The sequence below is a fragment of the Babylonia areolata genome, chromosome 1, assembly GCF_041734735.1.
Source record: "Babylonia areolata isolate BAREFJ2019XMU chromosome 1, ASM4173473v1, whole genome shotgun sequence".
NCBI lineage: Eukaryota > Metazoa > Mollusca > Gastropoda > Neogastropoda > Buccinidae > Babylonia > Babylonia areolata.
In genome coordinates, this window is record NC_134876.1 from 19429136 (window position 1) to 19486268 (window position 57133).

Genomic DNA, 57133 nt, shown 5'->3' on the forward strand with positions numbered 1-57133 from the left:
ATTAACCCTATAATTTCCCCACAGGTGCAATATTTGACACACACCAAAATGATGCTCTAATCGATGGCAAATCAAAATTACCTGATCATTTTGAATGCAGGTCATTAATATGATACAAGTAAGTTAAATAAACATTTATGTAGAACAACTGTTAACAACAAATGGAAATCAGCAAAACATCTGTTAACAACAAATGGAAACCAGTATGTTCAGTCTCACACAATCTGACATATTCACACATGTACAGGTATATCATTCAACTTCAAGCAACAAAGAAAGGAACCTGAATCAAGTCTACTGAAACAATTCATTAACATATTGCTTGAAGAAGTAACATTTCAAATCATGATTTTGAGTTCAAAAGAGGGTAGATCTCTCCAGACCCCACTCTCTTATAGTGAGAGTGAAATCAATATCACTGTAGATCTCATTTTTGAATTTCAAGCCTCCTCCAAGTTCGTGACAGAAGAGTGTGATACGTTTCAAGTACAGAATGAGGTAGAATGGTAAGATATGACAGATTTGTTGAAGTCACAGGACGCAAAATCAGCTACAGGCAGCGGACGACAAGAAGATGCTCATCCACTTGCATGTTGAATGATCTCCCTTTTCTCTTTTTCCAAGGCAAACCATGCAGTACTGGTTTTACCCACTGGCAGTTGACCAAAATGAATGATGATGAGGGATGATTTGTGTTGGCATGATTTTTGCAGCTGCGTTCTGAGAGAGAAACATGGGCAGACTGATGTAAGTAAGGCTAATAAAAAGCAAACTGATGAACACTTCATGCCAAAGATGATAAGTACACAACTGGCATTCATTCCTTTTTTTTCTCTTTTTTTTTGCTTCCATACTATATCCTACATTCTGCAAATCCTAGTATATTCATCATGTGTCAGAATACATATGGCAGAAAATTCATGCAAAACATTCAGAATTCACTGCAGTACAGAAAAACCACAGCTCACAGGAAAAAACATAACAAGATTCAACCATAACCTATCACCGTCTCCTGGTTAGTCTATACAGAGTGTATGAAATGATTATCCTGTATTTTTAGAAAACAAGGAAATTATTTTTAAAAAAGTAATCATTCCATCTTTAACTCACATTTCATGGTGTTTTTGGTCTCTCTCTCTCAGTTGTGTATAAACATGTTTGAGAGCGAGAGAAAAGAGAGAGAACGAGAAGAGAAAGAAAATGAGGATGGTGATGATGATGCAAAATGTGAAAAAAGACTGCCTTTCTGAACATGACTGAATCAGCACTTCTATTCTTTTTCCTCTGACTCCCAGGATATGTATAACCATAATTATGTGTGTTGTGAAGTGAAATAACAAATGTCTCATTAAGACAAAAAAGAAAAAAAGAGAGACCAAATTTTTGCAGCAGTATTCAAAACAGCAACGACAATATATAACTAGTATGTACAAAACAACATGTGATGCAACAGAACTCTACTCACAATACAAGTGTAGGTATGGAGGGAACGTATAGGGCGAGGGAGGGCAGGCTTGCTGATAAGACATCTGTAGCAGTAACGAAAGGACAACAATAAAAAAGCTCAAAGGTTACGTTCAAACGTGATCAAGACCATGGACAAAAACAGTAACAATGCGCTTCTTTGTGAACATTCAAATGCTTTGGCTGACTTGGGAAGAATTCAGGTGCATGTACGTTTATATACACATCAGTATTGATTGGAACAGAAAATAATCCATTTAATGGCTTGTATGAGTCTAGCAGGGTATGCTTTCCTCTAGATACTTAACCTGAGTGATATGAAGACTTTTTTAATCAAATATTTTCCCTCTTAATTATTAAGCCTTTTTTTTTTTTTTTTTTTTTTTTTTTGAATACTCAAGCTTTCTGACCAGAGCTTCTCACGACGTCTTCCAGTCCTTCCAACCTGTCTGAAGGTCGGATGTCACTTGTTTTCAACCACAATGTTCAGTCAAAATCTGGTGATTTTCTGGAATCTAAATGTCTGAATATTTTTGAAATCTTAAATGTCTCTTTGGATCAGAATCGCAGATGAACTCAAGACATTCACTGTTCTTCAAACTACAAAATGTAAATGTCATAATAATAAACAAAATGTGTGAGAACATTGTCACCCAACTGATGCTCAGATTAAATGTCTTCTGGGTGATGCTTTTGTATTTACTCTGAACTGACAGTGCTTCATCAGTATTCAAATATAAAGTCTGGATGTACACATATTTCACACTCAATCTACACTTTATTAACTTTTGGGTCTTTGACATCTAATGCATAACAGCGTGCACATAATAACGACAAAATTCTAGGAATTCACGCTCCATGGATTCAGCCAAGGTACTGACTGGAAAAGTACATGTCACCATCACACAGACATGGATCATTACAGTTGTTTTTTTTTCTCCGCTGACTTAGCTATCTACTGACACTACAACCATTTAAATGACCTCTCTCCTGTACTTGGGTACTGAACAAAGATTAAACTTGTGACGGATTTATACAAAGAGGCATGCATGTGTACAACAGAACAGTTACACCAGCTTAAAAGTTTGCAATGATCTGCACAGCAGAGCAGTGAAACCAGCTTCTAAACTGGACATCATATTAAAAAAAAAAAAAAAAAAAAAGAAAAGAAAAAAAGAAAAGAGGTGTTCAGTACTGTAAATAATGTTCCAGAATATCAGGAATCAGTTCCACAAAGCAGCAACAGTGACCACCACAAGCACTATCTTTTTACAAGTTCAGGAAAAGAACACTTCACCCCCAAGAGACCAACAAAAAAAAAAAAAAAAAAATGTTATCAAAACATACTCAAAGTTAGTTTCCATGTGATGACTGCATTTTCCAAAAGAAACAAGACTGAACAAAGTAACCACAGGATTTTTTTTTTTTTTTTTTTTTTTTGGACAGTGATCTGGTGTTTGTACAAAACTGCATACTGTTCTGTCTCCATCCCATTTGTCCTTTTCCCATTTGCCACACACAGCACTGACCTTAACTCCTCATTCTTTTCTTGTATCAAGACATGTCTGAAAACAATATTTTGGAGAATAACTTTGATAGTAGGGTTGCCATTATATCTATATCTCATTAACAAATATTTCTTCCACTTCACCGGCATCTCAGCACAAATCATCATTCACAAACAGTGCACATCAAAACACCCAACACACATCAAAGACCATACCGTTTCAAAAGATGTCATTATACTATACATAGACGATTTACCATAAAACAAAATGATCCATCTTGATAACAATCCTTCCAAACTCTACAAAAACATGATGATGATGATGGACATATCTGAATGACCTGCAGTCTTGGGCTTATACTCCTCAGGTCTTAGGTTTGAATCCTGGTAGCGTCTTATAAAATTTTCAAATCCATCACATCAACAGATGTTCAAACCGGTCCTCTAGTGCATGAGCCCTTTTTGTGTGTGAGTGTGTGTGTGTGTGTGCATGTAGAGGAATAGATATGAACATTAAAGATCCTGTAATCCATGTCAAAACAAATATGATATGAAAACACAAACACGTCCAATGTGTATTAACCTTAAATGTCATCAGCAAACCAATATTTCTCATTCAAAAAAGAAAGAAAAGAAAGGAATGAACAAAAAGAAAAAAAAACATATTCCAGATAGAACAATTCAAACAATACAAATCATTAGATGTGAAACTAAGGCTATTTGTATCACAATGGCAGAAATTTCCTATAATTCACAGTTGTGTTTTTTGTTTGTTCGTTAATGTACTAGGATTCACAATTTTTGTGTGTAATATATATGTTTTTGCCTTGCCTCGAAATCACACCAGTTCTCTTTTTTTTTGCTTTCCAATCTACTATGAATAATGGGAAAATGAACACACATGTTTGCTTTCACCTGTATTTTGTAGCCTAGCCCCACCAACTTATCTACACGTTTACATGCTATTCCTGCTGGCACTCAACTTAAGCAGACAAAAAGTACAGAAAGCCAGTGATGATGACCATTAACATGAATCAATATTTTTTTCTTTTAAATCCGCAATATTAGCCAAGTGCACATGGCCTCAGAGTGGGTGCTGGACACTTTCAAAGTCAGTGGTTCGTTTCACACAGTAAAAAAAAGAAAGAAGAAAAAACCAATAACAAAGAAACAAACATAGAAACAAACACAATGAAAATGAACTGAAGCTTTTTTCTTTTCTTTAAACAATCTTAGAACGTAAAAATAGCAAGCAAGTGTGGAAGATATATTCATATTAAAGAAGATTCTGGAACCTCCAATTTTGAATACAAAAAGTGGCACTGTGATGATTTATTCTTATCAAAAACATAATTCTGAACCGAACAGGTCAAATTTTTAAAAATGTAAAAGACAAATACATGGACCATCAGAACCATACACACAGACACATACACACACACATATGATGTTCTAAATTTAACAAGTGAGAAGTCTATTGTAGTAAACAGCAAACAAAAACTCAACAACACACAAATACACACACTCTGTCTTTGAAAGGAAATTAAGAGAAAAAAGAACATGCACATACACTGACACACTAAAGACGATGCATTTCATATTGTGCATAATATAAAGTCGATACTTGCATGATTGGGACGAACTGAATGAAACACTTATGCATATTCAACCATGATCAGTGATCAATGTAACTTTACCAACCAACATGCACATACATCATATACATTTAAAAAAAAAAAAAAAAAAAAAAGTTCTCCCCCTTTGATTCTAGAAACAGCAATAGGTATTCGTTATAGTTTCAGTTTTAGTTTCAAGAATCAGTCAAAGTGTGCAGACTGATCCATATATGCTACACCACATCCACTTCAGAAGAAGAAAAAGAACAAAAAAAAAGGGGGGAGGGGGGGGCGGATATCTGACCTACACATAAACCCAAGACACTGTCAGGGCCCTCAGAGCCTACCATACGTATACATTAAACATCAACATAAAATAAGACAGGTTAAACAAAATAAAGAAATAAGTAAAATACATTAAAATAGGATAAATAAAAAAGAAAGACATATACGTGGAAGAAAAATGGGTAATGTTCAGTGAACTTGTGCATACCTACACATGCATACATATTCACACAAGCATGCACACACACACACACACATATACACACTGCACATACAATTTGCAGCTTCAACACACAATGCTCAATAATATTCTCTTGCTGAACATCATTCTCTCTCTCCCACACCTCATTCTGGAAACAGGTATGCTCAACTACATCCTCTTACTGAACATTTTCTCCCAAGCTTCTGACTCTATGAAAGGGCAATAAGTATGTTCAACAATCGTGCTTATCTGCCCTGCCATGACGCTTGTCACTTTCTGGTCAGCAGCTGCTGCAGAAAAGCGAAGAAAGAGCTGCTCTCAGTCTGGTCCTTTGGCAGTTTGGAGCGCAATGATCTCTGCAATGAAAAATTTTATCTTTAAATTTTTTTTTTATTTATTGTAAACAACCATGAGGAAACCAATAAATACAAATAAATAAATTGATGGAGTCTCCCGTCGGTCCGACGGATGAGTAGGCAGGCAGACTTATCTGTTGGTGTGTGTCCTCATATGGGAGACGAGGCTTATTCTGGATGCGCAGTACTTCCTACAGGCGTTGCAAGGGAAAATGTCTCCAGAAGTTGAGCCCTGCTTCCTTCGCTCACGCTTCTCCTTAATGGCCAGCGTTCTCTCCTGACCAGCACAGGTGACTTGTTTTTAGTAAGGAGGAGTTGTGCAGTCCCTTCCCCACTCTCTCACCTACCGACGTTCAGAGTTCCACAGTTGCAGATACTGCCACGTGTAGGACGGCCTCAGCAGGTGCAGGTTTTTCTTCGGAGTTCCGTCTCCTAGGAGGACTTCCAGCCATGGATAAGAGCTCCTCCTGCCCTTTGGTTATCCTCTTCCATCTTCACAGCCGTTGGGAAAGGTTTCCTACTCCGCCTGGTCCGTCGTTCATTAATAAATGAATAAATAGCAGTGGTTAAATGAAAGAAATATTAAAAAAAACCAAACAAACAAACAAAAAAACAACCAACCAACCAACCAATGGTTAAATGAAAAATCTTCTGTTTTTTGGGTGTTTTTTCTTCTTCTTCAAATCATGACAGATGAGCTGTTGACAAAGACTTGTTTTCATCCCTTTCTCAGTTGCTCAAGGAAAGTGCATTAAAAATTTCACTCTAATCATAGTGCTTGGAGTCTCATGACACATCAACCCTGTTCCTACACCTTGTAGGGACATCCATGGTCAAGAGTGATATTTTTGCCTGCATTTCTAAATTGTTATTTTGATGTCACCCTTTGTTTTGAAGTTATGGAAGATTTATCAGTGTGCAGGCAGTCCTTGCAGAGGAAAATGGCAAGGGAAACAACTCCCATTTCCAATGAAGAATCTGATCCAGAATGAACAAATAATAGCATCATACAATCAGTCTACAATTGTTTTTTCTCTCTTTTTTTTCATAGGAGTAAACAACACTAATCAAATAAAGAAAAAAATCTGGAAGATACGGGTTAGTCATCAAAGATCATAATGTGTTGCACACTGCCATGAGAGCATATGAATTCAATGACATGTGAACATACTGAGATAGCACATAAAAACACACACAAACACACATTTAACGACAAGGACAGATGAATACATATCAATATACATACAGATGTGAGCACGCACACGTTCTTATGAAGACAAATAAGCATACTGCAACACCATGAAGCAAACCATGTTTGTAAAAATTACCACATCACACCATCTCTCTCTCTCTGTGATAATGGTATCATTTGCAATCTGGCATTGTTTCTATATAGCGCTTTCATGGTCAGGGAAATGCTGTTGTCTTACTTTCTTAAATAATTAAGCTGTGAAAACAAGTGTATAGATGTGAACATTTACAGTGACATTTACACATTTTGCTATTTGTATTTCTATTTCTTTTTATCACAAAAGATTTCTCTGTGTGCAATTCGGGCTGCTCTCCCAAGGGAGAGCGCGTCGCTATACTACAGTGCCACCCATTTTTTTTTGTATTTTTTCTTGTGTGCAGTTTTATTTGTTTTTCCTATTGAAGTGGATTTTTTTACAGAATTTTGCCAGGAACAAACCTTCTGTTGCCGTGGGTTCTTTTACATGCGCTAAGTGCATGCTGCACACGGGACCTCGGTTTATCGTCTCATCTGAATGACTAGCGTCCAGACCACCACTCAAGGTCTAGTGGAGGGGGAGAAAATATCAGCGGCTGAGCCGTGATTCGAACCAGCGCGCTCAGATTCTCTCGCCTCCTTGACGGACGCGTTACCTCCAGGCCATCATTCCACTTATCTCCCATTGTTCATATGGGGCCGTGGCCTTATGGATAAATCACCTGAGTTTGAACCCCTCTCTCTCCCTCTCTCTGACAGACACACGCACAATCAATCTGCTACCCACCTTCATCTTTTCCAAATGTGACAGGTTATCCGACCACAGCTCTTTCCAGCGTATGCGTGTTGCGAAGCCACGGTAGAAGTCTGCAAGCTGATTCTGTACCAGAGCAAATACATGTGTACATACCAATCTGGAAAAGGACTGTTTAAAAAAAAAGGCAAACAGAAATGAAAGATCTGCCAAAAAATGTAAACTACTAGAAAAGACAAAAGTCAGTTTAGTTGCTTTTTTTAAATGGCTGAGACATTCTATCGTTTTGTTAATTGAAAACTTCATTTCAAACCATTATGCTGAATTTGTATATGTAAAAGCATTATTTAAAAATGGCCTTCTTAAGTGTGCATGCACATAGATGCACTTACAAAAACACACACACACACATACACAAACGCATCCAGTGTCACCCTGGGTATTCATGCTTTATACCCACCTTATGCAGCAGCTGCTTAATTAAGCTCTACTTCTTTTCCATATCACCCCCACCCCCTATTCTCTCTACATTCTTTAACCACAATCAATGCCTCTACCAGTTTTATCTTTACCTTTTGTTGCTGACAGTCAAGCTGACCACACAGGCCACATGAGGACTGACCTACCAGTTTTTGAACCTTCAGACAAAAGTTGCCTCAAAGTTAAGTTCAGCAACATTACCATTTCATGAAGCAGCTCTTCTGACAGGGAACTGCTCTGGTGCACAATGCATCTCACGTGCATGGGCATTCCGTAACCATTTGGGTTGTCCTGCAACAGTGTGTGTCATGATTATGTCCCAGAGGCACTCAGCTTGTTTTCTTTCTACACCAACATACAACATAGTACAAAGGACAAACTAAGTTTAGACAGCACAGACACATATATACATACAGAGAGAGAGAGAGAGAGGGAAAGAAAGAGAAAGAGAGATAGATCTATCTATCTACACATATATATAATATCAGATATATATATATATATATATACATATATATACAGAGAGATAGATCTCTCTCTCTCTCTCTCTCTCTATATATATATATATATATATGTATATATATTTACTCTCTCTCTCTCTCTCTCTCTGTATATATATATATATGCATGTCTGATGGTTACAAATAACTGCAAATACTGTTGGCAGAGTATGCTACTGGAAGTAAACAGTAAGCATGGAATTATTAACTCTCTCCATCAAAATATTCCTGATTGGGAGTGTATGATTTACTCCTGTTTTCAATCAGAGATCAGTTTTTCAGTTTCAGTTTCAGTAGCTCGAGGAGGTGTCACTGCGTTCGGACAAATCCATATACGCTACACCACATCTGCCAAGCAGATGCCTGACCAGCAGCATAACCCAACGCGCTTAGTCAGGCCTTGAGAAAAAAAAAGAGGAAATAAATAATAGATAAATACATAAAAAAGAACTACTACTACTACTACTAATATGTATAAGGCACAAAAACTTGATGAAGTCAACTATAAGTGTACAAAACAAAACGAAACAAAACAAAATAATAATAATCAAAAAAAAAATTATATATATATAATAATAATAATAATAATAAAAATAATAAAATAATAATAATAATAATCAGAGATCAGAGACTTAGAAGTGTTTGTAGCTGCAGCAAAAGCTTCCCCAAAACATCTGACATCAACACAGTCCCAGAATGCTGTCATTACCGGCACCACTGTTTTGGATGGGAGCAAGAGAAAAACACACATGCATATTTGCACACACACACACACACACACACGTGCGCTGCTACCCTGCATGTTCAATGCATCAAACACAGACATGCCTACTACATTGTGGAGTGATGGCCTAGAGGTAACGCGTCCCTGAATCACGGTTCAGCCGCCGATATTTTCTCCCCCTCCACTAGACCTTAAGTGGTGGTCTGGACGCTAGTCATTCGGATGAGACGATAAACTGAGGTCCCGTGTGCAGCATGCACTTAGCGCATGTAAAAGAACCCACGGCAACCAAAGTGTTGTTCCTGGCAAAATTCTGTAGAAAAATCCACATCGATAGGAAAAACAAATAAAACTGCATGCAGGAAAAAATACAAAAAAAATGGGTGGCGCTGTAGTGTAGCGACGCGCTCTCCCTGGGGAGAGCAGCCCGAATTTCACACAGAGAAATCTGTTGTGATAAAAAGAAATACAAATACAAATACGCCATGCATTGCAACTCACCTCAGGGGGTGGCATGACCCAGAACGCTTCGTAGGAAGATTCTGCCTTGTTGTTCCGACAATCATAGGGGGCTGCACATTACAAACTCTTTCACACTTATTATGTAGGCTGCACATTAATAATAATAATAATAATGGATACTTATATAGCACACTATCCAGAAATCTGCTCTAGGTGCTTTACAAAAACGCTTTTGTTAACATAAAACATTATATCTATGTATGTATACATACACACACCAAAATGTGACTACACACACACACACACACACACACGTACACACGTACACACACACACACACACTGCATACATACATTTTAACATTCATGTGTATCTAACAGCTACCCTAACACATACGCACACATAGGCAGGCACAAACTTACATTACAAACATATTTACTCTTATTTCTCTTTCAAAGTACATTTTCAGAGCCAGGTCAGTTATTTGCTTCTGCTTTGTTTTCTGGTTTGGTTTTTGTTGTTGCTTGTTTGCTGTTTTGTTGAAAATGATTAATGAAGATAAGTTTCAATAAAAGAACATACAGTTCCTGGACAAACAGCTGTTCAACCAAATCAATGGTTTTGCTGATAGATTTGTTGTGGTTGGTGTAAGCTGGGTATTTCTATGTTTCTATAACCCACTGAGCCCTGATTTGACTTACAGGATCTGTGATGTGTGCTCTTGATTTTCTGCATGCACATAGTGATATACACATGAAGGAGACTCAGGACCTAGCAGGACTGCATGTAAGTTGACCAGGGAGACTGGAAAATTTCTTTCTCCCACCAGGTATGCCAAAACTGGGCATCAGGACAAATTCAGGACACTCAGGTGAGAATCCAGCGGTACTGCTGTTGCACCCGTTATGTGTGTGTGTGTGTGTGTGTGTGTGTGTGTGAGAGAGAGAGAGAGAGTGTGTGTGTGGGAGGGGGGAGGTGCGGAAGGGGGGGGGGGTATGTTTGCGTGTGTATGTGCGTTAGTACGTAGTATGTGTATGTATAATTATGTGCAAGTGTATCTGTGTATGTGACTGTCTTCATGTTTGTGTCAGTGACTGTCTGTGGGCGCATGCGTATCTCTGTACGAAAGTGACTCAAGTGCATCTAAGTGCATATCCCTATGCCTGCATATACATGAAAATGTGTGAGTGGGACATAATAGTCAATATCACATTCACACTGATCAGTGCATGTCAATGCGAACAGCCACTCAGAAGCACTGAAGAACCGCTCAGGGCTTACACAGGATGAGGCCGACGCACGGCAGGTAGATGCCTCCCGGGCCCTTCATGCTGACCTGGTGGTGCATCTGGCAGTCGATGTCCCGCAGACTGGGGTCGGGCTGACACAGTGGGTGGCTGTGGTACCACCCCACCACACTGCACCCCTGCCTCTCCATGCTCTGTCGGATCTGTGCAATGCGGGGGCCATCGTTGAACACAGCACTATGTTCACTTGTATGGATGGATCCACAGGTTGGGATTTGCACATGCATGATGTTTTTACACCCACTCTTGACTCACTTAAGGAAACCGTTCACCATTTTCTTGCAGAGGAAGGTGTGTGGGTGCACGGGTGGGGGTGGGGTTATGTTGGCTGTTTCCCATTTTCATAACATCAACCCGAGTGATGGTTTTGTTTCCAATTTCCTTAACCATTACCCAATGAATGCTTGCATGGAATATGGGGTACCTCAAGCTGTACACCCACCAGGGGCCGCAGTCAGGATCTGACCTCACAACCCACCGTTTCAAAGTCAAATGCTCTAACCACTAGGTTACCAAGTACATTCTAAGCAGAAAATAAGAAGAGCAGGCTTTAATGACGAAATCCACCTCTATGAAAGTGAAGTAAGAAGCTCAGCACTACATCACCAAAGAATGACTGGATCATAATAAAGTCAATAATTAATATAAATTGATGTTGGAAGATGAGCAATGATCAAAAGAAAGGAAAACGGCATGTTTTAAGCCAGAAAAATGACAACAAAAATGATTTTAAAATCTACCAATCAGTCAGTAATAAAACTAATCTGATCTCCCAGCAATCAGTATACCACTTGTAGATTTGGGTAACATTAAGCTATAATATAGTGAAACTTAAGATACAGTGTGTTACAAAATTTAACAGTTAAAAAAAAGTCCATCAATCTTTTGAAAAAAACACAGAAAAAACCTGAGAAAGCAGTGCAGAAATCTACACAACAGTTAATACAAACATTGAGGAAATGTCTGTTCACATAAGTCATTTTACTTCAACACTGCTAAATTTTGTACACGTAAGTAAATGCACTCTAGTACACACACACACACACACACAGTGACAACACATATGGAATAGTTTGCTCTATTACCTTTCTCCATTTACCATCAAATCAGATTACTTACTTCTTCTTCGACAATGGCAGCTTTGTCCTTGTCACTCAGGAGACACTTACACGGGAAAGCCTGGCTGATGCGCACATCTGCAAAAACAGCAGATGGATCAACCTGACGTATTTCTCCCACCATCTGCAAGTGATCAGGTTAGACTATAAAGCATAGTCCCAAGTGCAGCATGTACTTAGCACATGTAAAATAAACCATGGCAACAAAAAGGGATGTCCCTGGAAAAACTCTGAAGAAAAATCCACTCTAATACACATGTGTGTGTGTGCGCATGACTAAAGGCTCACTGAAAGACAGGAAACAAACGATGAGCGAGTAAAGGTACCTGTCAGTCAGCTCTACCCAGGCAGGTAAATGACTGTGTTTGTGACGGGCACAATAGCCAAGTGGTTAAAGCGTTGGACTTTCAATCTGAGGGTCCCGGGTTCGAATCACGGTGATGGCGCCTGGTGGGTAAAGGGTGGAGAATTTTACGATTTCCTAGGTGAACATAATGTGCAGACCTGCTAGTGCCTGAACCCCCTTCGTGTGTAAACGCATGCAGAAGATCAAATACGCACGTTAAAGATCCTGTAATCCATGTCAGCGCTCGGTGGTTTATGGAAACAAGAACATACCCAGCATGCACACCCCCGAAAGCGGAGTATGGCTGCCTACATGGCAGGTAAAAATGGTCATGCACGTAAAAGCCCACTTGTGTACATGCAAGTGAACGTGGGACTTGCAACCCACGAACGAAGAAGAAGAAGAAGAAGAAGAAGAAGAAGACTGTATTTGTAAAGCGCTTAGAGTTAGGTATCTAACTTTAGATAATAACTGATTACATTCATTTAAAATCTGTTCATATCTGAAGGATATGTTATCTTCAATTTTTACACCTATAAAAGACATTTTGAGTTTTCTCACAAGAACAAAAAGTGATACCATAATCTCTGACAATGTGTGTGCGTGTATGTGTGCGTATGTGTGTGTGTGTGTGTGTGTGTGTGTGTGACTCTGTGTGTGTGACTCTGTGTGTGTATGTGTGACTCTGTGTGTGTGTGACTCTATGTGTGTGTGTGTGTGTGTGTGTGACTCTGTGTGTGTGACTCTGTGTGTGTATGTGTGTGTGTATGCGTGTGTGCGAGTGTGCATGCCTGTGTGTGTGCCTGTGTGCATGCATGCATGAGAGAGATAGGGGAGGGGTATGTGGGTCAGATGTGTGAGTAGCGAGTGTTGTTCCACCATTTCAAAATTTCAAAATAGCATTTCAGGGGAGTTATTTTTTTCTTTGACAATTCAATACTCCAGTATCCTATTCACTCAAAAAAATGTATTGTTAAACATGCTTTGAGTTGTAGGGTAAGCAAAGCACATGTGCCAGTTCTGCTTGTTTACATGATCAAAGCGAAAGAGACAAAGAGAGAGAGACAGAGAAAAGACAAGCCCCACAAGGCACCACAGACCACAGTGCAATGGGCACAGGGGACTGGCACTCACTGTGTGTCTCAGGACACCAAGTACCTCCAAGGTATCCCACCACTTCTGACGTAGTCAGGTGGCAATGGAAATCCTGCACACGTTATCCAAACCCAAATAATTTTTTTTTTTAATCTAGAAAAAAAAAAAAATCAACTTTATTTATGATTTCCTACTTTTCATTGCTACTAACACACACATGACACATATCATCAACATGAGGAGTTCCGTGTCATACTCCTGTTACATTAAATATACTTAACATGCCAAACTCTGTCTAATGCATCAATTTGACACATTGCAGTGTATGAAACCAAAATGAGGAGTTTGTGTTATACTCCATGTTTGGTTAAATATACTGACCGTGTCTAACTGATACATCACAGTCTGACATAATACAGTATATGACATGAAAAACATCACTGATCCACAATGATAAAGACAGATTTATTCAGCTATAAAATGCGCTTAAAGACGATAAGTTTAGGTGTTATATAAATACACATCTTCTTTATCATTATCCCTCTTACCTTATTTTTAATATCATTATTGTTGCGTTACCAAATGGTCGCACAATCAAATCAAGAAGACTACTACCGTTTATATGTCTCCAAGGAGAATCTTCCCTGCATCTTCTGTCTGATTATTCCTGCAACTACCTTGTCACATATCATGTGTTCCTCCACTGTTCCAAAATAGCATGTTTCGCCAATTGACTCAGACCTGTGACATAAACATCCACACTTTCTCCTTCTTCTTGGCACCTTTTGTTGAAGAGAGAAATTTCAAAAATTTCATTTGACTTTCTCACACAGAACTGTTCATATTTCCTGAGGATAATCTCAATGTCCTTTTTATATTCAGTTGGTTTAGACAGACAGACAGACAGACATACATACATACACACATACATACATACATACAAACACACACTGCACAGACAACAAAACATAGGGTTATTACATTGACTCACTCTGTTCTCACATGTGAGCCAATAAACTCAAAGTGTTCAGACAGAGAATAAACTGGAAACAAAAAATTCACAGAAAAAAAAATTTCATAAAACTATTACAGACGCCAACCATTCTACAAAAACATGTAATGAAGGACACACACACGAACACAGAGAGAATTTACGCAACAATAATAAAACCAGCAGTAACCGTTTTGCCAGTCGTTACAACTCACAGTCAACATAAGAAGACTGCATGGCACAGTGCTATTAATGGATTCAGAAGCAGTCCTAAGCCACCAGAACCTCTGGAACATGGAATTATACAGACAGGCTCATAAAGTGAGAAGAAAATTTAAATAAGGAAATAAACAAACGAAACAGGTAGTGTAAGTTCGAGATATATAAGACTGTCCCAGTCAGTGTAGCCACAATCAGTGGTTGAAGACTCACCATAAGCATGAGGGCATTGGTAGACACTGTCACACTGAAGGGCTGGCTTCTGGACATGTTCTCAAAGTGTTCACACTTCACAAATGTTCCAGGGTCCCTAAATAGTCACAGGGGGGAAAAAAAACGTCATTCATTTCATTTCTGCGCACTTGGAAGACCTGCATGTGTTTTGGATCTCCACTTTTCTGCTGCTGTTCTGAAGAATTCTCACTTTTTTTGTTTTTTGTAACATTCCACTACAAAAAAACAACAACACAATAACAAAACACACACACATAAAATCTTCAGGAGCAAGTGATTGCTGGGTAAAAATGAAAAACAACAACCAACAATAACAGCAGCAGAGACCATAGCATTTTGTCATCATGGATGCCCTGAGAAAGTTCTCCATAGGGAACATTGGGAACATGTTTACAGGTATTCTAAAAAAAAAAATAATAAAAAAAAGGCAGTAGTATTTGTATTGTTTTACAGGTTTTAGAAAAAGAAAGCAGTTGCATTTGTACTGTTTTATCATAAAATTATGCAAATGATTGATTCTAACTTTATCACAAATTATGCAAATGACTGATTCTAACTTCAAAATCTTCCATTGTCCCAATTCCAATAAAGAACAATCCCCTAGCATCATTCTTCCTGATTTCCAATTCATCATTGACATATGAACATTAGTTATGAACTATAAACAAGAACATTAGTTATGAACTATAAACACCATTTCATCAAGTAAAATTCAACCTTCATGTCAAACTGAGGTGCCTTTCTTACAGTTACATGCTAATTTCATTTGGTATTGTTCTTGCAAGAAGCTGTGTTTCTTTCCTCCACCTTGCAGCAAGAGTGGCAAGGTTCTCGCTGGTCAAGGCCAGGTAGCCTTTAAAGCAATTTTGCCATGACAAAAGGATAACACCTTCTTCCCGCCTCACATTCGTTTCTTTGCACATGTACTTCTCGCCCGCTAGCATGCTTGTAAATAAGAAACAGGTCTCTAAATCACTTGCTCCTTTTACTGTGCTCACTGCAGCAAACTGTACCTGGCATCAGTGCGAGGTCCCAGGGAGGCGTACTTGACAGAAATGCGCTGACTGGGCAGGCCACAGGACACGGCACTCCTGACCGGCACCTTGCTGCTCTCCTCTGTCAGGGTGCTGTCAGTGCTGCCGGGGGCCATGATCAGGTTGAGAGCTGTCAGCACAGTGGATCATTGGAACGGTCAGGTGGTGCTGCACACCTGGTGACACTGAGGTCGTGTCTGATGATTTTTATGCATCTTCTAACAGTTTTATATACTGTGTTTGTGTTTAAATTGTTCACAAGGATTTGTCCACTGTTCAAAAATGATGTACAATATTCTTAAATATGTCAGTGTAATATTTTTTTGTGATTTCTTTGAATGCTTAAACATGTTGTGCATGTCTTGTCTTTGTATTGTGAACTGCATGACCACAGAGCAGTTTCTCTTGAGAGATATTAAAGTTGACTAGAGCTTACATGTCAATGGTTTAGCAACAATAATAAAGAGCACCTGAAGCTTTCAAACTGAGAATTGACATCACTGCAGAATCCATCGGACATGAAAACACAAGCAGACACAGAGAGTAACCTTTGGAGCGTAATAGTGCATTAGAATCAACTGATAATGTTTCTTTTTTTTAAATTTTTTTTTTTAAGTTGTTGTTTTTCTTCTCAACAACTAAATATGTAGAGATCCTCTCTTTATGAAAGCATCTTTAAGAAACATAAAAAAAAAGATTACAGTATCACAGCACCCTAACTCCTACATATCTAAATAGAACTATAGAACAAGAAATAACCAATTTCATTTGATAAATCTGACTGGTGTGAAAAGGAAATTTTTTTTCCCTAAAATTACGTTTATCTAACTAAAAGAGGAAGCTAGTCAGGGATACAGACGGGAGGTAACCTTTTTCCGGGAGGTTATCGGCCATAGCTACTTTCGTTTTCTCTGCGTAGGTGGATAGTAGTTTGCACAGGACAGGAATCGGACTCCCAGCTGGAGTCTGCACTAGTGGGTCACGGTAAAGTATGTGTAGTGAAACAGAGTGTGAAAAGGAATCTGGATTTCTAATCTGGTAAACACAGAAAGAGACAAGAGATTTTGTTGCATTCAGTTCAGCAGGGCTGGATTGCATGACTGATCTCAGCAGTGCAAAGTTAGCTTAGCAGTAAGACTATGGAAATAGCACACTGAACATGTGCTCTTGCAATAAACTCTCACACATATTTGATGAATATACTGTCAAAGACAGTCATTATCCATACTCCTGCCGTACCAGTTTGCGCTCACACTACATGTGCACTAAGACAGACAGAAAGAATTCAGATATGAGCAAAGCACACTTTTACCTTCTTCCTGAAAATTGTGCGGGATCATCTCAGAAGAGGGCCTGGAGAAAAAACAACAATGAATACTCCGGTAAAAAGGTTACAAAAATATAGATGCCTGATCAGAATGCTGGTGCTAGACACAAGACCCACTAAATCCTGACATGCGTTATAGTATCTTGTCATGTTTGTGTTATATATTCTGCATACATAAAAACCAAAAAAAAAGTCCACTCTTTACTGTTTTCATACCATGTGCATCCAGGAATCAAAGCTAGGTTCTTTTCAAAAAGAAAAAATTCAGTGCTTTCACTACTGCATTTGTCTAATATATATTTAATTTAACTCACTCTGCTCTATGCCCCGCATTACCTTGGCCCCATTGTGTACATTTTCTGTTATTCTTGAGCACTCTTCAGACATCAAATCCAAATTCATGAAAGAGTTTTCTGACTTTCAACTAAATATAAATGATTGGGGAGGGGACATGACTCTTGATAAGCTTCTGTTGAGTTTCGGCACAGTTTGAGCGTTAATTTTTATTAGCCATTTTTTGTCTTTTTGCAAATTTTGTTTGGGATAATAGCTAGAAAAGCCCAAGTATTCCACTACTTGGCAAGCATTTGCATTTGTATTTGTATTTCTTTTTATCACAGCAGATTTCTCTGTGTGAAATTCAGGCTGCTCTCCCTAGGGAGAGCGCGTCGCTATACTACAGCGCCACTTTTTTTTTTGTATTTTTTCCTGCATGCAGTTTTATTTGTTTTTCCTATCGAAGTGGATTTTTCTACAGAATTTTGCCAGGAACAACCCTTTTGTTGCTGTGGGTTCTTTTACATGTGCTAAGTGCATGCTGCACACGGGACCTCGGTTTATCCGAATGACTAGTAGTAGTATCCAGACCACCACTCAAGGTCTAGTGGAGGGGAGAAAATATCGGCGGCTGAGCCGTGATTCGAACCAGTGCGCTCAGATTCTCTTGCTTCCTAGGCGGACGCGTTACCTCTAGGCCATCACTCCACTATCAAACAAACTTTTCCGAGATGTACTTGGTGTTTTTGATCCTGACAATGATATCTACAAGAATTGTAAACATTGACAAATGAGACAAAATCTAATGATATATGCGAACTGACATTCATTTTCTTTTTGTTGTAAAATCATCTAGAAATATGTGCAAAAACCTCCCAGTACTTAACCCTTTCACCACCAAGCTCGCATTTATGCACAGGCATGGTAGAGGACCCATGTCACTGAAAGGTGACCATTCATTGGTCTGTTATCCATGAACCTACTGCTTTTAATGTTTGGTGGTAGGATAGGTCATATTTTCTATACATCGCAGGGGGAATCCCCAGCTATTCTTAGCCACTGTCTTTTCTGTGTTTATACCAAAAGGGAATTTTGTACTCTAAATTGACTGGCGGTGAAAGGGTTAAAGGGTTAAGACAGCAGTTTAGTGCATATTGCAATGGCAGCTGCCCTTACAGAAAAGACGTGATGAATACCTGAATGATATTGTCCCAGCACCGTTGGCAACAGGAGACAGCAAAGGTGCTGCAGCAGTTGATGATGGTGGTGATGCAACAGTTGTCACTCTTGATGTTGCTGATGACGCTGTCAATGTTGTCACTGACACTGTTGTTGGCATGGCTGCTGCTGTTACCGTTGTGACAGCTGCTGTTGCCATCATTATTGTTTCCTGCACTCTTGTGTCCACTGCCTCTGTGGTGGAGGGAGGATCCCCTTTCAGCTCTCCGTTTTCTTGGTTGAGTGGCATCGTTGCTATTGCCTGAACGCTGTGTGGTGTTACTGCTGTTGCCTGAATGTTGTGTGGTGTTGCCTGAATGTTGTGTGGTGTTGCCTGAATGTTGAGTGGCATCGTTGCTGTTGCCTGAACTTTGTGTGGTGTTACTGCTGTTGCCTGAATGTTGTGTGGTGTTGCCTGAATGTTGTGTGGCATTGTTGCTGGTGCTTGAACGTTGTGTGGTGTTACTGCTGTTGCCTGAAGGTTGTGCAATGTCGTCGCTATAGCCTGAATGCTGTGTGGTGTTAGTGCTGTTGCCTGAATGTTGTGTGGTGTTAGTGCTGTTGCCTGAATGTTGTGTGGTGTTAGTGCTGTTGCCTGAATGTTGTGTGGTGTTAGTGCTGTTGCCTGAATGTTGTGTGACGTTAGTGCTGTTGCCTGAACGTTGTGTGGCGTTAGTGCTGTTGCCTGAATGTTGTGTGGCGTTAGTGCTGTTGCCTGAACGTTGTGTGGCGTTAGTGCTGTTGCCTGAACGTTAAGTGGCATCGTTGCTGTTGCCTGAACTGAGCCATTGTGCGTCTCTGCTGCCAAAGCTGCCTGATGTGGTGACTGTGGAATCAAATCACATCAATTTTTAAGACCAGTGTGTGATTTATATTTACTGTATAAATCCATTCACATTCAATCTTTCCCCCCAGAATTTTTAATGGATCTACCACAGCTTCCACTCACATCAGGTGTTTCTGATTCCACATCATCATATGAAGATGTTTATGCCTTCTTCAAGCACCAACCATGTTTCTGCATTGTCAACAAATCATGCAGATTACACTGGAAGAGGGAATAACCTGGCTCAACTCTAAGCATTATCCTTTCTGTTGAAGAAATATACCATACATGGACTTCAATTTAGGTCTTCATGTATAGTGCTTGTCATGAACCACATACTGACATTTTTGTTGATTATCAGCAACAATTAATACTATTTGAAGCCAAGCCGACAATATCAAGAGAGAAATGATCAAGCCTCAACTATTATCAAAAACAAGATTCAGTTCAAGATAAATCAACTGGCTTAAACAAAAACAAACAAACAAAAAACAACAAAAAACAACAAAAAAACAGAAATAAGACTCAGGAAAGCCATTTCTACTTCTAGGGAAAAAGACTGGTATTAGAAGCCTGCTTTGGAAAGCAATATCAATAACCATGTTTCAGTTTCAAGGAGACAAAGTTCTATGGATTGATCCATTTAAGAACACTACAACACAACTGCTTAAAAAGATCATTTTTTTAGAAAATGTGGGTGGGGGAGTAGACCCTGCTGACCTAAGTAAAAACCCAGCATGCAGGTTAGGTCTGGAGAACCTACAAAATGTTACATAGGAAAAAAGTGGAAAAAAAACAACAACAAACAAACAACAACAAAACATGTTGCATCATCAGCTAGTGACCCAGTTGTTTCATCGGCTTACTGTGCTGCGGAAAGGACTGCCAGGGTGATGTCTGCGTGACCAGATGGATTTCCATGTGTCCAGCTTGCGTCCCTTGTATTTCACCTGCCGGTCATCAACACCACTGAGTTAGAGAATGAAAAGTACCGTGTGAAGAAAAGTTTGTCGCTTTCACATACACACACCATACATATAGTGTGTGTATACACAGACACACTCACAATCAAAGACATCATGTACACTCACAAACACACACTCACAGACACACACACACAGACACAAACACACACAAACGATTATGACAGGTAAAACGTATGTGCAAAGTGACAGTGATACTGATTACCTTACAACTACAAGTTCAAAGCACATATTAAAATCAAACAGACTGACAAAAGACTCCTAGGTACAGAGGGGATGGAGAAACACCAGTGGGGGGGTGGACAGATGAAACAGGATAAGAGAGAGAGAGTGAGAGAGAGAGAAAGAGACACAGAGAGAGAGGCAGAGAGAGAGAGAGAGAGAGGAAGACAGAAAAAGGCTGACAGAAAAAGAGACAGGGACAGAGACAAAGAAAGGAAGACTGATTTAGAAGGCAAAAGAATAAAACTGATCATGAGAGCCCAACAAACACACAAACAAATAAAGGTGAAGCTAGAAAGGAAAATAACAAGTGAGACTGAAAAAGACAGGACCTCCAAGTCAAAGCAAACAAGCAACCTTACCACACATCACATACAATCAACCCATGATACCGCTTTTAGCAACCTAAATTCATTAACTTGAAGTATTCAGTCAAGACAAACAGCTAGAAATAAAGTGACTGACGTCATACTATTTTCTTTTTGATCTGTCTTCTTGTGTGTTTAGTTTTGCGAAGTGACAATGAGATAACGCTGATGCCGACTCACCGACGCCCACCCACACCCTGAGCGTTTGATGGGGTTAACAAGTCGCTTACAGTGCGTGGCCCAGGCACTGGGCGTACAAAACTCTTCTTCAGCTCCGTGCCACTTGATCTTCCCATTTGGCAACAAGTCAGCTTCAAACCGCTGCCCCTGAAAGAAACAAGAAACAAAAACGCAGGCAGTTGCAAAAGGAATGCTGATCCTGGAGAAAGTAAGGAGTATTGTTTATTTGTTTATTGTGTGTGTGTGTGTGAAAACTGTTCTGTATCTAGTTAAAACTCACAAATGCATACTTGTTCATGCACACACACACACACACACACACACACACACACACACACACCACACACACATCACAGCCTCTTGTCACCTCCTTTCAGTCTAGAAGAACTGGATGTAAAATATCATGTGTATACAAAAGGGGAGGGCAGAGGAACTTTCTTCACACACATACCCTGTAGTCAATGGACAGAAGATTTTCACCAGAGTGGATGATCCCCTCATCCATCAGGTCAGACAGTGTGACCCCTCGACCTGTCAGAGCCTGCTTGGCCTTCTGTAGCTCTGTGTCTTCCTCCGAATCATTATAATCCTCTTCCTCCTCCACCGCATCCCCTTCCTCCATGGCTTGGTTCTCCTCTGATGCTATGTAATCATACCAATATCCGTTAACAACATGGTGTTAAAAAAAAAAAGTATAAAAATATCAAGAGATCCTGAACTGGATAAAAGCACACTGATTACTCCAGTCTTTCACCCCATGCATTTAAAGTCTGTGAGTGGGGGACCATGTGTGTGCCTCTCTCTGTCTCTCTTTATTGTTGATATTATTATGTTCTTTTATCTGGTATCATTGTAACACCATGAGAACAGGAACAAGTTTTGATGGGCAACATGAAAGCTCAATTATTTCATAGTGACAACTCAGACCTTAAAACTGTATGATACAAAAAGGTCAGGTTTGTAGTAATTAAAAAATATGTGTAAAAAAAAAAAAAAGAAAGAAAGAAAGAGAGAAAAGACAAGAAAAAAAAGAAAAGAAAAGAATACATTGTGGTATTTTTTGACTGTGCCTGTCTCCGGAATTTCAGTTAACAGTCAACCTGGGATTAAAAACCTGTATTGTATTTTTCTTGCTCTCAAGTTTCATTCCTTCATAGCCCATGACAAATACTGTTTCAACAATGTTGGGCTTCATCTTGATCTTCAATTTTTATTGTAAATTTTCTATTGTTTTTAGGATTTGAACTGCCAGACACAAACAGGCAGTAAGAGCCATTCATCTTAAAAGCGGTATTATTCACCATCTTGTCTGGCAAGCATGAAAACTGTGATGGTTCAAACAGCTTTGTTTCCTCTTCCATGCAGAAGTTAGTTTTACTGAGAAATTCAGTCACACTTCTTCCTACAGATATCAGCTGTACTCACTGTTTATCTTTAATAACCAAAAACTAACTCAAAGGGGAAAATAATTCAGTCATGGAGAAAATTCATAAGAAAATAGTAATTTTGTTAGTTTCATAGTATCATTTTTCATGTATTTTAAGTTTTTTAAACAAAAAACTGTGTGTATCTCATTCACTTTCAGTCTTTGATGATGATCAATCTAAAAACTGCTTAATTTGGGTTAATTGACATGACTTTTTCTTGGGAAATGGATTATGGAGACATAGGATGCATTGCCACTGACAGCAAACTTTGTATTCACCCTTGTGACAATGTGGGCAGTTGGCAAGGTGAATACTGTGAAACGTGTCCTGTGAAGGCCAGTGCTTGCAGCAATGCCTTAATCAACAATGCACTTTTGCTTTCAATTGATGGTATGCAAATTATTGAATATATGCTGACATGTTTATCTTTGATGGTATATAAAATATATGCTGGCACCTTGATTTATCTTTGATGGGATGTAAAGTATATGCTAGCACCACTATCTTTTTTCAGACTGGCCAAGTGATGCTTTCTGGTCCCAGTTTGACATTGGATTACTGAGTCAAGAATGATTATTTTCATATCTTTACAATTTATCTGTTTTCAGACTTATCTCTTCCCCTACAGAGTGCGAGAGAGAGGGGTGGAGGGGGAGAGGGAGGGAGAGAGGGAGAGGGAGGGAGGGAGGAGGGAGAGAGAGGGAAGGAAGAAAAGTAGATAGTCCATTAATAACGATTATTCTGTTGTCCAGTAAGCTGATTGCATACTTTTATAGCTTAAAAACCATACTGAATATTCAACTTAAAATCGAAACTTGAACAAAACGTATCCAAAGCAAAAGTCTGCGAAGTCGGGATGTCTTTTACGGTTTTATGTCGATTTTACTGAATGACTTTCAACTTCATGTTTGAATACTGATGCTCATTATTAATCTATCAATGTGGGCCGCACAATGGGCGGAAATAAATGCACAAATATTCAAAGACTGGTAAAGTGCACACCAACCCATGCCAGCAGAAGTTTAAAAGTTGACCAAATTTACAGCGTTCTCCTTTGTTTACATGTGCTTCCTGTGACCTTTCACCTTTGTTGGTTCTCGCCTCTGAATCATCCCTACATGGAGTGAAAAAAAAAGGAAATGTGTAAAGATTAGTTTAAAATTAATGTTTCGATTAAACTTTAATTGTATAAACACAAACCAAATAAATATCTTACAATTTTTGAAGATGATAATTATATTGTGTACTCGAGTTAATTTTTTCTAAAATTTTATCAATGACTATTTTGTTTCCTTTTTGTGCGGTGCGTACCGGAATGAACATGGCTGGAGACGCAGAAATAGATTTTGTTGGTCTGGCTCAAGAACTTGAGACTCAAGAACTGGAAGTATGTTGGTGTAGATAGTGTACTTGGTATTTCGAGCTGTGTTTGATGGAGGTTATCTGAATTATATGACTTAGGGATAGAAATAGATAGCAGGATATGAATTATAATCGATTCATAGTCATCAGTCATCACATTCACAGTTAACTCATTTTCGCTTCAGGCTTTGTTTATTCCGTTCACACTTTTGCAATGACAGCCACATGATCAAGGATGGTATTATTTATTTTCTTTCGTTCTTTATTCTTAATTCTTAAGTATACCTCTTGCTCTGTTGCCACAGTTTACACTCGTTCATCGAGAGGAAGAAAAAGCATCTTAATTCAAATGATCGTCAACTGTGACCAGGTCTTGCTGATTAGTGCATACACACACACACGCACACATGCATGCACACACGGATACATGCACGCACACAGTCTGTCTCTCCCTCTCCCCCCCCCGCCCCCCCTGCTCCCCTCTTCTTCCTCCTATCTGTCGTCTTCTTCATCGTTCGTGGGGTGGAACTCCTGTGTTCAGGCCTATACATGTACACGAGTGGGCTTTTATGTGCATGACCGTTTTTACCCCGCCATGTAGGCAGCCATACTCCGTTTTTGGGGTATGCATGCAGGGTATGTTCTTGTTTCCAGAACCCACTGAACGCTGACATGGATTACAGGATCTTTAACTTGAGTATTTGATCTTCTGCTTGGGTATACACACTGAGGAGGTTCAGGCACAAGCAGGTCTGCACTTGTGTTGGCCTGTAAGGTCAGAAAAATCTCCACCCTTTACCCACCAGGTGCTGTTACTGAGAATTGAACCAGGGATCCTCAGATTGAACGTTTAACGCTTTAACCACTGGGCTATTGGGCCTGTCTTCCCATTGCTCTAAAAGTTCAGACAATTAATGTCAAAATGAATCATGATGTTTGTGTTATCTTATGGACACAAGCTTTAAGTAAAAGTCTTGTCTTTCATGTAAAAACTGTCTTCATGTGGCAGATAGAATATTGAAAGTCAATAGGAGAGTGAAAAGTAAGCTACATCAAATATATTTAATTTCTTACTGGATATAAAACATGCATTATATGAGAATCATGGTCTGAAAGTTGAGTGTCCAGTTGTAGGATTTTTGTTTTTGTTTTTTAATCAGTGGTACTTGATTATTGTTATTTGAATTTTGATGTAAACCTATGCAACAGTTTATTCTGAGATCCTACAACTACATGTCAAGAAATACAGACAAACAGTAAAACTTAGTAACTTAAAAGTGATGCGCGCATGCACGCACACACACAAACACACACACACACAAAAGTGATGCGCGCGCATGCACGCACATACATACACACACATGTGCGCACATACAGTAAGTCAGTAACTTAAAAGTGATGCGCGCGTGCGCGCGCACACACACGCACACACACACGTGCGCACATATAGTAAGTACCCAATAAATGAAAAATGGTATGCCCTTACAATATTTGATTTGAGCTTTGTAAGAAAAAGTATTAGATTTGGAGACAAAGCAGAAAGAGTGTTATGTGTTAAATGCTTGTTGATTGCATGTTGCTCTTGATGTGCCCTGTGAAATGACAAAGCAATATGTAAAATTAATATATTTTATGGCATATTTGTGGTTTCTGCTCAGGCTTTTTGAAAAGGCTTGTTATTGTATGCAAACAAATTAAGCTTGCCTACTAAGTTTAAAACCATTAATTTGAGTTGATAGCACATGAGCAAACCTTTTCCCATTAGATGCTTTTTTTTCAGGCACCTGGAGGAGTTGCTTCCCCTCAGCAGTATGGTCAGCTGATGGCCTTATACCTGTTGCATAGTGACTCGTGAGTTTTCTAAATGATTTTGAATAATTTTAATTTTTTAATCAGTTTTTCTTGTGACTGAGTTATTGAGTGAAAAGAATATCTATTTTCAAAATACACCATACATGCTGTATATATAGACTTTTTTCTTGGTCCTATTTTGAACTGTTACAGTGTTAGCCTTAATTCTGTGTGTGACTGTGAGTGTGTGTGTGTGTGATGCTTTATCATTACTGGTTTTGTAGAAATTGTTGTATAATTTAGTATCTATTTGTGTATCATTTTATTACGTAGCAGTAAATGTTATCTCTTGTGTTTTGTGTTGCTGTGGGATATAGATCAAGGTTTACGTTTGGAGTCGATCATTGGTTATCAATGCATACATATTTGAAATGACCCAATGATGTGGCGGCCAGTCTATGACTTGACGTATTGATTTTTCATTAAGTTGGTCAAACCAAAAGATATTTTGTAGATTTCCCATAATCTCCTGCAAAATAACCACATCTGTAGTTTCAAACTCTGAAAAATGGTTGTGGTTGTTGTTGTTCCTTTGTTATTTTGACGCCAAGGAGACAAATAAATACTACTATGTTTAGCCCATTCTACTCCAGGTACTAGGTACGAGTTACCTCGTACCATGATTACTTCCCCTGTAGACCAGGTATGAGAATATCGTACCAACACTATATTCTAATTTCTTTTATTCTTGCTTGTTACAGTTAGCATTCTAAACTGAACCATTTACGGATTCCGGAAGCATGAAACTGAAACTTTGGTTGAATGATTAAATCAACAATTCTCTATTGATTTTCGCAGTTTTAGTGAACCACACTGTTTTTTTCTGCAGTGATCTCATGTAGTGCTGGTCCAGGAGAGTTGTAGCAGGCATGTAGCTGTGGGGTAGAATGAGTTAAGTATGTGTATGTTTTACTGGATTTGTGCACATATGATGGTTAATCTAATGTTTAAATTAGTATCTGTTCTGTCTGATGAATACACATGAAAACGTAAGAATTTTCATATATAGTGTGCCAATGTGTATTTCCTCTTCATGAACAATTTTATCAATATCACTTATAAGTCGTATATTATTTGTGTGCATCTATATTTTAATCTTTTTGAATTTCATTTATCTTTTGTGTTGAAATATCTTATTCACAATGTGATCTGGGTGATGAGTGCATAGAATTTAAAACCATGAGGTTTTATTCATAATTCAAATTGAGTTAATTTCTGCAATATTTTCAACAACTGTATTTGTGTGTGTGTGCCTGGGTATTTGTATGTGTGCGTGCTTGCGCGCGCGCACGTGTGTGTGTGTGTGTGTGTGTGTGTGTGTGAATTCAGGCTCAGCTGCAAGTTTTTGTGGAAGAGAATCCCAAACAACATAAAGCAGGTGAGAATTTAATTGTAATTCTTGATGATGTGAGATTTTTAATTGAATTTGCCTAGTCATTTTCTTTATAATTTTGATGCTATTTTTTTGTGTGGAAAAACAAGTGTGAAAAGTGGTAAAAATATCTTTTCATGATTTTTGTTCCCAATCATGATATAGTATCTCTACCTAATTAGGGAAAAAACCTTGATTTTTTAAATTTTAATTTAATTTAATTTTTTACTTACATGCAAGTGGGTCTGTGATAGTCTGATTTGGTTGCATGTGTGTGTTTTGTTTACCATAAACCCATATTATCTGACAGCCTCCCCACCCCTGACTCGCCCACCCACGTTAGAAAAAAAGAAAGAAAAAAGGAATTGTACTTCAACTGGGAAAAGTGTACATAAACTTTACTTTTATGTGGAAACAGTCATTCTTGTCAAAGTGAAACAAGTAAATGAGCAAAGGGAAGTAATTCATTGTAGCTCTTTCCACATTGATTGATTTCCTGTGATGGTAACTGCAATAATAATTCTAAAGATTTTGTAAATCATGTATCTGAAAGGTTTCCCTTGGCTTGATGTCACACACAAATAAAGAATTCAATTATGGGACATAAACTAACACTGAGTAGGCCAACACAACATATTTTCACGACGGGGAAGATTGAAAGGAGTGAATTTCAGTGGATGGATTTCAACTCTGAATCAGATTGAAAGAAGCAAAGATTAAGACATGCTATGGCAGTGCATAGAAGTATCTACCAAGAGGCACAATGATTGAAAATTCAGTGTTTACTATTATTATATCATGTAGTCCAAGCACATTTTAGACCTACAAACTTGTCTTCATTTTCTCATCGCCATGATGAACAGTGTCAGACATTTCACATATTTTTGTTAACAAATCCCCTCAAAGTATTCAAAGAGTTAAAGTCTAAGGTCAAGAGGAAAAAGGTGGGGGAAAACAGTACAATTATTATTTTGATAATTAAATAGATTATTAACTCAATTGGGATGAATAGTTTTCTACCTTGCTTTTCCCTGCAGACGGCCGATTTGTTAGCTTTAGGGAAAAAAATCACAAAAAGTGCAAGAGTAACTGAATGAAACTCACTGTACTTGACCAACTGACCCGTCCCCTCTCATCATGTGTATGCCCACTTCCCTATCTCTTCACTGCCCTCCGAAACTTGAGTCACTGTCAGTATCTTATTGCCGGTAGCTTTCTTCAATGTTGATGATGGAACCTTCAGTTTGAAGCATTTCATTCAATTCAGCAGCAGTAAAAAGCCGCTGTCATGACCTATTTTGCTCGAAAAATTTCCATTGTATCACCTGCGAGGCCATTTTTGATGGGTATGCAGATTAACTTATCACATGGGGTGCCAAAGTCAATCGCTCGGCGGCGAGTGTTTTGTTCGGGAATCTCACGATGAAACTTTCCATTTGACCCTTGATGCGCTTGCAATGCCCCTTGTAGCTGCGATTGTTATGCTACCTTGTGAGGAAAACCTGGAACATTTTTTTAATTGTTGAAACCACTGTTGTAATCCATTGTCCGGAACCACATCTTACGTCAGGAATGCTATAGCATTCCATCATCCGGAGAGAGTTATAACTATTCATGACTAAAAGAAAAAAAAAAAACCCTGTTGCTTTAAAAGTTTTAACACAACTGGTGCTACAGAAAAGCATGCTGATTTCAGAAAATTGATGCTTCTTTTAGTGTTACTAAGAAATTATGTTAAGCCACTTAAGGTTAGCAATTCTGAAGCTTGTTAAGAAATACATTTGATATAGGATTCTGTTCAATGTTCATTGACCATTCTTTTTGTTCAGTTGATAATGGCAATTTGCTGTACAATTATGACTGGCTGTAGAACTGTGGGTTTAGAGCAATATTAGCTTTTTTTTCAGCTGGTAAGAACAACGAATCATCATTTTGTTAACCTATATAGTGTTTATTTGCATCATTATTAGTTTCTTAATTTTTTCTTCCTTTCTTTCTTTGGGAGTGAACACACACACACACACACACACACACACATCATTCTGGAAGAAAATTGATAGAACTTAAGTTCCAAAATCTGAGGTTGAAATGGTGTTTTGTGATGTGCAAGAATTTTTCACTTCATTTCACAAATGAAATGCTTAAAGGGCATACTGTAGGTTCACAAGTGCACAGGTATATTTTGATTTTCTGCAACATTGATTTTTCATATTTCTGAAAACCTTCAAAAGACAAAACAAACTTTTACAGTTTAAGTACTGGAATGATAGACTCGAATACCAATGGTTAAAAAACAAAACAAAACAATGTTGCATATCTCAACAGGCCAATACAGAGTTGGGCCTCATTTGGGAAGTGGGCCAGTGCATGTGGAAGCGAAACTACCCAGGCATATATGAGGCCTTGAAGAAAGACTGGAGCGAGTCTGTGAAGCCGATTATGAATGCCCTCACAGGTAAGTTCAGTAAAGTTGGGAGGACTGTGTTTTGCTAGGCTTTGTTTATTCAAGGACAAACCTGTTTTTTTTTTTATCTGTTTATGTGGAATTTTTATAAATTTATATAAGATGAAACATGGTATGATCATGAAACACCTTTTACCTTAGGTCATGAATCTTTTTAGTTTCTAGTTCCTTTTTTTCTACAAAATATAAATAGGAGCTTTTTTTTTTCTCTGTTACTCAGACACTTGATTAAATTGCATGCATATGCTTCATTGATCATCACATATTTTTTTCCTGGATTTGTTTTTCTCTGAATGGGCCTTCAAACAAGTGTGCTTTGTAAAATCTTTCAGTCTCAGCAAAGCTGTTTCATGTCTGCATTAACCAGTTGAATGTCTTTAAGACGTCAGCTGACGACCTAAAAAAAAATGTTGCCATGATTAAGACATCCACTGATGTCCTGCATCTATTCCAATTTTTCCTTCATCAGACTTTGGTTCAGTGAACACAAACATAATCTGAACGGTTAGTTTAATGTGTCTGGATTATAAACATACTAATTAAATGAGCATACGTCAGGTGGAGGACCCCTTTCTTCTTGATAATGTTTTATTAATTGGATTTCGTCAAGTGTGCCAGGTAAGTGGGTTTGTGTCACATGCAAAAGGAACGTCAGAAACTTTGTCTGGCTAAGACGGTCAACAGATTTATACAACTTTGCAGGCTGTGCAGATGATTATGTATGGTAATAACAGTGAGAGATGCATCTATCTTGTCTGATGATTGATTTAAATTCGAAGGTGGTGACAACAGGGACGAAACTGACAGCAATGTTTGTCCAGTTCACCTGTCCAATCAGACACCAGTTTTGAGCAGGTGACAATGACTGACTGTAAGGGTGCAGTACTATTACATAATTTGAGAAGAGGGGGAGGAGAAAGAGTGGAGTGGTGTAAGACAATAGGTCAAAGACCAGACAGAAGACATGGTAAAGTGGGCATGGCATGACTTCAGTCAACTGTCTTTCACAGTGTTCATCTTGCAGGGACTGGCCAGCAGCCAGTCATCCATGATTTTCGTAAAAACCAGGGGTGATGGGAATCTCGTGATTTTATTTTTTCACACATTTTATCACCGATATTTTTACCAACTCCTTTGTAGAGCAAACTGGATGCACAGCACACACTATCAGCTCAATTGCAACCAAGAGGAAGAAAGTATCATCAAAGAACTTCCTTCTCTAAAGGGGGGAATGCTTTTTAGTGTGAGAAGAAAAGCTTGACAGTTCAGTTTCTGAGAACATGATTGACTGTTATCTTGACAGAACCCTCATTTGTTATTGTTGGAACAGTTATTCACTTACATTTTAACAAGCATTGTGATTGTTATCACAAACACATAGCCCGTTTCATTTTCTTCTACAGGTATAATCTGACTATAAGCACGCTACTTCCATTTGTATTTTGTTTGTTTTCTTTTCAGATTTATACTATGGAGGTTGAATTAGACATTTTTGGCGCACAAAATTTTAACATCACTTTGAAATACCTGAATAGTTATCTACAATCAAAATGAATGGGAAAAAAGGCTCAGATTCAGAATTCGTATTCATTTTCTGTCAAAAAAATGTTTACTTTGATTCAGTATCTTGTATAGTTTTTGTACTGGAATTTGAAAAAAAAATTACCACCCCTGATTCCTCAAAATTATCTGGTTAGAGCCAGTATGAGAGAGCACTTACTTTTTTGTTTATACAAAATTCATAGGCATCGAACATGTTAAGTTAACACCTATGTCTTTCCAAAATCGCTCCCCTCATTTCCCACCCCTACCTCTTTCCGGTCTGTGGTTTCTCTTGCTGTCTACATGTATTTATTAGTTTTGTCTTTCATCCTTTTGAATTAGTTATGTTTGATTGTGAATGACTGGAGTGAAAGCACTTTTTGTGTCTGTACAAAATTGAGAGTTATATAATTCATTTTATGATGATAATTATTATTATTGTTTTCATTAAATTCTGTGTACTTAAAGTACTAAAAAGGTGGTTGAGTTTCTTCTGAGGGACCCTTATCCAGCTTTGTGTGTTGCAGAGAATGTACGCCGGCAAGCTTTGAACCTTGTACAACTGGCCTATTCTTCCATCAATGTGGATGATTTTGCTGTGTTCTTAGGCATGCCTGTTGGCGAGGCTAAGCAAGGTAAATAAGTGAGCATCTGGTTGTTGCCTTCTCATGGTAGTCCATCATGGTAGTTTGATGTGGACTTGCATGTGGCTATGGAACCCATTTTGATTTGCTTGAGCGTCCGCATTGAGGACAAGGAAATTGTCTGGGCTGTTTGGGCATTGCTGCTGCTGCCTTCCTCTTAACACAGGCCTGGGGGATGTAGTTATGGCTGTTCTATAAGTTGTCTTGTGCTTGCTTTGTCAGAGAACACCAGCTGGTCCTGTCCTGCGCACGCTCCTTTAACTGCTTTTAGGGGACTGCAGCATGGGCTATGGTGGCCTTCACACAGTCTTTAAAGTATGTTGGGGCCATTCCTTGCTCTCTTTTGCCAAGGCAGAGTTCACCATAGAGTAGCTGCTTGGGGATTGGGGAGTCATCCATTCAGATGAAGAGGCCACAATAGTTCTTATAGGACCCAGCATATTTTTTACCAAAAAAAAACCCCATGAAGTATTGCTCTTTGCAGCATCTTTCGAACTAGGCAGGGAATATCACACAGTGTTATGCTTTCAATCTTTGGTGCTTTGTTGAACAAGGGTACAGTAAAATAGGTGTGCCTGCACCCGTAAAGTATGAAGATGATGATGATGGTATTTAAATAGCTCCTACTGGGTGAACAGCAAAGTGAGAGCTGCATGAGCGATGTCTTCATCACTGCAGTTGGAATTTATTTACAACTCGAGTCTTTTCTGATGGACTATGACTCTCAAACTAGGATGCAGGATTGCATTGGCTCTTTGTGCTGCAGCCTTAGGGGCTTATTGGCCTTCGGGAACCATCGCAATGCCAACTATTAAAACCCTCTTGGCCAAGGGAATGGGGACATACACTGGGCAAGACACACCATGTTATCTAATTCTAGCACAGATAATCAGGACATCCTTTGCCTTCTTTGCTGTCCTGATGGTCTAAGACATGACAGGCTATCATGCATACATATTCTTGGTCAGAGACCAAGCTCTAAGCGCTTCGTGAACACAGTCATTTGCACAGCAGGTGGCCTACCCGGGTAGAGCAGACTGAGAACTGCCTTTGGGGTTCATCATTCATTTCCTGTGTAATTCAGCAAGGTTTCAGTCATGCACACACACACGCACACTGACACAGACATGTAACCTTTTGTGTGTATGACTGTTTATTTTTTTACAGGGCAGTTTGGCGAGGTTTGCATGCGGGTATGTTCTTGTTTGCAAAACCCAACGAAAACCGATATGGATTACAAAATTTTTAACGTGTGTTTTATCTTCGACGTTTGTATATAACAAAGGAGTTTCAGGCACTCACAGGTCTTCACATATGTTGACCTATATAATCAGAAAACTCTCCACCCTTAACCCACCAGGTATGTTGAAACCAGGGATCAAACTCAGGAAACTGAGAAAGGAATTATTTTAATTGCTTGTGTGTCAATCACGACAGGATTGTTGGAATTTTGAAATGGTGTTGTCTTCCTCAGTGCACAATTTTTGTGTTGCGACTGCTTAATCCATCCCAGATTTGTGTTCCAATCCAGTTCTATCAGTTTGTTTATTTGAATTTGATAGCATATTGAATGATTTTGGGTTTTTTGTTGTTTTTTGCTATAATATTTATCTTTAAAAAACCCCACAAAAAACATACATTATTTCAATAATTCAGCAAGCCTCGCTGATCTTAGTTTCATTTTAAATGTCTTTTTTTTTCACTCAACAGCTGCAGTGTCAGAAGGATGGACACTGGATTCCCAGTCTAAATTCCTTACTCCTAAAAAGATAGGTGAGTATTCAGTTGTATGTTGAGTGAACCAGATGCATTCATGTAAAAGTGTTTGTTTTGTTTTTTGGTTGTTTGGTCGGCTGGGCAATAAGCAATAAGCATCATGACTGGATTTGATTTTGCTCGGTTGCGTTTTTGTTTTTGTGGAGAATTAAGCAGTTCAGTCCAGTTTTCATAGTATGTCTGCTGTGGGCTGTCATATGTAGACTGCGTTATAGAAAACTGATGGTATGATTGTGGGCTATGTCATATGTAGACTGCGTTGTAGAAAACTGATGGTATGATTATACCCAGAGGCATGTACTGTATGGAGGAAGGTGGCAGAATGGATATGAATGGTAAGACATTTGTCTGCCAATGCAGTATCTGTGAGGGTCTCATTTCGAATCCCAGTCTCACCCTTTCTTCCAAGTTTGATTGAAAAATCAAACCGTGTGTCCAGTCATTTGGATGAGACAATGAACCATGGTCCTGTATGCAGCACACACTTGGCACACTGAAAAAGAACCTGTGGAAACACAAGTGTTGCCCTTTGGCAAATATCTGTTGAAAAATCCACTCTGAAATATACACATATAAAATTATATGCTTGCGATCAAGGCCTGACAAGTGCATTGGGTTATGCTGCTGGTCAGCCATCTGCTATGCAGTGATGCCTCCTTTAGAAACAGAAACTGAAATGTAATGTATGGTTATTTGTGTAAATGAGCACATTTTGTTCTTTCGGTCATCAGAACATCATCTACATCATTTGGGATTGGGTCTGTCTTCTGGGTAGAGAAAGTTGATGTTTTAAATGTCTTTACATTCTGCTGACACATTGCGTTGATCCTTCATCTGTTGCAGAATCGGTGTCCACAGTAACACTTCCCAATGAACAGCATCTTTCTGTACTGACAGACTATGTTTCTTTCCTGGAGAACTGAAGAATGCTTCTGTACATCTTGCGTTTAAATGATGTTAATGTATTGCATGAATGGGACAAGTTGTACTGTGCAGTCCAGCGTGTACTGTCTGGGAAGGAATGAGAGTTTGTTTGTGTGCAGTGACCACATGAATGGATTGAAAAGGACTGCTTGGAATAGGCTGTGGACATTTTTTGAATTGTTCATTGTTTGTGATAAGACTGATGTGAATGTCAGACCAGAGTGACTGGGTATTTTTCATTGTTGTTGAAAATTTTTCTTTATTCACTTGTCTTTATTATTACCTGTTGTTCCTTTGCTTTTCAAATGCATATGTGTTGCAATTTTCTTCTTAATTTCCATTGTAATGAGTAATAAATAAGGATGAATTACATTGTAACAGTTGCTTTTTGTGTGTGAGAAAGGTGGATGTTGGCAGGAGAGTTTCTGAAATTGATATATGCTTGAAGAGTGTGGAAGGTGATATGATTTGCTTGTCAGTCTCTTGTATTTTTCAGTTTCTTCCACAAAAGGACATGGATTGTGTGTGTGGTTGTAAATGGATATGTGTTTGTACATGCATGTGTGTGCCTTTTTTTTATTTATTTTTTTTTTTTTTTATTTTTTTTTTTTAGTGGTTTTCTTTTTTCTTTTTTCTTTTTTTTTCTTTCTCTTTTCCCCTTCTTTCAGTGTTGTATGGTTAATTTATTTGTTGTATAGGTGCATGTGTGAGAATGTGAACTTGAATAATACTTTAACCTTCGTTGGTTGTCGCTTTGGACTACACACAGAAGCTCATGTGGGTTGTCCACGACCCATACTGCTGTTGCTTTTGACTACACATGGAAGCTCATGTGGGTCATCCATGACCCATACCTTTAAAAAGACAAAAACCTGTATATTCCTCCAAAGCTTGTGTGGGTCGTGCACAACCCATACTTTGTAAAGAGACAAAAACCTGTATATTCCTCCAAAGCTTAAAACAAAATATAGAAAAGGTTTTCATCGTTAACGACTGATTACACACACATGCGATTGCACATGCACACACAGACTCACACAAACACATACACTCAGAAGAAACACATGCTCACTCATTCACACACACGCACATACACACACACACATGCACACAACTGATCACACACACAAACACATAACACCATATGCACATACATACAAACCCTACTTACGCACACAGAGATAGAGACTGAGACAGAGAGAGAGACGGACAGACAGCGAGACAGAGAGAGAGAGAGAGAGATGACTTGTAGCATCCTATACACGCACAAAGATATTCAGTCACACAGGTACATGCTGTTGGAGAAAGGGATGGAAGGGGGTTAATGCTGAAGACAGGAGAAAGGGATGGGGTGGGGAGGGGGGCTTGGGGGGGGGGGGGGGTAGTGGGAGAGTAGTGGGGTAGTGAGGCTATTGAAAGTAAAACTTCTTTATTTTCCTTCACTAACTGCAAATTACACCTGAAATCACTATTAAAAAGGTATGGGTCGTGCATGACCCACACAAGTTTTAGAGGGGTGACCACGTTTTTTCCTGTGTAGTTAAAACGCCACCTTTAATTACTCATTAACTAATTAATGAATTTTTTTCATTTTTGGGCGAAAGTTGGCCTTTTAGGTGTAGGAAGCACTTCTGAAATTTTGTAGAAAAATATTAAGAATTGCTGAGATATTTGCGTTTTTGTACCCTTCTGGCTTATGTACGACCCACGATAGCCAGCGAAGGTTAAACGACTTCTTTTCCCTGTTTTAGTGTCAGTTTCATGAGTTGAAGGACATTCATGTTATAAAACATTGTTGTCAGCATTCATCTCATAATATTAGCCACTTGGTGATACTAGCTTTCAAAAGCAACATCTGAACAAACTTAACGAGTCATGCTGGTGGACATCTTTTAACTCTTCTTCTGCCTATGGTTAAAGAGCATCAGAGTCACCACTGCACACACATTTTTGTGCCTGTTCCAAGCACAGTGCTCAGGCATCTAATATTGATTGATAAGACCAGTATTTCGATGGACACCAGAACAATATTTCTGAGATGTGACTTCCATATCATGTTGCTGAAAGGATAATATGTGTTTGGATTTATCCATCTGCCTATCACACACACACACACACACACACACACACGTACACTCTAACACATACACTCAAACACACACACACAAGCACACACACACACACACCCATGAAGTTGTAAGATGCAAACATCTACCATCTATGGAAAACCAGAAATGCTTTTTTTGTTGTTGTTCCTGCAGCCTTTTTTTTTTCTTTTTTTTTCTTTTTCTTTTTACAACCACAACAGTGACCAAAGCCATGTTTCAGTCATTGGAAAATTAAACTCCAGTCTGTAGCTTGAGGGCCTTTTCACTTTTGATACGTTGAAAATTTGAGATAGAGGGGCAAGGGAAGGACGGGGAGAGACACACACACACATACAGAGTTTCAACGAGATGTCAACTTGATGAGTGTGGACTAAACCATGTTCAATGTTGCACCATATCTTGTTTTTGTTTTTTTGTTTGGTTGTTCTTTTTTGTTTGTTTTCTTTTGTTTTTAAAGAAAAAGAAAAGGGAAGAATATCTATGCCTAACCTCTGCATAAACCCAACACACTGCTCAAGCCTTGAGAACCTACCAGGTGTGGATGAAACATTAACCAGGTCTGAGACTGAGTGACGCCCTGAGAGAGTCAAGGAACAGGAAGGGATTTAGAGAACTGGTTGCCATGTCATCAGTGGTGCCCCCATGGTCAGAGACTACAAGACAGAGGAAGAAGACAAAGGAGATTTAGTGCACGCTTAAAAATTATGATTCACTTTGTCAGTTACAGCGTAAGCACTGTCTGCACTATATGGAACCAAATCACTGTGTGTTTGTAAGTGAAGTTTGTTTTGGGTTTGTTTGTTTTTTAACGCCTTCATAACAGGATATTCTCCTTCATATACAGACACACACACACACACACACACACACATGCACATACACACACACCATGCACATGTACTGTAATCAGCAAATGCAAAAAAGTAGATCACTTTTAATTTATTGTAAATTCGTATGAGAATCTTGCATGCTGCAAGCAACAAATACATAAATTGCACACAAGTGCAAGCACTATATGTAGCTGTAAACTAAAATGAAGGGCCAATGAGCTAATGTGATACAAATGTAAATGGGGGAGGGGGTGGGCGGGGCAAAACACACAAAAAATGAACGGAAAAAAAGAGAAAAAAAAAAGTGTATGGCCAAAACCTAAGATTGAATTATGATAGCTTGCATGCAGATGAGCTCAACAAATTAAATAAATCAATGCATATTAAGTTTTAACCAATAGATGAATGTAATAATCAAACAATGTGTATCACGCATGCATGAACACAACAGTGGCATAAAAAGTGAAATCTATCACATCCTTATCTTTTTTATATAAACAGTCGGTAGTCTTACTTTCCATACCTTGGTTAAGTCGACTTTTTGCTGCAATGGTCAACTTATTTTAGGTGTGGATAATCCAACCCTTGCATTGATCGACTACATATTTGTATTGGTCTCCAAGGCACCTACTTATCCAGAGAGTATTTCAGTAAATGGTCCCCTGTTGCTGCATCTGAAGGGTGAAATATAATTATGTACTATTCCAGCATCCACGTCCTCAGCACAACACAGTGAAGGCTAAATCCATGCTATTTCTGAATATAATTTGAGAGACCTGTTTGGCAGCAAGCAAGTAAATGTATACACTGAGAAAATAAACGAGAAAAACAAAGAAAAAAGTAGGTGACAGAAAGAGTGAGACAGACGGACAATTCTTCTCGCGGCGATTTGCATGATCATTCCAATGCAAAAGTTGAACACATCAGATGCGACCAAAAAGGCAGAATGTGGAAGGAAGGGGTGTTTTCATGGCCACGTCAGGCAAGGAAGGCGCAAACGAAGAGGAGAAAAATGAGTTTCAAAACGGATGACACGGAGCATGGTATGGTGCCACTTTTCAGGTTGAGCGCACCTACAGACACAGCACAATCCATTAGTTGTGTTCTGAAATGCTGTAGCTTGTCGAATTCCTGAGGATGATCATAATAAAATCATTGATGTCTTCAAAACTGCTTAACATCTGGTTGATGGAAGAGTAGTATGGTAGAATAAGATTCGCTGTTCACCTATGCAATGAACATGGGGATTTTTTTTTTTTTTTAATGAAAATACTCTGTTGAGTTAAATCTAATGTAGCACAAACCACCACAAACTGAAGCAAATTAGACCTATCAGTTTTCTCTGTCTCAAATTTACGGATCAGTACTAAACCAGGCCTGTCATCTTCTCAGTCAATGTGCACAATATCCTGTCTCAAGCGCTAAATAGTCATGTGGTTAATAAATAATACACCGTGTGAATTATGGCAATAACAACGAGGAAGGACGGGTGGCAATTTGAGTTTGACATGGCAAACATATTCAACCAAAATATGATACAAACTCCCCATGTTGGTGTTATATGCTGTACCATTTCAACCTAATGCATAATTCAAAACAAAAGGAGGAGGGCAAAGTCCTGTCTGTTCGCACGGGGAGTCAGTAACTGTAACAGCTGTGCTAGCCGTGGCAAAAGAAATCCCCTTGGAACCATCAACTCTGGTCAGACAAAAATCCCAGAGACAGACGTTGATGACGGATGCCTCGAGAACTTGCCATTAAGACACACCAGATTGCTGATATCACCACCAAAGTTGTCCAGGTGAATGGACACTGACTTAACCAAGGATACCAGTTCTCTCACTACCTTTGTGGAAAGGAAAGGGGCCGTGGGGAAAGACCAAACGGGAATAGGCATAGCAGATATCTGGAAGACCGTATCCCTCCACATGGACCCCAAGCACTGGCTTGATGCCGGACGAACGATAATTTTGAAATGAGCATCCTTCAAGATGATAAAAATAGCCCAGTCACCCCTTTGAATGATCTCTCAAATCTATGTATGAGCCTCCATTTTGAGTCTGCACCAGGAATGAAATTTGACACCAGGGTTGGCTGCCACCCCAGGCGTCTTTGGAATCAAAAACAGGTAGCCATAAAACCTGACCTGGGTCTGTGAATTCTGAGAACGCACCCATGCGCAGCAGTTGAGAGATCTCCATGGCGGTTTCCAGCTCTTCTGTGCTGAACACATAAGGAGGAGAAGTGGGTTTTAGAAAAGGGCAGTCTTCCGCCAATGTACCCAGATTCTAGCACCGAAACAATCCAGCGGAGTCTCATGTTGCATCACTGATGGGCATGCTCGCAGAGACTCCGAACTTGCAGGGGTTGAGCGACCTCAGGTGCTGAAATGGAGACAGGGTCATTGGAGGTGCTCCTATTTGGCTCAGGCTCCCAAAGGATGGCACATCCAAAAGAATGGAAGGGGACTGCGCTGCTGATGTTGGGCTGTAGTTACATCCACTGCTGCTGTTTGGGCTGAGTTGCACTGGTAGGATTCCGGACCGGCGACTACTTAAATGACTGAGGCTCATGACAAACCTGTTGAACAAGGATGTGAACCAAGTGTGAGACAACCTCACACTGTTTGTCTTTGCTTCGTGATTGAGAAACTGGGGGTGTAAGACCCGAAAAGGAAGTGTGGCTGTGTCAGGTTGGGGGTGAGGGGGCTGGGGTGGGGGGTGCGGGGGTATCAATGTTCCTCCTGATGCATGTTACGCTGGTGGAGAAGTGCGTCCCTTCTGGTCAACACGGAATTAAAGTGTAGGCTTGTAGCTGCTTCCGCTGCTGCTGTCAGGTCTGAAACCACTCTTCTGCCAAACCGACTGTGATGAGAAGCTAAAGTGGGCCATGAGGCTCAGTGGGAGGGTGTTCCACTGAGAGCTGGTTGGCCCGTAATCAGCACGGCGCGAGAAGAATACGGTAAAAATTCAAAGGAAAAAAAATCGAATGAAACATTTTTACTGGTGAAAACAATGTAAAATAAAAACGTCAGTATCTAACAACGTCAGTAGCAAACAACGTAAAAGAAAGCCGTATAAATATAAATGTTATAGTGTGCATGTACTGTCACCTACTCAACCTATACCCTGTCCCCCTTCCTTCCCCTATCCCATCAACCCACCCTGCCCCACCATTCCTCTGTCTCATCTCCCTCCCCACTCATTCCGCGGCTCATTCTTTGAGGCTGGGCCGCGCCTTGCTTTCCTCCCATCCCCTCTCCGCCACTGTCCTCCCCCACCTTCTCTGTTCTGCAGTGATTCTTTGCCTTGTGATGTCTTGCCGTCTGCTCTTGGTAAATTCTACGTGAGAAAAGAATGGAAGGAGTACTCCTTCGTTCAAAGGCTAGATGAATAGCCGAGGGAGAACAGATTAAAAAAGAAAAGAAAAGTAACTTAGAGAAAAGACACTATTAGTAAATGTACGACAAAACTTTTTGATAATGTCGGTTCAGCTATTACATAATCAAGAGATATATCAAATCTTGTTAAAGAATTCTTTGAACACCTTTACAGAAATATGAATGTTGAAAATTGTGAAATAGCTCACCAGATAAGCAATATGCCAAAATCAAACACTGAAGAAGCCAACGAATTAGAAAGGAAAATAAATTTAGAAGACGCGAGTAAGGCTTTAAAAACATGAAACACTCCAAAATATCCAGGAACAGATGTGTTTTGGGGCAAGATAGGGCCCTTTGTTGTCAGAGCTTTACAGCATATGTAAAAGGTGAACTTATTCCAACTCAAAAAGAAGATATTGTTATTTGCATTCAAAAATGAGATAAATCAGGGGAAGACATAAGGAACTGGCGACCAGTATCTTTCTTAAATACAGTATATAGAACAGGATCAACATATATATAGCTAAGCGATTTAAGCCTGTATTGCCCACTTTGATTAATGAAGATCAAACTTGACATACTCATCTAACTCATTCTGACTACAATGATTAGATCACTATCACCACATGTTGCCTTTGTAGTTTGTGTCAACTGGTTTGTTGTGGCTTCTGATGTCTCCTGTGATCCATGTGATCTGACTGTCAAATGTGTGCAGCCGGTTGGGAATCGAGGTGTCATTACAAATTGTTTTGATTTTTTGCTGTTCTGTTTTCTTTTTTGTTGGTATGTTTTCCGTGGTTTTTGTGTTTTTTTTGTTTGTTCTGTTGTTTGTTTGTTGGTTTTTTGTTTTTTTTTGTTTAGAAATACCATTACAAACTATTACCATGCTGCACATGTACCTAAATTACCAAATATGTCAAAAGCTGTATTTTCACTGTACTGATGTAATATGTAACACGAAAATGTTATGGCAATGATTCTGAAGAGAAAATGTATCCTTCTATGCAAGGGGTAAAAACAACAACAAACAAAACAATCCTTAAAAGTTGAGGAAAGGTTGTGATGAGACAGGGCTAAAACCTGGTGACTTTTTAAGTCAACCGTTGGAAGACTTCAGCGCTTTTCAAAGCAGGATATTGGGCTGCTTGGCTGAGGCGTTTTAGTACTGAGTTAGCCGCGGAATTTGTCCCACAGAGCAAATCCATTGACCTAGTTTGCATCAGTTTGACACGGTACAGTATATGACACCCAATGATTCTTTTAGTCTGGTTGTAAATGGCATGCATCCAAACTATACATAGATGATATGAAAAAAACAATGTGCTTCGAAAGATAAGGTAGAAAGACAGACACAGACAGAGAGAATCGAATCTGCATGTTTATGTTTGCGTGGAAATGTATGTGCCTTGTGTCCATGCTTGTGTTCATGCTTATGTGTGGATGTCTGGATGAAAAAGACAGACAAATAGGGAGTAGTGTTCACCAGGGCATTCGATACTCTCTAGTTTAGAGTAGCGCATCAAGGCGTAGACCCATTCTGTGTGATTGTCAATCATCGACGGGCAGAAATCATCTTTGCACCTTCTCAAGCTGGTAAATAATCTGGAACGGATAAACGTCATCAATCAACATATACATACGCCTGGGTTACTGACTACAGATAAGCTTCGGCCTATAACTTGTTCAAATCACCTGTTTTGTCCAGAATGCCTATGTGTCTAATTAGGCTTCAGCGGAAGAGAAAATGTGTTGATATAAGTATATGGATTTTTCTTTCTTTCAATATTTATCTATTTATTCATATATTTTTTCTTTGACATGCCACGGTTTATTTTTCAGCTACAACGCCCTTATACCCCTACCCACAATCTCCCCCCCCCTCCCCCATCCACCCCCCGCCCCTCCCCTCTGTGCGAACGACAGCACAAAATCTGACGATACCATGTTGTTAAATCTTACCAGCCTCCTCACCCAGTCATGAAATAAACTGAAATTTGCCCGAATTTCTGTGATTCTCCATGTCCTGCTCTCGTGACTTCCGTTTCGATTTTTGTTCACCAAGCCTGTAGAGAGTTCATGTCCAATAATGTTGGTGTCAGCATAGTCTGGCTGCTGACCACTACTGACATCTGTCTAAAAACAGTTCAGGTTGTACGTTTGTGTGACGTTTATGCGGTGTACACTGGGACTTGACAGTATTAGGTCGTTGCCTGACCACCACTGACTTCTGCTGATCATCGCTGACCACTGCCGACCACAACTGACCACAGTCAAAAAAACAACAAAACAAAACAAAAAAAATTCAGAACGCCACATTTTATCGCGTTTAGCAATATCACGTCTTTTTGACTTCTTATGAATGTTTACAGGCAAGTACTTACCACAAGCCATAAGTGTGAAACTTTTGTCAACATCTTTAAGGATTATGGGAACCCTTATATATAAAATAAGTACTTTTTGACCGGTTGTTATCACTGGCTACCACTGACCACTGCTAACCACTGATAAGTACCCAAAAGTGTATAGATGATGAAACAGATCTGGGGGGATATATAGACCTGAGGGAAAACAGATTTGGGTGGAATATAGACATGGGGGAACGTTGACCAATATGGGATAGACAGTGGGGGAAGGGGGGAAGAGAGAGAGAGAGAAGGAGAGAGAGAGAGAGAGAGATAGAGAGAGATGCGTTTGTATGGGTGTTTCAAGCACACAATAACGCGTGCATTTGAAATTTATAACCATGGGAACATGATTGTCGTATTTTTAAACACCACTGTTTTTCTTCCATTTTCGGCATAATTTTTCAACGTGTTCTATTGTTTACGTATGAAAAAAAACCAACTGATTTTTGAAACTTCCGGGAATATGAGCTGCCATGCTTTGGGGCAAAATGTACGAGCTAAGAAAAAATCAGTTTAGGAACGCTATAGATTTAAGATACTGTATCGAGACAAGGTGATTGATTCTGTTCATATGAGTCAAACGCATGTGCAAATAACAGCCTTTGCGGGCTCGTGCTTGTCTTGACCATTTTATCCATGACATTTATAACACGGTGACGCTGGTTTTGATCTTATATTCGTTGTTTGTTCCATTTTTTTCTTCTTACAGTTAGTGTCTTCAAGCACCGATTTAGGGTAGCACCCGTTATTCAAGTGTGAGAAATCACACACACACACACACACACATGTATATATATATATATATATATATATATATATAGAGAGAGAGAGAGAGAGAGAGAGAGAGAGAGAGAATAGCCTGATTAGGTGTCACCACTCAAATTCTTTTTTCGAAAAGTCGCACTCGCGCGCGCGCACACACACACACACACACACGCACGCACGCACGCACGCGCGCGCACACACAACACACACACACACACACAGAGAGGTAACAGAAAGATGGTTATCACAACATTCACTTTGTTTATACAGACGCACAAAAAGAAGTTAAGGCTATACTTAAATACCACATTTAATCGAGCACTTACGCGCATTGTTGTTCTTTAGTAGTAGCCCGGATTGCTTCAGCCACTCGTCCGTACGTTTCACATTTACTAGTTGCTAAATTTTCGCAGGAAGCAGGCGCCACCGTTGCCACTGGATTTAAAAATGCAACCTCTCTCGAAGTGTTCGTTAACACACACACACACACACACAGAGAGAGAGAGAGAGAGAGAGAGAGAGAGAGAGAGAGAGAGAGAGAGAGAGAGAGAGAGAACGAGTCTCTCTCTCTGCCACGCGATGTGTTTGTATTCCTCTCTCTCTTTTTTTCTTTCTTGTTTTCCTTAGAGTGATTTCTGAGTAGGCTGAAAACATGCTAATAAGTGCTTATTCCTATACCCTCAAGTAAGAAAAAAAACCCTCTTTCTCTCTTTCACACACACACACACACACACACACACACACACAAGCACACACGCACAAGCGCGCACACTCACGCACGCACACACATCACGTCACACACCGTACAAAACACTCAGCTTCATACCTCACAAACTGCTCTTCGGAATTCCTTCATGTTACCTTTGTCTTCACAAGTGTCCCATCTTTACATTTGGATGTCAGTGATCTGTCATGTCGTCTTGATTTGCATCATAAAGGACATGTAGCCTTTGACTATACTGACGTCCCATTAGTTCTTTCTGACTTGAATGGCAGGTTATTATTAAGATTGTTCTTTGATTTGAAAGAAGCAAGCTAATTTTATTCTCAAGCTTAAAGGGGACTCGACAGACAAGTCAGTCTTGAAACGTTCAATGTGTTCATGCAAAAAGTCATTTCTCTTGAACGATCTATTTGTTAAAAGAAAATTCACATGTTTGCTAAATGCAAATTTCGACTGCGGGGTGTCGGCCATTTTCGCTCACTTTCGCTTGGGAATAACAATTGAAGGCTTTTTGACTGGTTTGGACGTTACAAGTACGGTTGGCGATCATAATGCCGCAGTGCAGAGCGTACGGCTGCTTCCACCAGCAAAGTAAAACAACAGCCAGCTCAAGTCTCTTTCGATTTTCAAAAGTCATTATAACATCGGAGAACCTACCGAAAACAGATTCGAGTTCACTCTGGTCGAGTCAGGTGTACCCCAGGGCTCTATTCTGCGACCTAACCTGTTCATGCTCCATTTCAACTATCTGCCGACAAGACTGACTTCCATCGCAACTGAGACTCTTTACAGACGACACACCGTGCCATAAGGGTGTGGTTCCACCAAAGACCAGAGGGACCCGTAGGAGGATTCAGAAAAGCTTCCTGCCTGGAAGAAGCGCCAGTAAATGATATACCTCTCCGAGAAATGCTTATCTGTAGACATGACCTGACGGCAATCTGTAATCCAGCAAACATCATTATTCACTACGTGGCCACCAAATCCAAGCAGAGATTCAGTTAGGTACCTCGGCATCAGCATCAATAGGCATTTGTATTGGGTCACCATATCGACACAACCAGCAAGACAACAGAATCCAAGGTTTTGTCAGGCGGAACACTAGGGTTCCCGACAAGACCATCAAGCAGGATGCCTACAAGGTCCTGGTACATTGCGTACTGGAGAATAAGCTAACCCTGTGTGGGAGCATCAATCAGTTTAAGACTTAAATTCCCTTGAGAAAGTGCAGCATGAAGCACAGTCCGCTGGGTCTCCCGCTGATTTCCACAGATATTCAACGGGGATAACTTTAGCCTGATACATTCACCGTGGTAATTTCTAATTTTTGGTTACCTCGGTCCTGTTTTCTCTATTCCGTATTAGGCTCTCAGGTTTCTTTGCTGCATGACCAGAATGAACAACCCACTTTCCCACTAGGGGGTGAATTTCACCTGGTAGAGGTGAGACCAATTCTGACCAGGGAAACTTCACCCGTAGGCCGTGGGGTCATTCCAGGGAAGCCTATATAGACCTCGAGATTGATCTGGGCAAGCCTTCATCAAAGCCTGAATGGAAAGCTGCCATGGGAAATAACTGTGGTAAGAAGGGGGTGAACGTTGTAAAAGTCCTGGCAGCGAACCTCCACATGGCGAAAGCCCAAAGACCCTGTAGTAGACGCCTACACTCAGGTGGAGGCGCTCACTCAGTCTGTCTGCGCGAGTGTAATGATGCTGATGTGATTAACATCGTCTGTAAGGAGCTTGGAATGTGTTTTCCTGTGCATGTTAACACAGATTATGAGCCACCTAATATCATCAATGTGTGTCTACATCAGTGCAGGGTCACCTCTGGTGTGTTGCCTCACGGCGATGTAACCCGCTCACTGTGGACTGCTTGGGAGGGCAAGGGTGGGTGGAATGTGCAGGCGGATCAAGGGGGTGGGAGAGAGGTGGTGTATGGGGATCTGGAATGAGCGTCGTGAGGATAATGACACTAAAAAGCCACGTCACAAGTGACATCATGAAAAAAACAAAAAAGATATTTCATCTCAACCAAAAATGGCAGTCTTTTTAAATCACTGGTTGAAGAAAAAGATAATCTAATCGGAGTATAGGAAGGCACACCTTTGGACTTCGGAACTTTAGTGAGTTAGTACAAAGGACTTTAAAAGTGCAAATACATTATGCGACAGTATATTTCAGTAACAAGCCATCCGGTGCAGAGCACAACAGAACTACGTATGTGTGCATGCGTGCGTGTGCGTGATTGCACACACACACACACACACACAAGAAGTGAAAAAAAAAGGGGGGAGGGGGAAGGGAGAGTGGGGGAGTGGGGGGGGGGACATTACATGAAAATCAGCTATTACAAGCAACACATAAATTATATCAGAAAAAAACAATACACGCGCAGATAAACATATATACATGTGTGTGTGTGTGTGTGTGTGTGTGTGTGTTATCGTTTATTATAGAATTGCACTGACTCTAAGTGCTGCAGCCTTAGGAGCAAGCTGGCCTTTGGGAACTATCCCAACGCCGACTGTCCTAAAACCTTCTTGGCCGAGAGAGTGGGAACTTCAGGCACTCTCCACCATAATCAAATTATGGCCTTGATAGTCGGGACAGCAGTTACCTCCTCTGCTGTTCTGATGGTCACAGTCGAACACGACTGACTATCATACTGTCTTTGTATTTTGTGTGCATCACAGTAATCTTGTGTGTTACGATCAATCGGCATTCAAATAGTTAAGCTGCTGGACTGCATTGTATGTTTGATGACCACTGCTCTTCGCAAGAAATTTCTCCCTTCCACTTTACCTTGAGTGGTTGACTGAATTGTAGCGATACGGATGAGACGATAAAATCAAACCTAGGTCCCGTGCGCAGCATTTAACGTACGTAAAAGAACCAACGGCAACATCCTGGTAAAATTTCGTAATAAAAACTAAAACTCACTCAAATATATGTATATAGTCTTTGTGTGTGTGCGTTAATGAAGCCAGTTCTATACACATCAGAACCATCAAAATGATGATGGTGGATGTTCAAAGAAAGAAAGAAGAAGAAGAATGCAACTGAAACTAGTGATGAGCGCCTGAAGATAGATCTCAGTCGCTCTTACCAGGTAGGCAGCCTGTTAATGTTATGTTGTTGGCAGCCGTCCGTTGCAAAGCACTTTTGAGTTTGATCTTTGACCGAAGATTGACACTCTATAGATATCAATAAGAAGAAAAAGAAGAATATTGCAGCTTACCCTTCATTATGATAACCAGTAGAAAAAAAACCTGGGTGGATGGGGAATACATGCTAATAAATTGACTCCCTTGTGTGTTGTTGAACAGCGCAGCAATCTTGTGTAGAACCTGATCCACATGAAAGTTTATTCGATGACGTCTTGAGATTTATTGAGAAAGTGTCCATGACAAAATATTGAAGATTGCGTCACGACAAGGCGTTCCAGATCTTTCTTCTTCTTCTTCTTTTTTCTCCACAATGCGTTCGGGGTGGCATCGAACAATGTCACAGAAATGAGCGCATGCTCCTTCCTACGTCTAAAATATGCATGCGTTTATAGTTAAGTGCATGTGTTTTTAGCCTATGACTTCGACAGATGCCGGCGATTTGATCCCTACTGAGTTTGAGTTTGTTTGAGTTTATTTATCCCCATTAACTCTTTTGAGTCATACAGAAACAAGGAAACATGACAAAAACAGGATGACCGCCACAGAGGAAGAGCGAATATATTTTAAACAGAAGAAACAAAAGGGTGGATAATACAAATGGGGAAAAATAAAATGAAATAAAATAGAAGGCCAAATGTAATCATCAGTCTGATACAATGCAATAGGGACAGCGAAAGCAATATTCCATAGACAAATGCACAGATCACAACTTTGATTTACAATAATTGTGAGTGAAGTGACATGTTCGGCTGTGTATCTGACAAGTTGAGCCTAAACTGGGAACTGAGGGGTTAGCTGGAGCATAGCAATAACAATGACATGGTGTAACAAAATAAAACACACAATAATTTGTTATTTTAGCACCCATTTGCCAGTAATACTGGAAATGGTTTGATATATACAGGAGAGAAAAAGACATATAAAAATATGATCATGCAATTACAGGATGCGGTCTCAAGATTAACACATGTCATTGTTCTAATTCCTATTCAACAAGTACAGTTAAAGCATAAGTGGTAAAGAATCCAGACTGAGACTGACTCCTAACGAAACTCATTAAAACCTTCTTTAATGAATTTAGCAAAACTTAGCAACTTTTTCTTTTTGCATATTTGTGGAAGTTGGGACGTGTTCTGAAATATTTAGGTAAATACTGATTGCGGAGATTTTGAATTGCAGGACATTCCATGACAAGGTGGTATTCGTCTCCCACTCGATTCGTGTCACAAAGATGACACGATCTTGCTTCTTGTGGTATGTTCATGTGTCTCCCTTTCTCAATTGGTAGTTTGTGATTACTTGTTCTGAGTTTCAAACATTGGGATGCTATAGCACAATGGCAAAATGTCTAGATAGTTTTCAAAAGCTATTTGGCTTTTAAATAAACTGTAGTTATTGGCTTTTGCAGAGTTACGACAAGTTTCTACCCATTTTTGTGTATAACTATCTTTAAGCCTTTGGGTCAGATTGTTTATCAGCCATGCGGTTGATACAGATTGTGGATAGTACCACACAAAAGACAGCCAATTTCATTTAGAATCTGTTTGATTTTAAGTAACCAGTCATTTTTGTGTATTGTAAATTAAAACATTCAGTTAATGTATTGAGCATGCGAGAGGAGAATTTTTTACTTGTCAATGTGTCAATAGACAATATGTGCCAGAATTTGATCATTCGGCAATATACATGCACAAACAGGGGGAAACGTCCCGTTTCACCATAGATGAAACAGTTTGGATTGCTTTTCTTAAGCCAGAGTATGTATTTACGGTATTCCAAGTGTAATGATTCAGCAATGTCAACGCAGTTATTACCCCTAACTTCACAACCATAAGTTAATATTGGCATGACCAGTGAACTGAATGAGTCTAATTGACAGGAAATAGGGAGCTGAAGTTGTCTGCTTTTTCTTAACAGTGCCATAATTGCCCGTCTGGCCTGATCTTTTAATTGTTTCACAGCTATGTTAAACTTACCATTGAACTTGAAAGTCAGTCCTAGGTATTTAAAGCAAGTAACGTGTTCTAGAGTATTTCCATTAAGTGTGAACGGGTACTGGTAATTTAGTTTCTTACCACAGAATACCATTATTTTTGTTTTGGAGCAATTCACACTTATTTTGCAGTCATTACAATATGCTTCTGGTTCGTTTAGCGCCTTCTGAAGCTTAGCTTCTGAGTCAGCAAATATTACTGTATCATCAGCATACAGAATTAGCAATAGTTTGAGGTATTCAGATACTCTTCTATCATGGTTAAGTCCCATATCGACAGGGGAGCAACCATTCCTGATAAGGTGGGTTTCCACTTCATTCACATACAAAGCAAACAAAAAGGGGGATAGGTTTTCACCTTGGCGAACACCTTGATAAACTGCAAAAGACTCAGAAACGGCACCATTTGAGGAAACGCATGAAACAATTCCTTTATACATGTTCCTGACAATACTGAAGAACTTGCCACTGATTCCAGAGCGAATGAGTTTTGTCCATAAGCCTGTATGCCACACTTTGTCGAACGCTTTCTCATAATCTATGAAAGCACAGAACATTTTTTCTTCCTGCTTCTCATTATGTCATTCAAACATTTCATTACAAACATGTGATCAGTTGTGGAGTGGTTAGGTCTAAAGCCAGCCTGGTTTTCGGAAAGAATATCTACATAGTCTTTCGTTGAGCGCAGAAGTAAAGAATTTAGCACTGCATGAGAGTAATGTGATGCCCCTGTAATTAACCGGGTCGTTTTTGTCTCCTTTACTTTTGTAAATGGGGACAATGGCACCATTAAGCCAGTCATCTGGTAAGGTGCTAGTTTCAAATATTCTATTGAATGAATTACACCAAAACTGTTTTAATTTATCAAATGTATGACAAATGACTTCATTGATAATTCCATCAGTTCCGTGGGATTTATCATTCTTTAGCTTTTTAACAATAGAACAAAGTTCTGCTTCTGTGAAGCTTTTATTTAGATTTGTTTTTGCTTCATCTGATTTAATGAATTCTCTCAATAATCTGTCAGTTTCTTCTTCCTGTGAGAGTACGGTCTGGTCACTTGCATTTATTTTGGACAAATTTTCAGTGTTCTTTGAATTTGTCTAACGGAATTGTTGCTTGTTTACGGCTCTTCCCATTTATGAGAGACCAATAGCGTTTTGGATCATGTGATTTCATTTTTCTTATATCATTAACTATAGATTTTCTGTACCTTTTTTCAGCTTTTCGCATTGTGGGTTTGTACTGTTTACACGCTGCTTACATCTCTTGTTTTAGAATCACATTGTCCTTGTCATTCTGATGGGCGTTTCTGAATGTGTTGTATCTTTCTCTACTGAGTTTACATGTTTGGTCATACCAGGCCTTGTTAGTGTTGTGTACACATTTGGTGTTTGTTGAGGGTCTTGGAGCTGTTGATATAAGCATGTCATACTTTTCGCAAGTGTTCAAGATCACCTTTTTCATGACATCATACACGTCATTAACATAATCATTATTCATATTATTTAAGGATAGCATGTCTTCATCACTAACATCAACTGATCATTTGGTACATTTTCTTTACGCCAAACAATCTTGCGTTGGCACGAAGCCAATTGCTGCCGATTGTCAACAAACCAAGGGAAAGTACCCACGCCTTTCATCACCAAGGGAAGTCACTATAATGAAAGATTGCACATCGCGATCCCAATGTCGTCAAATGTTACACCACTGGGTAAAAAAAAAAAAAAAAAAAAAGTTTGTTAATGTGTCCGTGTTTATGTATGTATGTATGCATGCGGTAGACTTTGACACAGCAAATAACAACACATTTGGATCATACACAAAACATACGTCTCTGCTCATTCCAATAATAGGATGTAAATTTTCGCGATAAAACCATATTTTCGGAACGCTGAATGTCTAGATTATTTCGTTTAGCCTCTGGGATCCGCGTGGTTTTCTTGGGTGGTGGTTCCTGGTTCGTTGCCGGATGTCGTTTGTGTAGCCGGGATTGAGACAGCATGACAGTATCAGTATCAATATCAGTAGCTCAAGGAGGCGTCACTGCGTTCGGACAAATCCATATACGCTACACCACATCTGCCAAGCAGATGCGTAATCCAACGCGCTTAGTCAGGCCGTGAGGAAAACAAAACAAAACAAAAAACAAAAAAAACCCAACCAACCAAACAAAAACAATAAAAAAAAGAAAAAAAGAAAGAAGTAAATAAATAAATAAATAAATGATAAATACATAAAGAGAACTACTAGTAATAATGATAATATCTATAAGGCGCAAAAACTTGATGAAGTCAACTGTAAGCGCACAAACCCCCCCAAAAAAAACAACAACAACACAACAACAACAAAAAAACCAAAAAAACATGACAGTCTATTTCCTGCCCACAGCTGGCACCCTTTATAATAAATTTATATGGCTCCTCTAAGTCAAGAGTGCCATGCAACTAAGAAAATTGCTGATCAATACAGTAGACAAGCATAGTCATCAACCTCCCCCCCCGCCCCCCGGTCCCCTGCCCTCTCTCTCCCCACACAAATGGAAGAAGATTGAAACTGAAGTCTCTAAAACGCAGGCTTACAATATGCCTATATTCAGTCAACAACATATATGGCCCAAGCTGTCTTATTCACTTATTGTCCTATTTCATTTCGTGGCAATGGATCTCTGCCAGACGAGACCAGTGGCCTTAGTGTTGCTGGCAGTATGACTGTTTGATTCATTGATCCTCAGTGTGGACTTCCGGTTCAAGGTCGTGACTTTTGAACCGGAAGATCTTAGTAAGTTGGGTTTGTTTGTTTTTTTAATGTTTTTTTTTTTCTTTTCTTTTTTCATCTTTTAATACTAAGAGAGGAGGCGTCGTGGCAGAGTCGATCAGACGTTGGACATCTGTTCTAGTGTTCACATATCCCAGTTCCAAGAATTGACTTCTTCAAATCCAGTCTGGTTTACTCAGGCGCCACCCTATGGAACTCACTCCCAGAAACAATTAAACAACACCATTGCCCAACCACCTTAAAAAAAACAACAACATTGCCTTTCCCACCTTATGCCATAATGTGTGATGTAAATCATTCATTTTATTGATACTGTTTGCCAAATGTGTATGGTTGACTGAGAACCTTCCTCACCCTCTATCCCCCATTCTGATGTGTGTGTTTGTGTGTGTTTGTTCCTTTCATTTTGTTCGTTTTATTTTTCCTATGCATTTTACTAACACCATGCTAGTGCCTGTATGCCGTGTGTGTGTGTGTGTGTGTGTGTGTGTGTGTGTGTGTGTGTGTGTGTGTGTGTGTGTGTGTGTGTGTGTGTGTGGTTGTTTTTGTTTTGATTTATGTATATTTTTTCCTCTGTTATGTATCTCTACTAACACCATGCTTTCATTTTATTAAATATTGTGTAGTGTAGACCCTATTCAGGGCGGGGACTGGATGTAAAAAAAAAAAAGCACACCAGTGCTTATATATTATCGTCGAAATAAAGAATTTGTCTTGTCTTGTCTTGTCTTGTCTTGTCTTGTCTTGTCTTGTCTTCACCAGTGATCCGAGTTCGAGGCCTGTTTCGGCATGATGTCTTCTCCCTGTGAAAGGCACTTTATTCCGATTTCCCTCACTCCACCAAAGTGTGACTGAGTACCCGACTTCGGTTGGGGAATGTTAAAATGGCGGAACGGGTGAGGACTGGGCCCCGCCTACCTATGCAGAGCCCTAGACGCAGTGGATATGAATTCATTGAGCCGATGGCCGTAAAAGAGAGAGAGAGAGAGAGAGAGAGAGAGTGAGAGGTGTAACGATCGTTGAACATACATGTGGGAGTATGAGAGTTCCAGTAGTAGATTCACTGTGGAATAAGTTGTTTGACATTCGCTAATAAATTTGCAGATTTACAATAGGGGCTGTTTCCTTTCTTTACTTGAGGAAACCCAAGCCGCGAACAATGGTTTATTGTGTGAGAATTTACGATTTGTATGTGTGTGTGTGTGTGTGTGTGTGTGTGTGTGTGTGTGTGTGTGTGTGTGTGTGTGTGTGATCATTTTTTTTTTTTAGAAATTATATTTTCATTTATTTATTCATAGTTCTGTAACTAGTAATGTATTCGGAAAATGGGCTGACGTTGGCGGTTGAGTGTTGTCCACCTGACAAATCTTGATTGATTTAAATCTGAGTCTTTTTAATGGCACATTTGAAAAAAGAATAGAAGTGTCCATGCACGTTTTTTTTGTGTTTTTTTTCTTCTTTTTTATATATATAATTTTTTGTTCTTCCTTTGTTCTGTCTTTGTCATTGTATTTGGTACTGTCTTCTCATCACCTAAATGTGTCTTTTAAAGCAATAGCAGCAGCTTCAGTTTCAGTTTCAGTAGCTCAAGGAGGCGTCACTGCGTTCGGACAAATCCATATACGCTACACCACATCTGCCAAGCAGATGCCTGACCAGCAACGTAACCCAACGCGCTTAGTCAGGCCTTGAGGGGAAAAAAAAATAGCAGCAGCGACAACAACAACAAAAAGACGACAAAAGAACAACAATAAACCACCAACCAACCAAAAACGAATAGACAAGAAAAGAATAACAACGAAATTTCAATTAAACACAGGCAGTATCGAACGGGATTTTGATCATTTTAATATGACACTTACTCATAAATATCACACTTATTTGTGAACGTGAGAGAGAGAGAGAGAGAGAGAGAGAGAGAGAGAGAGAGAGAGAGAGACAGAGAGAGAGAGAGAGAGAGGGAGGGAGGAAAAGTTATGGGAACGTAAGCACACAAAACCAGTAGCGGTTGAAAAACACCGTAGAAAATAAACGTAGCACTTCAGAAGTCAGAAAAACACAAACTTAATCAAGAAGTCAAAAATTCACGCAGCATGAAGAGGGGAAAAAATGGGGCGAAGTGTGTAACTGGATGTTTGCGGTTGTGCGGACGAGCGAGTGAGCAAGAGAGAGACAGAGCGAGCGAGCGAGAGAACGAGAGAGGGGCAGAGCAAGCGAAAGAGAGAAACACAGAGAGAGAGAGAGAGAGAGAGAGAGAGAGAGAACGAGCAAAAGAGCCAGATCAAACGAGTGAGTGCGATAGAGCAAGAGAGAGATAGACAAGCATAACAAGCGCGCGCAAGAGAGAGAGAGACAAAGCGAGCGATAGATAGATAGATAGAGAGAGAGAGAGACACAGAGAGAGAGAGGGAGACAGAGACAGAGAGAGAGAGCTGTATTTTTGGAAAGTTCGTACAAGGCTCCCTCGTCCATCCGCCCTTCCTCCGCCGCTGTTGTGTCAAGGCAGAATGAGGAAGTCCCAGTTCCGCCACATCATACGAACAGGGAAGACAGGAAGAGGAGCGGACGATGGAGCAGGAAAGGCACTCATCCCGTGAAGGGCGGCAGCAGGAGCAGGAGGAGGCTGACAGTCAGGCTGACCAGCGCCAGAGCAGACGTGAGGCCCACCACGCTGGCACCGTTTTCACTCGTGTCTGGGGTGGGTGGTGGGACATGCCATGTTTATAGTATAGGTATACTGAGGGTGGACAGGCGGGTAGAGAGACAGAAAGAGTGAGTATCATGCAATACTGACAACGGGAGCAACGATAGCGGCACAAAATGCATTTGTATATGTATTTGTATTTCTTATCACAACACATTTCTCTGCGTGAAAATCGGGCTGCTCTCCCCAGGGAGAGCGCGTCGCTATACTACAGCGCCCCAACCCCCCCCCCCCCCCCCCACACCCCCCCCGCTCCTCCCCCCCCCCCTCCCATCATCCCCCCTTTTTTCTGCGTGCAGTTTCATTTGTTTTTTCTATCGAAGTGGATTTTTCTACAGAATTTTGCCAGGAACAACCCTTTTGTTGCCGTGGGTTCTTTTGCGTGCGCTAAGTTTATCGTCTCATCCGAATGACTAGCGTCCAGACCACCACTCAAGGTGTTGTGGAGGGGGAGAAAATATCGGCGGCTGAGCCGTGATTCAATCCAGCGCGCTCAGATTCTCTCGCTTCCTAGGCGGACGCGTTACCTCTAGGCCATCACTCCACTGTATCGTGTTTACAGACGTTCCGGAAGACAGACAGAAGAAACACACGACGATGCACAACAGCAGCAACAACAGCAACAACAACAGCAACAACAATAGCAACGCAGAAATCACCACCACCACCACCACCAAAATCGTCAATAATGACAGCAAACCCTTCCCAGTCACAAAACAAATTTCTTCAAGTTGTCCTGAGCATGCTTGGAAGAACATCCACATTAATTGCAGACAATGTCTGAAAATATAATGCTGGTCCCCCAAAAAATGCCTTCAGGGAGGCCTACTTGAGAAAACCTCCCAGTGTTAATTTACATATTGGAGGTGGATGCCTTCACATCCAGATTCGGTTATAAAGTCATTAAGTGTTCAAAGATTTATTAATCAGCAAATGTATTTTTGAATGTCCAGATGATAAGATTAGTTTATCACAAATGACACATCGTCAATATCAATTCTCTTCAGTTCTGCAACGACATGAGAAACCACTTTGTTGTTACCAACCCATTCTTCTTTCAGTAGATTCCTTTTTGCTTTTCTTTGTGCTTTGTCTGTTTGCCTGCCTGCCTGCCTGTCTCCCGTCCAGATTACACAGGTACATGGACATCGATTTGAATGAAGCAACACACAAAACTTACAGACGCAACTTAACCCGAGCTTGTTGCCTCAGTATTTTTAATAAACTTACGAGGAGACAAATGAGTCCGGACTATGTGGGTATGAATGGATTGTGCACTTTTCATTCTGCATGTCCATTTACCATTTAGTGTGTGTGTGCAAGTGCGTGTGCATGTGTGTGTGTGTGTGTGTGTGTGTGTGTGTGTGTGTGTGTGTGTTGATATGCATGTATATGCGTGCATGCATTCATATGTGCGTAAACATTCAAATATGCGCCTGTGTGCATTTTTTCGTGTATGGGGGGAAGGGGGTGGGGGGGGAAAGGGGGGTTGCTCAAATGCACACTCGTGCGAGAGCATTTATGTGTATGTGTGTGCGTGTACGCCCGCACGTGCATAGGTGTGTGTGTGTGTGTGTGTGTGTGTGTG

The 57133-nt window shown here is 39.8% G+C and overlaps 3 protein-coding genes across 3 annotated transcripts in view; 1 reads left to right on the forward strand and 2 right to left on the reverse strand.

The window, feature by feature from the left end:
• Nucleotides 1-5204: 5204 nt before the first annotated feature.
• LOC143291444 (MPN domain-containing protein-like) lies at nt 5205-23792 on the reverse strand. The gene is made up of 15 exons (XM_076601312.1): nt 23756-23792; nt 21774-21964; nt 21323-21469; nt 20436-20519; nt 18722-19569; nt 17235-17275; nt 15902-16052; nt 14868-14964; nt 13484-13556; nt 12005-12081; nt 10860-11028; nt 9618-9688; nt 8094-8183; nt 7446-7538; nt 5205-5430 (listed from the first exon to the last, which is right to left on the reverse strand). The coding sequence occupies exons 1-15, from the start codon at nt 23757-23759 to the stop codon at nt 5344-5346; spliced, it is 2223 nt and encodes a 740-aa protein (XP_076457427.1). The 5' UTR covers nt 23760-23792; the 3' UTR covers nt 5205-5343.
• A 248-nt stretch (nt 23793-24040) lies between these two features.
• Nucleotides 24041-35054, forward strand: LOC143280494 (COP9 signalosome complex subunit 8-like). Its single transcript, XM_076585158.1, has 7 exons — nt 24041-24136; nt 25892-25962; nt 27292-27340; nt 29660-29789; nt 31868-31975; nt 33695-33757; nt 34604-35054. Exons 1-7 carry the CDS (start codon nt 24065-24067, stop codon nt 34681-34683), a joined length of 573 nt encoding a protein of 190 aa, XP_076441273.1. The 5' UTR covers nt 24041-24064; the 3' UTR covers nt 34684-35054.
• A 19617-nt stretch (nt 35055-54671) lies between these two features.
• The window catches only part of LOC143291455 (uncharacterized), a 7635-nt gene continuing 5173 nt past the window's right edge, over nt 54672-57133 (reverse strand). The window contains exon 5 of the mRNA XM_076601323.1: nt 54672-55534. Within this exon, the coding sequence (XP_076457438.1) occupies nt 55428-55534 (107 nt within the window). The 3' untranslated portion in view covers nt 54672-55427. The remainder of the gene's footprint in view (nt 55535-57133) is intronic.

Bases quoted from the DNA above. Each gene is read 5' to 3' on its own strand.
- LOC143291444 (XM_076601312.1), bottom strand. The intron at 16,053-17,234 runs GTAAAAGTGTGC...CTGTGCTGACAG, and splicing joins GCACAATTTTCAGGAAGAAG to CTCTCAACCTGATCATGGCC. The intron at 13,557-14,867 runs GTGAGTCTTCAA...TAACGTGTGCAG, and splicing joins CCAATGCCCTCATGCTTATG to GATTTCCATTGCCACCTGAC.
- LOC143280494 (XM_076585158.1), top strand. From the start codon at position 24,065: ATGAACATGGCTGGAGACGCAGAAATAGATTTTGTTGGTCTGGCTCAA. The intron at 27,341-29,659 runs GTGAGAATTTAA...ATATCTCAACAG, and splicing joins TCCCAAACAACATAAAGCAG to GCCAATACAGAGTTGGGCCT. The intron at 33,758-34,603 runs GTGAGTATTCAG...CATCTGTTGCAG, and splicing joins CCTTACTCCTAAAAAGATAG to AATCGGTGTCCACAGTAACA.